The sequence below is a fragment of the Pinus tabuliformis genome, chromosome 1_2 (assembly GCF_031772625.1).
Source record: "Pinus tabuliformis cultivar Carrire ecotype Pingquan chromosome 1_2, CPIR1, whole genome shotgun sequence".
Taxonomy (NCBI): domain Eukaryota; kingdom Viridiplantae; phylum Streptophyta; class Pinopsida; order Pinales; family Pinaceae; genus Pinus; species Pinus tabuliformis.
This window is the reverse complement of record NC_142298.1, coordinates 975,387,185-975,459,273: the sequence shown is the minus strand read 5'-3', so window position 1 is coordinate 975,459,273 and position 72,089 is coordinate 975,387,185. Positions and strand designations below refer to the sequence as shown.

The 72,089-nt window shown below is 37.8% G+C and overlaps 1 protein-coding gene across 1 annotated transcript; it reads left to right on the top strand.

The window, feature by feature from the left end:
* Positions 1–14,631: 14,631 nt before the first annotated feature.
* On the top strand, positions 14,632–65,694 carry LOC149209251 (DNA repair protein rhp7-like). The gene is made up of 7 exons (XM_089398555.1): positions 14,632–15,066; positions 15,659–16,599; positions 16,773–17,206; positions 17,363–17,524; positions 63,874–63,949; positions 64,818–64,976; positions 65,466–65,694. The coding sequence occupies exons 1-7, from the start codon at positions 14,808–14,810 to the stop codon at positions 65,541–65,543; spliced, it is 2,109 nt and encodes a 702-aa protein (XP_089254681.1). The 5' UTR covers positions 14,632–14,807; the 3' UTR covers positions 65,544–65,694.
* Positions 65,695–72,089: the final 6,395 nt, after the last annotated feature.

Here is a 72,089-nt window from a genome sequence, read left to right as displayed (position 1 = left end):
TTGGAACTAAAAACTAAGAAAATAAATCAGCAGAAGGACAAGAATAATTCCATGTCATTAGTCATTATAAAGCTATGTGCAAATGCCCGGGCTGCCTATTGTAATCTGAAACAAAGACACTGATCAGTTAACAACATTAGAAAGCATAAAAACTATGGACAACAATCAACGTGAATACCATGAGCAGTGCAATATATACAAGTAAATGATTATGGCATAAGGAACGTAAAGAAATAAAGCATAAAACTATACAGCAATTAACAAAACCTCGGTGTGTACAGGGGCCCTCTGCACAACCTCGGGCAGTCAGCAATCAACCACGAATTGAGCTTATAAACAGAGTCTTCTCATGTATTAAAATGCAGTCATAACACAGAAATAAAGTCACGGCACAGTGGGCTCGTTAACAGTCAAAATTACATTACAAAAGCTAGCTACTATGCGTATGAGAATGCTTTATTTATAACAGAGGATGACATAACTACTTTCCTAAAATCTGCGCTGATAAAGACACGTGAAGCAACCACGTCCAGGAATCTAGCATTATGGTAGCCGTGAAGATTAAATCTAAGGAGGGTGGCTATTGGATTCGGTTCATGGAGCAGTCCACAGGTGTTAACACGTCTCCTGAGATTTAGAAACGGCCACGCAAGTCTTCACGTGGTGAAAAACAGAGTTCTGTCACCATAGGACTCTTAGGTTGACCACCGCTTGACTATCTTTGACCATGACCTTCTTTGATGGATTCGACTGAGCCAATAGGACATGTTCCATGTTCACGTCATTTGCAACTTGCCCATGTGGCCGGATTCACCTGAAGACACCTGTAACATAGACTTTAACAAAAAGGCTGCGGAAAGTGACAAGATTCCACAGCTGAATGAGCAAAAATCTAATTCAAACAACAAACACAAGACATAGTTAGGAAACCACTTTATATGCTCTTTTTAAACTAATATGCAATGATTTGACAGCTTAGGAAGTCCAGGTAAATGGAAAAAGGCTAGAAAGGTGTATAGGGAAGATGCAAGTTTGGGGCTCAACAGGTGGCTTCTACGGTTCTACGGTAGGATTCTAAATCCTACTAGCCACTCTGTATTTTTTAACACTTGAATTTGTTGTTGGGAATTTTGCTCTAGTTGTAGTTTTGCATTTTTCAACACTTGAATTTGTTGTTTGCCTTGAATTACCTGTTTGTTGGTTGTCTTTCTCTATAGTGCTTATTGTGACTTGGGGGTTTTGTTGCAGGGTTTATGGTAGGGTTGGGTAGCGTGCTAATATTTCTCTGTGTTCTCCGTGTCTTGCTTTGCAGTGTTTATTGTGACTTGGGTTTGGGTCTTGCTGTGCATTCATATATGAGTTTTCCCTATACTATCGTTGAATCAAAATTGGGGCTTGTCTCTGTTTGTACAATGCATTCTGAATGGGTTTTGATTTGGGATTTAAGGGGTTATTGCAGTTTGATTGTCCTCTGTACTGCATTCTTCCATCTTTCTCTTTCCACTGCTCAGTAATCTGTTGTTTCTGTAAACTAATTCGAAAATGAAGAGTCCATGTTTTCTTATTTAAATATTATTTATTTTATTTGATTTTTTCAAATTCGGGGCCTGCGAGTTATGGAATTACAGATGTCTAGTTTAAATTTGATTAAGTTAAACCTCATAGTGTATATATTTATATTCTCTCTGGTTCCTCGAAGTTTTTTCTTTTTTGCAATGGGGAAGAAATTCAAAATTTATTAAAATTGATAATGGGTATTGGCAATAGGGCTCAAATTTATGACATCAATATGAATTTTCATATTTTATAGTTTGTTGTCTTTGAAGTAAGGTCCATTTTGATGGCACTCAGAGTGGATGACAATGCATTTTGAATGGGTTTTGATTTGGGGTTTAAGGGGGTATTGCAGTTTCATTGTCCTTTGTAATGCATTCTTCCATCTTTCTCTTTCCACTGCTTAGTAATCAGTTGTTTCTGTAAACTAATTCGAAAATGAAGAGTCCATGTTTTCTTATTTAAATATTATTTATTTTATTTATTTTTTCAAATTCGAGGCCTACGAGTTATGGAATTACAGATGTCTAGTTTAAATTTGATTAAGTTAAACCTTGTAGGGTATATATTTATATTCTCTCTAGTTCCTCTCAGTTTTTTCTTTTTTTGCAATGGGGAAGAAATTCAAAATCTATTAAAATCGATAATGGGTATTGGCAATAGGGCTCAAATTTATGACATCAATATGAATTTTCAGATTTTATAGTTTGTTGTCTTTGAAGTAAGGTTTGTTTTGATGACACTCAGAGTGGATGCCAATGCATTTTGAATGGGTTTTGATTTGGGATTTAAGTGGTTATTGCAGTTTGATTGTCCTATGTACTGCACTCTTCCATCTTTCTCTTTCCATTGCTCAGTAATTGTTGTTTCTGTAAACTAATTCGAAAATGAAGACTCCATGTTTTTTGCTTTAAATATTATTTATTTTATTTTATTTTTCCATTTTGGGGCCTGCGAGTTATGGAATTACAAATGTCTAGTTTAAATTTGATTAAGTTAAACCTCATAGTGTATATATTTATATTCTCTTTCGTTCCTCCGAGTTTTTTCTTTTTTTGCAATGGGGAAGAAATACAAAATTCATTAAATTTGATAATGGGTATTGGTAATAGGGCTCAAATTTATAACATCAATGTGAATTTTCAGATTTTATAGTTTGTTGTCTTTGAAGTAAGGTTCGTTTTGATGGCACTCAGAGTGGATGACAATGCATTCTGAATGGGTTTTGATTTGGGATTTAAGGGGTTATTGTAGTTTGATTTAGAGCTAATTTGTGCATTGGTTTTCCAGTCTATAATGTGTCAAGACTGACACTTTCTTGGGCTTGATTTGGGATGGGAAATGTTCATTTAATTATTCTCTTGGCTTGTTGATGCATTATTTGGCTCAGTTTAGTAGAATTTAGTTTGGTTTTCATCCTTAGTTTGACATTAGAAGCAATGAGAATATTGCCCAAGTCAACTATTGATATCTTCTTCAACAGTATGATGGCTTGATTGCCTATCTTAAATTTTCAAGTGCAAATTACCGTAAGAAAAAACATATTTTTGCAAGTACAGATCCCAGATGTGATGTTTTGGATTGACATGTATTTTTTTCCCTCAAAATGAGCTATTTCTAATTGTTGCTAATATCTCTGTAACACCTTTTTAAATATTAATGTGAAAATTATTTTGCTTTCTAGTTTGTAATCGGTCTTGGCGCTGCTTTAAAACTTTTGACTGTCATTTCTGTGTTGTTAGCTGAGTTATGTAGTGTTTGTGAATGTAGTGGTAATAACCCATTTCCTTTATATTTGCGTCTGATTTATTTTATTCATTTCTTCTTGTCTAGAGAAGGATTTATGATGTTATAGTTTGTTGTCTTTGAAGTAACGTTCGTTTTGATGGCACTCAGAGTGGATGACAATGCATTCTGAATGCGTTTTGATTTGGGATTTAAGGGGTTATTGCAGTTTGGTTCATAGGTAATTTGTGCATTGGCTTTCCAGTCTAGAATGTGTCAAGACTGATACTTTCTCGGGCTTGATTTGGGATGGGAAATGTTCATTTAATTATTCTCTTGGCTTGTTGATGCATTACCTGGCTCAGCTTAGTACAATTTAGTTTGGATTTCATCGTTAGTTTGAAATTAGAAGCAATGGGAATCTTGCCCAAGTCAACTATTGATGTCTTCTTCAACAATTTGATGGTTGGATTGCTTGTCTTCAAATTTTCAAGTGTAAATTACCGTAAGAAAAAACATATTTTCGCAAGTACAAATCCCATATGTGATGTTCTGGATTGATGTGTATTTTTTTCCTCAAAATGAGTTATTTATAATTGTTGTTAATATCTTTGTAACACCTTTTTAGATATTAATGTGAAAACTATTTTGCTTTCTAGTTTGTAATCGGTCTTGGCATTGCTTTAGAACTTTTCGCTGCCATTTATGTGTTGTTAGCTGAGTTATGTAATGTTTGTGAATGAAGTGGTAATAATCAATTTCCTTTATATTGCGTCTACTTTTTTTATTCATTTCTTCTTGTCTAAAGCAGGATTTTTGTTGTTATAGTTTGTTGTCTTTGAACTAAGGTTCATTTTGATGACACTCAGAGTGGATGGTAATGCATTTTGATTGGGTTTTGATTTGGGATTTAAGGGGTTATCGCAGTTTGATTCAGAGCTAATTTGTGCATTGGTTTTACAATCTATAATGTGTCAAGACTGACACTTTCTTGGGCTTGATTTGAGATGGGAAATGTTCATTTAATTATTCTCTTGGCTTATTGATGCATTATTTGGCTTGTTGATGCTTCACCGCACATGCACTCTATTTGTCTTCTAAGATAACTTAAAGTAAATAAGGTTTCGTATGAGGTGTGAGGTTAGGTACATTTACTATTCACTTTTTTGTTATTATGGAATTTTCATATTAAAACAACTTCACTTCAATATTTCATTATTCACTCATTTATCATTTAATTAACAACGCAGTTATAAATGTGTTGTTAATCAATTGGTGTGTAGAGACATAATAGGAGCTATTATTTGCATTCTCATGTCACTGTGTTAGAATTCTCCATTATAATATACTGTAGATGTTCCTTCTAAGATCGATTTTGGTTACAATGCGGCATACAATATGAAATAAATCAACCTAGATTGTAAGCCAAAATCTTCATGTGACAAGAAAAAGAGACAATCCATCCAAAATCCACATCATAATGTGGTTACAATAAAAGGCATATGACATGCCTATTCTTTATGGCCTTGAGAATCTTTAGTGGCAAAACTCCCTTAGTTGTTAGTTGCCTGCTTGAGACAAGTAGGTTGGCCTAACTAAAAATGGCTGATTAGGATGTGGTTGATTGCTGCCATATGATTGAGTCCAATTTCCCCCTTCCAACCATGGAGGAATTGGGTACCCATACCTCACATTTGCGCTACTAACCCCTTCATTAAGTGGAGGTGTGTGATGAGCATGTATAGAATTGACACCTCCTCTGGTAGGAATATGGCAAGTGGGTAAACCCCTACTTTGATGGTGAGACACTTGAATGTTTATGAGGTCTTGGAATGATGGTGTATTATCTGTAATATTTTCTAATGTGTTTGACATAATCCTGGGTTCATCAGCTGTGTTTGCATCATTGTCAACCATATCAGTCATCCCTTGTGCCTTTTCAAGCATTTGTTTAGCCTTTTTTGCTTCCTTTTCCTGTCTTTCCATTTCTTTTTGTTGGTCCTTCTCTTCCCCTGCTTTCTCTCTTTAAAGCCTTTCATCTACCCAACATTTTGCTACAACAATCCTTGATGCCTTCTTCTTCTTGGCTAGATCCTTCTTTTTCTATTTTAATTTCATATATGTTTATATATATATATATATATATATATATATATATATATATATATATATTCATACTCAACTAATGTGTTTATATAGTCTTCTAAGGTGAGTAACTGTGAACTTCAGCCCAAACGAAGACTACCTGGTGTTCCTTGATTTTTTTTCATTGACACTCTCTCTACCGGTAGCTTTAGGAACTAACCAAGTAACTTCTCCACCCCTCCCACCTGCATGCCATTGCTTGGCACTCACCTTTCAGTATCTGAGACAACTGAATGAACTATATTTTATCTTCATCTGGTGCCTCATTATGTGCTTCATCTTCTTCCATTTATCTATTGTCCACAAAAAAATGAGCGATTTCATTGTTCAATTCCACTGGTTGTGAAGGCATGTTCATGCTTTGTTCATTGGTTCTTGAGACACTATGTTCGTTCAAATTAATCATGGCTTCTGCCAGCCATGATGGTGGGGTTACTTGGCTTGGAAATGTCAATTGGTCACTATTGCTTCCTAGTGCAATATCAACAATGTCATTTTCAAATACATCTTCATTGTCAACTGCATGTTCAATAATGTCATTAACAATATGAGCAACAGAAGTTCCATGTGCTTGAGTTGGTAGAACAACCTCCATGTTACTATCAATTTCATCATGATTATATTGTGTTTCACATACATGTTCATCATCATCACCATATAAGTGTCCTCGAGAGAGGGAAATCATATTATCAGTTGCAACCACATCACCCTGTTCATCTACTTAATATTGCACTTCAACACCTATTTCGACATGCCCTTCTTCCTCACCATCCACATGAAACCCTTGGCTAAAACCAATATCATGCATAAGAGCATCATAATTCATTTTCCAGATTCCTGTCCTAAAGCCAACCTTGATATTTGATAATGTGAAAGCCATTTTAAACTCTTTAATTGCAAGATCTACTAGCTCGAACCTTTTCACCTCAACCCCTAGTTTCTTTTCCTTCCATGCAACATGCTCTTACCTGAAATAGTTCTTGAAAGGGCCAAACACACTAACATCAAGGGGTTGTAATCTTTGAGTGGCATGAACAAGCAATGTTAATAGGTCGATGCCAAAATTTTTTGCTTCCTCAATTGTTTATATAACAATGTGACTTCCATGGGCATCTAATATTAATGAGTGCCTGTTATTAGGTGAGACATTGCCTGGTAGAGATGCAACAAAGTGACAAAGTCTTTTTTTTTTTTTTTGGGTGTCTGTTATTAGGTGAGACACCACCTGGTAGAGACGCAGCAGAGTGACAAATTTGTTTGTTTGTTTGTTTGTTTTTGTTTTTGTTTTTTGTGTTTTGTGTTTTGTTTTTTGTTTTTGTTTTTTGTTTTTTGTTTTTTTTTTTTTTTTTGTGTTTTGTTTTTTGTTTTTGTTTTTTGTTTTTTGTTTTTTTTTTTGTTGTTGTTTTTGTTTTTGTTGTTGTTGTTGTTGTTGTTGTTGTTTTTTTTTTTTTTGTTTTTGTTTTTGTTTTTACTGAGTTGATTTTTACCTTTGAATAGATAAAATCTTGGGATTGAAGCACCAATTGTGTTGAAACAACATAGAATAATTATCCACTCTTAGGAAAAATCTTTGGCACGTTTCGACTCCCTCCCTTGGCAAGTGCCCGCATGCCACAATTCCTTCCTACCTGTAAACCCATTTCATCACAATTCCATATATGGTCTACACCATAAGAATGTTTATTGTATGTTGCTGGATCAATTGACTCAACATCTGTTGGTTCCACGCTGGCTACTCGCTCTAATTCCATATATGGGGTTGGATCTTGATCACGAAGGTCAAAATTTGGATCTTCACCTGTCACTATTGCCTTTGCCTTTGCTTGCTTTGCCCCATACTTTGCGCTTAGATATGCAGTTAGTGGTGCTGGTGCTAGATCATCTATCGGTAATGCCTATGTGTTTGCTGCTGGTAGGTCTACTGCTTATACTGTATATGCTTCTAGAAAGAGTGTCATAGAACTTACATACAACTTCAGGGTGCAAATTTAATGCTCTATCTCTGTCAAGGCCCTCAATTGTATGCAATGCAAGGTTTAGATGCCCTTTCTTAAACTCAAACCACCATGATTTATCAGGAAACCGATCTTTGAATGGGTTTGGCCTCCCTTGACAGATTTGAGCTTTTGTGGATTTGAGTTGTATCAACTCTAGCCCATGTCCCAATTGGTCCATCTCTTTACACCACTCAACCACCTCAACCTCCTCCTCTTTAGTCATAATTGTAAGAGGCCCTCTACGTTTTGTATGAGTGAGCCCATTTATCCAATAATGTATTGATGAGGGAGGAATACCATGTTTTTTTGCAGATGCTCGAATTGAATATCCATTAAACTCTATGTCGTCAATTGCAGCTAACATTTCTTCTTTTTTCCAACCTCTTATAACGTTGATATTTTTAGTTGAACTTTCCCCTTGGACTATGGTTGATGGTGGCTTTGTGGGTGATGGTGTGACAACATCAACTTCAGTCACATGGTCATCCTCAACAACATTTCTTGGAGCATTGTTGTCATTCACATCACCTGTCCTGTCCTCATCTGATGAAGGGCATCGCAACTGGGCACCCCTGGTCACTCTCCTGCCACTTCTCCTTGTATGAGAAACATAACTAACTCTTGCCATACATGCAACTACCTGCAGAATTATTTCATGCATTTAGTTAAGAATAATTGAAAATTATGCTTTCATACAAGCCAAAAATATTTCTGCTTTATTACAGGCAATTATCAACATGTATGTTAGTAGCAACTTAAGAGATTTTCATACATATGCCTTTTTGACAGTATCCTTGAAAAATCAAATCAACAGAAGGAATTTGTTGTATGTCTTCAAATATATCAGTGATTGTTGTTTTGATAACTTGTTTTTACACTTAAAATACCATGATTGTATTTGTACTTGGAAAACTACTACCAGTGTGTTGAAATTGACCTAGAATTGGTTGTATGTCTTCAATTATATCAATATATGTTTTGGATAAAATGTTTTATGCATTATAGGAGGAATTTCAACTAAACAAAGTGATCTTTTTGGTTAAGATGTTGATATGGTTTAGTTCTTTTTTATAAACTATTATTTGACTTAAATTGTTTAGCCTCATGTTTGTCAATATTGTTTAGTTTCATGACAATCAATAGAATCTCAATAGAAGCTCTATAGGGAATGGTTTCGAATTTGTCAATATTGTTGTTATTTCTATAGATAACAATTGTGAGACATGAAGGAAGCTCTAGGATGAATTTCAACTAAAAAAAGTGACACCTGGTTCTTTTTCTGGTTAAGATGTTGATTTGGTAGTTATTGTTGTTTGAATTAATTTGTTTAGCCTCATGTTTGTCATTATTGTTATTCATAATCATCACAATCTCCAGGCATGGAGGAATTTGTAGGCTTGCCTTGCTAAAGGAATTTAGCAGCTCAATAGAAGCTCTAGACTTTCCTTAGTAATGGTTAGTGATTCTCCTATTGTGGGAATGGTTCTGAGTTTGTCAAATTTATTGTGGGAATGGTTATGAGTTTTTCAACTTTATTGTCAGAATGGTTCTGAGTTTGTCAATACTGGTATTCCTATAGATAAGGTGTTGATTTGGTCTAGTTATTGTTGTTTGTCATTGAATTGTTTAGCCTCATGTTTGTCAATATTGTTATTGCTAATCATCACAACCTCCAGGCATGGAGGAAGTTGTAGGCGCCCTCCCTTCCACGCTGGCAATCGATGTGGACTCCACATATTCAACTGTACGACACCTGTCCTTTGTATGCTGCCACTTGTCGCAGTTGGTGGGAGTTATAAAGTTTTGCATTAAGTGAGGGTCTAGGGTTTCTTCCGACCCATTTTCTTCAATGTCTTTTCCACCCTGTGTTATCTTGTCTGGGCCTAGTGTGTGGGCATTTCACTATTGTGGGAATGGTTATGAGTTTGTCAAATTTATTGTGGGAATGGTTCTGAGTTTGTCAAATTTATTGTAGGAATGGTTATGACTTTGTCAATATTGGTATTCCTATAGATAAGATGTTGATCTGGTCTAGTTATTGTTGTTTTTCATTAAATTGTTTAGCCTCATGTTTGTCAATATTGTTATTGTTAATCATCACAACCTCCAGGCATGGAGGAAGTTGTAGGCTTGCCTTGCTATAAGAATTTAGCAGCTAAATAAAAGCTCTAGGCTTGCCTTAGTAATGGTTAGTGATTCTCCTATTGTGGGAATGGTTATGAGTTTGTCAATACTCTTATTCCTATAGATAACACTCTTCAGGCATGAAGGAAGCTCTAAGAGGAATTTCAACTAAAAAAAGTGACACCTGGTTCCTTTTCTGGTTAAGATGTTGATCTGGTCTAGTTATTGTTGTTTGAATTAAATTAAATCCTTAAATCTTGAAAACTGTAAAGTCTCCATTTAAAGTCTGACAAGGTTGGAGACACTCATAAACATCCTAGGTTTGGATTGGGAAGACATGGTAATTTTGCAAGTTGTTTGGCTGTTGAGGGTAGCCTTAGCTGTGTTCTTAGACCTAGTTATAAAGTGCATTGCCTTACTGTTGTTTGAATTAAATTAAATCCTTAAATCTTGAAAACTGTAAAGTCTCCATTTAAAGTCTGACAAGGTTGGAGACACTCACAGACATCCTAGGTTTGGATTGGGAAGACATGGTAATTTTGCAAGTTGTTTGGTTGCTGAGGGTAGCCTTAGTTGTGTTCTTGGACCTAGTTATAAAGTGCACTGCCTTACTGTTGTTTGAATTAAATTAAATCCTTAAATATTGAAAACTGTAAAGTCTCCATTTAAAGTTTGACAAGGTTAGAGACACTCACAAACATCTTAGGTTTGGATTAGGAAGACATGGTAATTTTGCAAGTTGTTTGGCTGCTAAGGGTAGCCTTAGCTGTGTTCTTGGACCTAGTTATAAAGTGCATTGCCTTACTGTTGTTTGAATTAAATTAAATCCTTAAATCTTGAAAATTTTAAATTCTCCATTTAAAGTTTGACAAGGTTGGAGACACTCATAGACATCCTAGGTTTGGATTGGGAAGACATGGTAATTTTGCAAGTTGTTTGGCTGCTGAGGGTAGCCTTAGCTGTGTTCTTGGACCTAGTTATAAAGTGCACTGCCTTACTATTGTTTGAATTAAATTAAATCCTTAAATCTTGAAAACTGTAAAGTCTCCATTTAAAGTCTGACAAGGTTGGAGACACTCATAGACATCCTAGGTTTGGATTGGGAAGACATGGTAATTTTGCAAGTTGTTTGGCTGTTGAGGGTAGCCTTAGTTGTGTTCTCGAACATAGTTATAAAATGTATTGCCTTGCTGTTGTTTGAATTAAATTAAATCCTTAAATATTGAAAACTGTAAAGTCTCCATTTAAAGTATGACAAGGTTGGAGACACTCATAGACATCCTAGGTTTGGATTGGGAAGACATGGTAATTTTGCAAGTTGTTTGGTTGCTGAGGGTAGCCTTAGTTGTGTTCTTGGACCTAGTTATAAAGTGCATTGCCTAGAAAAATAAGTTTTTGTTGTAATCTAGTTAATTTTGTTATACAATGGCCCTTTATATGGATTTGGAGCACTAAGTCATAGGCTTGCAATAGGATTAAGATATAATTTGTTACAAGGTTCAAATATATCAAATTTAAATCCTATTGTATTTAATATATCAAATTTAAAGTCTACGATTAGGCCAAAGGTCTATGATGTTATGTAGATGTTCAAAGTTACAGAGAATTGAGTTGGTCTATCGTATAATTTCCTAGATGATTTAGTGAAACCCAACTACACTCATATGTATCAAAAAACCCTTGTAGACAGATATATGGGTGTGAGCAAAATGCTTACCAAAATTTTTACTTCCAATAAATTATACATGCTCTATGAATAGATGGTAGCCAAAAATAATTAGTAAGGAAATTTTGCCAAAATTTTTCACTCCCATTAGACTTGATCTCTCATCAATGGGTTGTAAAAAATGACATAATGGTCAGTTCAATATTTTGATGTTAATTTGCTTGCTGATGTTTTTGAAGAGCATCACAGTGACAAACTTATTGTACTTTATTTCCATTTGAAGATGTCACAGTTGATGAAGGGAAGGATAATGTGGGTTTAAGCAAATCTGAAAGACAGATGAAGTATCTTGAGCATTTGAATGCTAAGTACGTAAGTAGGTTATAGAGAAACATAGTGATTATGAAAATGTTACAAGGAAAAACAATTGATAGAGATTTCCTCTTCAAATGCAACTGAGAGAAATGACAAAGATCACTGCATATTCTAAAAACGACGATAATCTTCAGCTTATTCACTAGAAATTTAATCTAAATTTAATCTATAGTGGTTTCATGTCTCAACAAATATAAAAAGTACTCGAAGAAAGGGAAGCATAAAGGAATTTCTATGTCTATTTTTGCCATTCCAAGTTTGTCACTGATAGCCAGTTGAGCATATCAGAGAGGTTGGTGAGATCTGCTTGCCATAACAATGGATCTTGATTTACTATTTCATCTTCTATATCACATCCTTCTGATGCTCCTTGTTGCTATGGCAATATTGCTCTGGTTTGCTATTTTTTGCATTTTTGAACATATGTATTTGATTTGGTATATGGGATTGTCTATCACACGTTGATTTTTGGATGCCATGACACATCTTTTCTCTGCATGGCTAGTTTGTTGTCTCTCTAGACTATCCATTTTCACTCAGATGCATGTACTGGTCTTTTAACTAATATAAAAAAAGCCAACCTTTTTTTCTTCTGAAAAAAGGAACTGCTGTCATTTATCACTAAATTCTTTGCCACTGTTTATTTCCGCATGTCATCAATTTATGCTAAAGCCTAGACAACCTTTTGAAAAAAATTTTGGAGTCTCCTTGTTAATTCAGGTGGTCATCTAGTTGTTCTTAAATTGTAGCTAGGAGGCTCATTTTCCAATTAATTATGATTGAGGAACTAGTTTTTATGACATTGTTTTGGCTTTGGGATGAATGTGTAGAACTTTAGATGAAGTCCTTCCCGCTTGGAATTTGTACTGTAGAAAAGGATTGATGTTCAACTATAAACGAGTTTTGTTCTTTTTCATCTGTAGCTAGCCATACTAGCCAATACTCTGCATTATGGTTGTGTCATATTTTTCAGTGAACTTGAAAATGATTTTGATATATATATATATATATATATATATATATATATATAACTTTAAGAAAACTGAAATAAACACTGTGAGAAATGAAAATAAAATTGTAAGAAAACTGTACTGTAATTGAAATAACTAACTTGAATACACTGTGAAATGTTCTGTGATGATTTGTCTCCAAGGCTGGTGAATAGTTTGAATGTTAAACATGGAAATTCAACACTCGTTGAACTTTTCTTTTTTAGTTTTTTGCACTTGAATTTAATTGGTGGCAATGATGGACATGTATTGCAATGACTTCATTTTGAACGTGTGATCTTGATTGATTTGGATGTGATCCAATGGCTAAGAATTTGTTTTTGTTGATCTATGTGCTTTGATTTGTTTTAATGAGAAATAGATTGGGTTGGGTGTCATTTATTGAACACAATGGGTTTAAATGTTGAATAACACAACATTTATGATCAACATACATTAACTTTTATTATGTGCATATGCATTTCGGATACATAGCTTCAATTATGATAAATGGAGTTGAAGTGACTACTACTTTGTACTTCTAGAATAGACCATTTTGGAAGGATTTATGGTTTTATTTGCTTTATGGTTGGGACAATATGATTTGTACTCTTAATACTTAAGAGACTATTTATGAACGGTTGTGCACCCAATCAATGTTTTAGGAAATTTTGGATATAAATTAAAAGATATTTGCACTTAATGTTATTTGTTTTTGTTTAAATATTGGTTGCACATCTCTCAATCTCTCAATTTCTAGCTTGGTGAAACCAATATTATAACAATTACTAGTCCCTACACAACATTAAACGTCTCTCCCCTAACCTCTTTTTATATTTGAGAGAAAATTTAAGTGAAAATAAATAAATAAATTATACACATTTTAACTTAAACCCTTTAGACCAAGACGCTGAATGTGACCTTCGCCGAGGCTATTTAACATGGCCTCAAGAGGCCTATCACGTGACCGTAACATTTCATGCTTCTAATTGGAGTGAACGAGTCTCCATCGTCGACCGACGGCAGCAACTTATACCCTCGATTTCATTCACATCAACGGCTGAAATCCTTCGAACAATTGTAAGAAACGCGGGAAACATTAAAAAGCGTGCAAAGGTACGCCGTTCAAGGGTTTCATGCTCTCCGATTTCGAAGCGGAGTGCAGCTTTAGTCTTGCAATATAGGTTTCGGAGCCATTTCAGAACTTTATATAAAGCTCCCCGAAGCATTTGTGATTTACGGCGTTTTTTCAGCTGTGGCATGCTCCACTCCATCTTGAATTTTGCTCTTGTTTTTTTCGTATTCTTTTCGCGTTTTTCTTCCTTTTCCTTGCAAACTCCAATATTTGAAACAGGATACTATCGACCTCTGAAACCTAGTTAGCAGGCCTTTAAGCGCTTTAACGCATTGGAATGTTACAATTTTGTTCGTACCTAAAATTTTGTGTACGTCCGCCTAGAAATTTCAAAGGAAGCGTCAAATATATAAATTTTCATTGCACAAGGTAAAATTCACGCATCACAGTATTTTCCATTGATTTAAAGATATTACCCGTGCATTAGCACAGAAAACTGTATTAGTAGCCGTCGAAAAAATTTACGGATGTGACGGGTTTATGTTTATTATTGCACTTTTAAGGGATGTGAAGGGTTTATGTTTATTATTGCACTTTTAAGGGAACTTATGGGAAGCTATCAAATTCTGTCTTTGTGTTATTCTGCCGTTTCCTTCTCTGTGATGCAGTCTGCATTATCAAATTTTGTCTTTGTGTTATTCTGTCGTTTCCTTCTCTGTGATGCAGTCTGCATTGCCTTATATGGTTAAGAATCCTTTCTCATAAGGCTTTATGGCATTCTGGACATTTAAGGAGCTTTGCTGAAGGATTGGGGAACTTTTCATTAAAAATTCTCAAGATTCAGTTCAATTTTGCGGCAATTCATCCGAGGTTTGTTAAAGTTCTTCAAAAGTTTAAAGCATTATCGTTCGTTATTCGAAATGACCTTGAACTGACATATTTGACTATTATTTTGCATTTTAATTATTGAAAGTGCAGGTGGATGTGCTTTTATAGGGTTTAGCGGATATCTTTGCTCTACGCTATGGCACAACTCAAGTCACGGAAGGTAAAATGGTCTTCCTTTGCGAGGAAACAGTAACACTTGCGCATTCTGAAGATAAATCTCCATCGGTAAATTGCAAAGCAGTGAGCGGTCGTAAAAAAGCGGTGAAGATATGTTGACTCCCGCCAGCGGTTCCGTAACAGGAAGTGTTAGGAGAAGCGCGAGACTTAATGCTAGGTTAAATCCTGTGCCGTTGTCTCCAGGAAGTAACGTTGATCAGGAGTCGCCTTCGACTGCAGTAGTAAACAAGGGCAGTGATGGAACCACGGTTGATGGACAAGATTCCTCTGCTAAGAAGGATAACGGGGGAAGTTCAAGGAGAGGTAGGGGCAAAGACAATGGAAGCAGCAAATGTCGAGGAAAAAGAAAGGGTAAGCATCTTATGATGATGTTTAGGTTTTTGTTCGTCTTCTCTTTTGTGACCTGCCTGGTCTGAGTTAAATCAAGAGATTCTGTCAAAGTTTCTGCTGATTTTTAAGCCTATTATTACTTTTAGCATCCTCTGAAGTTGGTCTATGTGATCTCTTCTCGTGAAAATTTCTGATTAAAATGAAAATCGAATTCTATAAGAATCTAGTCAAAGATGAAAGTATATAATTACATATTTTATCGATGATGTTCATGATGCTATGCTTATGCTGGTTTTTACCATCATTTGAGGCCTAACTGGTATGGATTCTGCAGAATCCCTCCTTGTAGAATCAAAATCGAAAATTGAGTTTGGTCGGAGATTTAATGAAGGATTCTGCTGATGTTTATATTTATGCTTTCTTTTATCACCTCGAGGCCTAACTGCGCTATAGCAATTGTTCACTTAGGGTTAAAATAAAAATTCTGGTCTAGAAGCTATTCTCTTAGAGTCCATATGAAAACTGAATTTAAGGATACTAGGTAACGTTGGATGTTGAATTTAAGCTATTATTCGTCCAAAGTGAATAACTGATACTCTTGATATTGAAGAAGCTGATTCTATTGATGACGGGAATCGTGGAGCTAGAGGTCCAGGAAATAGAGGAAAAGGGAAGAGAAAATTAAACGATGGGATGGCCCAAGAAACAAAGGTTTATGAGGTCGAATCTGAAGAAGATTCAGAGTCTTCAGAGGATGATGAAGCCAATGTACACTTGGACAAAAATCATGCAGAAGAAGGAATTACTGCAATTGCTGAGCCTGTAGATGTGGAAGCATCTTCTCACCAAATGGTCTTAACAGAGAATAATGAAGTTCCATCTGCTATTCAAATTAATCCTGCTGGAGATGATGTTCAGCAAGATGTAAATCCAGGCGCTAATGTAGATGAACAACATGTAATTGAAGAGAATCGTGCTCCTCGGAATCAGAATAGAATTACATCGAGAGAGAGGTTTCTTTCGATAGCTCGAAGGCGGGCTTCGCATTTTGCATATTTCAATCCTGAAAATGGTGAATCATCATCTTCTCAGCAGAGGTCCCAGCCAAATGCTACAGTTGGAAATGATGAAGAGAGGAGAGATTGGCCTGGTCCATTTTCTACTGCTAGACGGTTGGTAGAAGAAAGAGCAACAGCATTGGCAGCTCGTCAGGAAAAGCTTTCTGGCAATGACAACCCTGCTTCTTTAGTTAATGAATGGAAGCCTTCCCGGGACAAAGACTTTGTGACCCAAGTTATACCTCCTTCGCTATATGATTTATGTTTAAACCTGTTGTGCAAACATGTTGAACATATTGAGACGCTGGAAGGAATTCCTGATTCAGCCAAGAACAGAATCTGTACTTCTTTCTGTGCATTGCGTAAAATGACTCCTCGGACCTTAGGATTATTCATTACAGGGTCTCCAACACAAATTTGCATTCCAGACTGCTCTCTTATACCAGAGGAAGATCTTACCAAGCTCATTGCAGAATGTTCAACAACTAATCTAGAGGTTCACTGCCGTTTAAGTTTTGTTCCATTCTGATTTCTGAGAAAACCTTAAATGTTATTTCAATTTCAATGACGTCAAGTTCTTGCCCTTATATGCTGGTATTCTGACTGGTTGGAGAATTAATGGTTCTATTTTGAGAAGGCGGTGAACAGACAGAATTGCCATATTTACAGGTACTACAATTGGGCATGTGTGGACGCGCTTTTTCAGATCGTTTACTGCAAGCTACCTTTGCTCGTTCTTCTGCAGGCTTGCCTTGCTTAACTTGCCTCTCTCTGAAGGGTGCATATCGCCTATCAGATGTTGGATTGAGATCATTTGTGCGGATGGCTCCTTTGCTAAGTTCTGTTGATTTGAGTCAGTGCTCATTATTATCTGAAGCTGGCATTAATACTCTAGCTGACAGTTTGGCTCCAGTGATTAAGGAATTGCGTCTGGACTGGTGCCAGCAGCTAGAACCCTTCAAGATTCTGCCTGCATTAAAGAAGATGCACAAATTGGAAGTGCTATCATTGGCAGGGATACCAGGTGTTACTGATGAGTTTGTCAGTGAACTGCTTTCTTATCTGGGCTGTGACTTGAAAGAACTTTCTCTAGCAGACTGTGGGTAAGTGGCTCTATTTCTTGTGTTTTGAATTATCCAAGCTAACTTGGATAGTGAAATCTCTTTTCAGAAGTTAGAACACATCTCGTGCTTACGTTAGTTTAATACTTACGATTTTGAGGGTGCCTGCTGATCGATCATTGGATATCTCTGATGCAGAAAGCTGGATGATGGTGCCCTGGAAGCAATAGGTGCTGTGTGCTGTGCACTGAATGTTCTCATTCTGGACAATCTTTCTCTTTTGACTGACACAGCACTTGGCCACCTTGCAAATGGATGCAGATCACTTCAAACCCTATCATTAAAAAGATGTTCATTCAGGTTGGTGAATGGCACACAATCATTTCTAAAGGGTGTGATGTAAAAATTTTGCAAGGAGCATTCCTGTTGAAAGTTTTTGAGAATGCTTCTTATGCATGTTATTATAATTGTCGTTTAGTTTGACGTGTGAACTAACCCATAGAAGCCACATTGTGTTCATGCTTTTAGAAATCTAGCCATTATTAGAACAGTCCTTATTTGTTGATGACTTTGATGCAAGAGGCATTTTGTACCATGCAGATGTACTAAACTTTTGGAACTAACATTCTTTGTTAGATTCATTTTTTCCTGGTCTGGTATTTGGCTTGGATATATCTGAGGCACTCCTGCTATATACATACCATATATTTAACAGTGTTATTTGATATTTTTTTGATCAGCTTTGTGACATTAGTGCCTCCTGGTATATTACATACCATATATTTAACAGTGTTATTTGATATTTTTTTGATCAGCTTTGTGACATTAATGTCTTTTTTGATTCTCTTTCCTATTCCCTTGGTCCCAGCAACTAGCTTTGAAACATCTTTTTTCCCGAGATGACAGCAAAGAAGGAAATCGATATGCTTAATATTTTTTTGTGTTTCCTTGGGTGAATGTTGACAAACTATAAATAGACCATTAGATTTTCAACAGCTACATCTAAATTTTTGGTGGTTAATTCAGAGTAGTGCATTGGGAATTGTCATTTCCTGGGTATTATGTGTACTGTAATATTTCTCTGTTTTTTTGTTTCTTTTCAAGGATAATCTTGCAGGGAAACCCAAGGGATGCTTCGCTACATTTGTGGATGTAATCCCTAGTAAATCTGTTGGCGTAGATTAGTGTGCCTCACCCAGGATGATTTGATCTGGGGATCTGCTGGCATGGAACTAGCCAAATGCCTGGCAACACTGGCAACAACTATTTGAACTAACCCCCCCTTGTTACTTCATAGGGAAACTCCTGGGTACTTCGCTGCATTTTGCATCTTAATTTTTGAACATAGTAGCCTGGCAATTTATTTCCTAGCAAATTTATCATGGATCTATGGAATAAAAGCTTGACTGGAATTTTAACAAAACTAAACAACATGAGCAAATAAACAATTAATCTCAATCAGACTACATACAAAACTTATCTGCCCAATCAAATTAGTTCTTCATTAAATCTTTAGAACGTACATGGGCTCCCTTACTAGGATAACGATTGGCCCATTGAGGAAAATACATACAACAAGATCCTGGATCTGATCTAGCTGATCAAGCCCTGTCCTTGAATCTGCTTGGCTCATCTGGATGTCCCTTGCTGCCCCTTGCACCTTTCTCGAACCTGGCACACGTGAATGGAAGTCCTCCCCCCAATCATTGAGTTGTCTTTCCCTCAATGTCTTGTGCTCACTCAATGTGTCTTCTCCCTTAGTGTAGCCTTTCTTTAATAAGTTTGAGTTATGACTGAATCCACAACCCTAATCTCCAAACTGATTTGATGGTTGAGATTAGATCTCACCTCACTTGAGATCGGCTATTGGGATTTATCTAATTCACTAGTGCAAAAACCTTTGCATCTCATTAGATTAACTCACTTTATCTTATAAAAAGAAATTACTATAATCACTAGAACAATTGTTAAAGGTAAGGGTGTCTTGGGTGACTTTTGCATGCCTAGACACTTGAGCTTGCGCAAAACTTCCTGCCCAAGCTGCAAATCAACACTCCCTCTTAGTGAGAGAGGTACTTCTTGAAGAGCCACCTCAAACTAGTTGTCACTTTGGTTTCAGCACAATGTCCCATGCATCATCCTCCATCATGGTTTTCCTCCAAATCTCTTGGTTTGCTGCCTCTTTAAGGATTCTAATTGTTAGTGCCATGTTTGGAAACTTCTTTAGAGGCATGCTCTCTCTGAATGTGCGTCTAGGAACCTCCACATGCTCCGAAGCATCATTCAATTTTTGCTCAAACCACTTGGGTCTTTTGATACAATTTGAAGGTGTCACTAACTCCTCCCCACCCGAAAGTTGAATCCTTGAATTGGAAGTCCTTGTTACCCACCAAAATGGTTAACTCTATAAGAGAAATTCTCTCATTCTTCGTATGTAGCCGACCAACCATGCAACCCTTGACAACCACCACTAGTCGATGACATGGCATTATATCTCTGCCACCTGCATCAATCATATGCTTCTCACCCATCCAACAAGAACATACGGACGAAGGTGGGCTTCCGATCAAAAGGTACTTTATTCATTTTGCAATTGAGTGCTTATGCTTGTTTGTGTTTGGGCGTTTGATATGGTGACTTGGAAGAAGGGGGGGGTGGTTGACTGTGATTTTGTACCCTCACCTTAAATGGGGGGTTAATCTTTGATCCTAGTCTAGTGGGACCTCACCTAATGGCCCAATGGGTATACGAGGGACATTACTTGGAAAGCCTTGTTTGAGATAACATAGTCCCATCTATCCCTATTCAATACTTACCACTTTCCATCATACATTACAAGCCCTTATCTCACCTCCATTGTTCGGGTTCAACTGACCATTAGTTCTCTGGGATTTGGCACTCATACATCCTCATGCTACCTGGGTAGGGCCCATAACTTTGCCCTGGGAGGTTGATGCAACTAAAAGAAAAGGGATGAGCATATCGTGTCTACAAATAAAATAAAATAAAATAAAATAAAATATTGAAATGCAAAGATAGTTGGGCCATATCCAGTCGTTAAAGCATCTTCGCTATTGAGAGGTCATGGGTTCAATTCTCTTGACACCCTTTGGGGTTAGGCTTCGTGGTTGACTTGATAGGAAGTGATCCCTTTAGGTGGATTTGTCTGGCACAAATATTTCATGGACATAGCGGTCATTGATCTTTGGAGTTCGTGAATCATAGAAAAAAGAAGATAGCTAGGACATACACATTAGCATGTGGGCAAAGGCCTAGCATGAGCTACACCTTACTCACTATGGCCATCACCTGATTCTTGAGTACAAGTTGCTCCATTACATCAGAAAAGGAACCCTTGCATGTCACAACCCGGATGAGTAATGAAATAACTCATCCTGAAAGGGTAATACAACTATTATACATCATGCAAATCAAGCTATAACCCTGTGAGCTACAAGCAATAATACAAAGAAAAACCAAGCAAAATGCGTACAAAGGTCGAGTTGGTAACTTGTGCATCCATGATTGTTCCCTCCTCACATCTACACACTCAGGATGTGGATGCCCATCATGTTGGTTCCTTTGACCATGACACCTGGCCATAAAGTCTTTTTCCCTCATTACCATTATTATTGTTCACTAACGTCTATCAATTGAAGGGTGGATTGCATAAATGTTTCTTCCCCTTTGGGGCTGGAAACACCTAATAGGGTTGTCCTTTAGCCACTCCTACTTAAGGAGGAAATACCATTATGAGTTCAAGGCCCTAATTTTGGAAGGGAAGCCTTATGTGAAGTATTAAATAGCCCTTTACATTCAAGCATGGTTCACTTAGATGCAATAATGATTATTGTCCCTGATGACTAATTGCTTTCACCAAGCCTTATGTTGTGATTGTCAGATGGTTCAACAACCCGTGTCCTTGGCACCTTACCCACAAGTACCCAAACCCCAGAGAAGTACATTGGCATAGAGCCTTGGGCCTTTGAGTAGCAGTAGTACATCACATATGACTCAGGAACCTCTTGCACACAAGACGTTTTGCCACTTTGCACTACATTTAATGATTCCTCAAGATGATACACTTGGACCAGCATGCCCCTAGGCTAGCCTTAGCACCTTATGAGGGATGGTAGTTGATTCAAGGCCTAGATGAGGATGGTCTCACCTTCAGAGACTTGGGACGACTACTACCACCTTGAAATCTCTTAACATTGGAGTAGAGATGGACATTATGAGTAGTTGGAGGCCTAGGAGACCCCTTTGTTGGTGCCCCTCTTGGGTATTGGGGACTAGAGCCATTGACAGAGATTTGAGGGCCAACCCTCAAAGGATGATTTTTAGGTGCTTGTACATCACACTTGGTACTCTAGAGCACCAACACTTGGCATTTGGAGCTTCCTACATGGATGATGTCAGCCTAGAAGGCCTCACGACTCACACATGTGGGATTTCTATAACATTTATGTTGAGAGCGATTGGGTTGGCTTGTAACCCAACATATTATTGTGATTTAACTTGTCATTTAAGGGCTTTTAGGCTAAATTAGGACTCATCCTCCCCATATAAATAGAGGAGAGAATCATTTCATTTTGATCATCATCTCTTGGACAATTTGGCCCCTTTTTGGAGAATTTTGACCTCTTTTATTCTTTGGTAAGATGTGATGTGTGGAGTATACACAATTATTGGGGCTCGTTCTTGATTTGGAGTTGTCTTGGATTGATAATGAAATGTTCATGCATTTTCATCTTGTAAGTGTACCTAATTTTGAATAATATTTATGCTTATGTGTAATGTATGGAATGGATTGATGATATAAGGTTATTCTATTGTGCCTTAATTGATTGAAAATCTATATATTGTAGAATCTAGATGTCATAATTTCTTGCATAACGCATATATGAAATATGAATGACATTCCTCTTGATGATTCTTGATTATAGCTCTCCCAAGTGGCTTTAATCCCTCACAAAGGCAATAACTAGTGTTTGTGCCAGGGCATCAAACATCCTTACTCCTTTGCAAGCATCTATCACCTCTGTAGACTCCATCAACCCAAGGACTAGGCATTGTCCATGTCTCTTGATGATCAAACCATATTTTATCCATAAATTTGAATTTTCTCTCTCTTTTCCTAATTCAACCACTCTTAAGGCCAAGTGGCGAAGTAGGACTTAGTGTGAATTTGCTTGGAAGAGGAGTTTTTGGTCTTGGAAGGTCTCAACATCTAGGGTTGAGTGGTTGCCTCAAAATCGCTCCCCTTTGGTTATAGCTTCAACTTGAGGGCTTGTTGAAGATTTCATGTGCCTTTATCTTGCTAATACCTATTATTGGAAACCTTTTCTTGGCATCTTGACCTTTGATCATCCCAACATACAACATATTAATGAAACCCTAGGTCTTGCATCGCCTCAATTTGGCCTCTACTTGGAAAAAAATTGCTCTATCTTCATTGTTGGAGCCTTGTACCTAAATTACGCCTTTCCCTTATAAGCCTCTTAGTCACCTTATACCTTTAAGCTTAGAACATCCCTTATGTAACTTACCTATAGGGATTCCTCCAATTGGTGAAAATCCATAAAGAGCAAGAGGTAGTAGTTGTGGCGACAATGGGCTACTAACTTATTGTTGCCACTTGGTTTAGTGATTGCTTTGTAGGGTACCCCTCCACAGGGCCTGCTAGAGCCCCTACATGCTTCTTTACCTTTGGAGCCTCCCACTTTTGTCTTTTGTCACTGTTGGTGGCATCTCATGAGATTTTTGGATGCCAAGCTCCCCTTGAACCTAACATCTCTGTTCACATCTGTCTTCATTTGTGTTGGTATGAATATTTTGAAGGTCTTTGAAGTCTCATTGTTCCTAACAAATGTCTCCTATTCCAAAGGCTCTAACTTTGCACTCTTCTTTGCAAGTACATGGATCTAAACTAGATGACCAAAGATGTGCAAGTCCTTAATCTTTGGTTTCACCTCTCTATCAAGATCAAATTTCAATCTCCCAACCAATCCATAGGTCTCTCAACAACTGCCCAAGGGAGAGATAAGAAGTCCCATCAAACACATTCCATCAATCAATATTGTTCATAAGGCCAAACTTTTCAACCATATGCAATGGTTACATAGGGTCCATCTCCTCGACCATAAACAAGGTCTCTCAGTGCGCGACCCAAGGGAGGAATCCCTATCTCAATCGCCAACTATTCAATGACCCAAGTAAGGGAACTCAAGATCAATCTTCCCAACTAATCCATAGGTCTCTCAACCTCTGCCCAAGGGAGAGATCACAAAATTGTTGAAAATAGTACTAAGGAGAGGTGTTACTAGGCTTTTATCCCTTTTAGCCAAGTGAGCACATTAATTACTTTTGTCTTGGTGACATTTATGAGTTATATTAATGTCAGGGGTGGAAAAGGTACTTAGAAGTGTTGTACCATGTACTTTTTCTAATATTAAAGTCACTTGTACTCAATGTGGAAAAAGTCAAAGTCAGGACTAAATCAACAAGGGTCCAAAAACTGAAAATGTCCTTAAAGTCAGGAGGTTTTAAAAAAAGTCGGCAAAAAGTCGACAAAATTAAAAAAAATACAAAAATATTCATTTTTTTCAAGTTTTAAAAAAACTACCTCACTCACAATTTTTTTGGAAAAACTTCCGATTTTATCTCGATTTTTTACATAAAATCTCGTTTTTTTTCAAATTTTTTTATAAGTCTTTAAAGAAACTACCTCACTCACGCTTTTTTTGGAAAAACTCTTGATTTAATCCCAATTTTTTTGTTTAATTCTTGATTTTTTTGTTTGAGAAAAAAATCGCCAAAAAGTTTGCCGATAAAATCGAACTTTTGCCAATTTTATCGCGACTTTATCCACACTGCTTGTACTTTATAAAGTGACTTTATGTGTAAAGTGCATAATGTATTTTTCTAATATAAAGTGAGTTGAAAAATCATTTTATGAGAAAAATAGAAAAGGTACACAATTTGAAAAAGGTACTAGGAGACTTTTAAGTGAGGGGGCCAATGTATGAGGGGGGTCGTTTGGGAGAATTGATCTCAACCACACATCTTGAGATTTAGATATTAAATCTCAACCATTAGATCCTAGGTTTAGGGATTCAATCTTTTCCAATGAGACAAAAGAGGGAAAGGGATCTCATTTTTCACTCCACATTTGTGAGAGAGAGAGATGAAGAGAAGAGAGGAGAAAAAAATTTCATGAGGAGAGAACTTGTAGCTAGAGGAGGGCATGAATTCCAAGGAGGAGGCAACCACGACAGCATAAAAGTAGAGGAGAAAGGCGATTACACCATGCATGAAATTTGAGGCAGGGAGGTACAAATTTTGAGGAGCAGGTTGCATGAAATTCGAGGAGTATTTAGGCCCGAAATTCAAGGAGAAGGTAGTTGCTGGCAGCTGCCAGGCTCAAAATTTGAGGCACGAATTTCAAGACAATAAAATCAGGCAATGCGAAAATTGAGGAGGGATTTCCCTAGTGTTTCAGACATGATTTTCGAGGTAGAAAAGTCACCTTTAGGCACATAAATCGAGGCTGGGTTTTGTACAAATTTCAACGCTGAGTTTGGGCACAAATTCCAAGGAGTTGAGTTGTAGAAAAATGCAAAAATTTTGGGCACTAAATTTGCTGAAAATTTTAATTGTTCAGTGGGCACAAATTTCTAGAAATTGCAATTAATGCTACAACATAAAAGGGAGATAAGTATAGTGAAATTTTTGTACTTATTTTGTAATTTCTTAAGCAATAAAATCCTCCTTTGAAGACCAGTTTTCCCCAAGAGGCTATGTGGTTTTTTCGGGGTCAACTTAACCAAAATAAGTGTCTCATTGTGTAAATGCTTGCCTAAATTTTGTCTTAATTACTCGCTGATAGGAAAGTGAAAAATAGTAGAAGTACTCTTTTAATGTTTGCAGTGAATGCATATTGAAATTTATATCAGCATGACAAAACATGTGAGTTGGGCTTAAACAAACACATGAAACTTGTAAACTAGGTTAAGGTTGCAGATCATAAATTTTCTACATGGTATCAGAGCTGAGTTGAACTAAGTTGAGGTTCAAAAGAGGGCAACAAGCATTTAAAGTCTGCAAACAGTGAACCAAAACCTTTTAAACTTTGCCAGAAAACCAAAGACTTTAGCAATTCAGAGTGAGGAAGGTTCTAACTTCTAGATTTGCTCCATTTTGTTGGTTGTGGGGTCATGGCTACTAGGTTGAGAGTAGAGGACAAATTGATTGGGGCTAAAAACTTTGGCCCATGGAAGGAGAGGATTATGCTTTTACTGGAGGAGGTGGAAGTGTGCGATGTAGTTGAAGCCACTATGCAAACACCCATTAATCCAACTCAGTTGGTGGAGTTCAACAAGAAGAATGTGAAGGCAAAGAGAATCTTTCTAGATGCCATCAAGGACCATTTATTCCCTCATGTTTTAGGGATGGGATATGCATATCAGATGTGGGAGTCCTTGGTCTCTTTACACCAAAGTTATAATGAGAACAAGAAGATGGTGTTGGGACAAAGTACACAACACCAAGATGACCAAGATCCATAGTGTGACATCTTTCCTCATCATAGTCTCATAAGTGAAGGATGAGTTAGTTGTTATTGGAGAGGCTGTTCCAAAGGAGCAGTTGGTTAGGATTGTCTTAGATGGGTTCATCGAGAAGTGGGATGGCTTTATCCATGGCTTGGTGGCTTGTTAGCATTTTCCTGGTTGGAGGAGGATGTGGTACGATTTCATCCAGGAGGAGATCAGGAAGAGTGCAAGAGGTGGCAACAAGAGTGGTGGGGGAGGTGAAGAGGAGAATGTTGCTCTTGTGGCTAAGGGCAAGAAGGAAAATAAGATCAATGGGTCTTCTAGCGGAGCAAAGCAGGAGAAGGGGAAGCAGAGGGCTAAGGAGAAGGACATGAACAAAGTGAAATGCTTTGCTTGTGGGAAGATGGTCACTATGTTGTTCAGTGTCCCAACAAGAAGGGAAAGAAGAAACAGGGAGTTGCAGCTTCAACAGATGTGGATGATTTTGTGGGTATGTTTGATTCAGAGTGTGCTTTGGTGGTGAGTTTAGTTGCTCATGTCACATCTTCTTGTGCTTGGTTCATAGATAGTGGAGCATCGTGCTATATGACCGGAGTTAGAGAGCACTTCACGAGCCTTTTGTAGGATGATGTTGACTTGGAGGTTGTGCTTAGCAACAACTCCAAAGTCAAGGCGATAGGGATGGGGATAGTTTTAGTTCAGAGGGAGTCATCACCTCCTCTGAAGGTGACAAATGTTCTTTATGTTCCATGGTTGAAGAAGAGTTTGATATTAGTCTCTAGCTTGGAGGACAAGGGTTATGACACTTCTAGAAGGGACAGGTGTTGATATATCCTAGGGGATCTAGTATTGAGTTTGCTCGTGTGATTGGAGCTCGTAGTGGGAGACTATACAAACCTTTTTTTTAGCATCTTTGAGCTATGGTAGCAGAGAGCAGTGGCAGAGTTATGTGAGTTGTGGCACAGGAGGATGGCCCACCATGGAGCTTTCAGGATGTTGAGGGAGATGGTTACAGGGTAGCCTGACTTTAGCACAAAGCATCATGATGTGTGTAGGGGGTGTTCTTTGGGAAGTACACTAAGACACCTTTTTAGAGCAGTGACAACAGGGCTGCAGGTGTCCTTGACTTGATTTATTCTGATGTATGTGGTCCTATGTCCATGTTTCATTGAGTGGATATGAGTACTATGTGACATTCATTGATGACCACTCCAGGAGGACCTGGATTTACTTTCGGAAGACCAAGGATGAGGTCTTTTGAAGATTCCAAGAGTTTAATGCTCTTGTCGAGAACTAGACAGGGAGGCAAATCAGGGTGTTAAGATCAGACAATGGGGGCGAGTACACTTTTGCTGGGATGATGGATTTTTGTGAAAGTGTTGGCATAAAGAGGGAGCTCATTGTGATTATAACCCTAACTAGAATGGGGTGGCAAAGAGGAAGAACATGACCATTGTGGGTGCAGGTAGAGCAATGTTGCATGATCAGAGTTACCTTTCTTCTTGTGGGCCGAGGCATGTAACACTACTGTTTATTTGCAGAACAGGAGCGAATAGACTCTTGGGGAGCAAGACTCCTGAGGAGGTGTATACTGGTAAGAAGCCAAAAGTTGGGGACATCAGGATATTCAGGTGCCTTACATATAAACACGTCCATGAGGAGAAGAGGACGAAGTTGGAATCCATTGCAGAGAGGGGTATCTTAGTGGGTTACAGTGAGATCGACAAAGCCTACTGTATATATCTTCTTGCACAAAGAAAGATTGTCCTGAGGAGGGATGTGACATTTGAGGAGGAGAGGGTTGAGTTGTTTGTGCCTTAAATGTAAAATACATAAATGTATTGTAAGTGATATTTTTATTAATAATATGATAGTACAAAATGATTGAATGTTACAATGAGGGCCTGCTTTATATACCTAGGCAGGTGTCCCTTTATGAGCGGTCATGTCCTTAGGGACATACCTCTTCACTAACTAATCACTAATTAATCATTAATCAACTATAATTATGTTTAACTATTTTTTCATTCATATTTTTTCTATTTTTATATAAATTATATTTGTAACATTGCCCCTCTTCAAAATCTTTGTCCTCAAAGCTTTAATGTTGACAATTTTATTCACCTTGTGTTTGTCGTCTTGACATGTATAATTTGTCAAGCATTATTATTCCCCATCTTAACTTTGTTTTTCTTCCTAGCAAAACCCACTTTTTTTTATTGAATTAAATCATATATATATATATATATATATATATATATATATATATATATATATATATAGATATATGTAATAAATATTAAATATATATATATATTTTTTGGTTTGAAATAATTATAATAAAATTATATTATATAACCTTATTATAAAACTTATGATTTAATTATATAAAACTTATGGACTAATATGATCAAACTAATAGATGGATGACGTTTGAATGGATGCTGTCTGTCGGTCGACGGAGTACAAGGAAGACAAGTGTCCGGTATATCGTGGACCGGGCATAGGCTTTTAACAGAGGACATTTACAAGAAGACGCGGTGGGGGAAGATGATCGACAGAGTATACAATAACAAAATTGATAATGGGGCATGCGTATCATAGTTGACTTGGGAGAAGGTGAATGGAATAGATAACAGAGTGTGGCGGGAGTCAGGGACAAGGAGACACACGACGTGAAGTGGTTCTGGGAGTTTTGGCAGAGATTAAACCCTAGATGCTGATATGTTGCCATCTTCAATTTTTCTGACTTTGTGACTTCTGAAGGCAAGGGCTTCAATATCACTTGTACAAAACTATATGGGCTCTTTCTATGAGATTTAAACTCCTTTACATTTTCCATACCATATGCAACAATATTTATGTTCGCTGTAATTGAGTGGAAAGGTTGATTATGTTTGCCAATTTCTCATGTTTCATGTGTTTTGAGATCTTCCTTGTACTTGTACTGATGAATACCTCCCTAGTTAAGAGGGAGTGTTGAAATTTGTAACTAGGTTTGGTCTTCATAAATGTATTTGAAATGTACTTATCAAAAGAATGAAGAAAATATTATTATTATTATTATTATGACTTATTAAAGCATGGGTTTCATGCTTGGGTCATCATATTTTAGGTCAAAGTCCCCATTGAGGACTTCTAGGATTTATTATGAGTCATTAGAGTCATTGTACATTAAAAGAGACCCTTGGGATTTCGAATCATGTAAAAAGAATTATTTTTGAGTCAAAATGAATTTAGTCTTCTCCACACCAAGTCGGCCTCAAGAAGATCAAGTTGACCTTAAGAAGAGTAATTCGATCTCCTTGGAAAGCGATATATACAAGGTAGTTTGAATTCATTTGAGGGATCTCACTCTCACACACATAGTTCGATATTTGAAGCTGGAAGCTGGAAGTGCAAAGTTGGTAAAGGGTTAGAAGTGTGAGAACAAATTGGAAGGAGCATCAAACGATAGGTCTTGGAAGAAGAGAATTGACCTCATTCTTGAAAAGAACAAGGCCTTGGATTTGGTCAAAGGAAAGTTGAAGAAACCTACTGAAGAATCTAATGTTGTAGATAAGGTGAAGTATAGAGAATTGGAGATATTGGCTATGACATTGATGGTAGAAAGCATAAAGGACAATCTTGTCCCATACATTTCCAATATAGACCATGCTCAAGAAATGTATGAAGCTTTGTCAAAATTATTCACTATTAAGAACATCAGTCAAGTAGCAAGTTTGAAGAATGAGTTAAGGACTACATAGATGATAAAGGATAATACTGTGGCTTCCTTCTTTGTGATGATATCTAGAATTAGAGATGAACTTCAAGCCATAAATGAAATTGTATAGGAAGAGGAGCTAGTAATTACTGCACTATTGGGATTACCACCTAGTTGGAGTTTTTTTGCTCCAGGTCTCAATAGTTGGAAAGAAGCTCCTACCTTTGAGCAATTGTGGAATGCTTGCACCCAAGAAGAAATGAGAATCTCTTTAGTATCCAACAATGAAAAAGAAAAGGTTTCAAATGTATACTCCGCTTCTCACAAGAAATGACATTCCAAGAAATCTAGAGGCCCAAGAAGGAAAGTCGATATGTCCAAGATAGAATGCTACCGATGCCACAAAATGGGTCACTATAGAAGTGATTGTCTTGACAATTCAAAAAACAAGAAAAGAAGCAGAGACCAAGCAAATTTTGCTGAAGAAGGATCTCCAAAGAAGACTAAGCCCAAAGAACTAGATATAAGGGACTTACACTACTAAGTCCTTTGATCTAAGCTTTGGTTTTTCTATTTTTGATTTTTAGTATTTGTAGGTTTAACATATTTTGGAAAACCATTTTTTATTTTGTTCTTAAGGTTATAGGTATCCCTCAAGCTTGGAGGGAGCCCTCACCAACCTGTAAAGATAAGTATCTTATTATCATTTTCATTCTTAGTCTTCCTTACCTATCTAGTTTTTTGCATTAAATACTAATCACATTTCTACTCTTATTTTTCTTGTTTAGGAAAACTTACTGAAGGCTCAAGGAAGAAGGCCTCACAAAACAAATCATTGGAATTACAAGGTTTGTTAAGAAAAAAAGAGGTATGTTTTGAATTACAAGTTTTTGCTCTCTCCATATTGATTCGTGATAAACTATTACCAACATCATTGTGTCTAGCTTCTTGAATCTTAAAGATTCTTGATTGGGTGATTCATCGTTAGATAAATCTACCCTCCTTAGATCATTGATTATTCTTATGGAACCCTAGCCTACTCAGGGTTACTGATGAAGTCTAAAGAAACTGGTTGATGCTTTGATGATGTCATGTTTGGGATTTTGGTATGGGTATGGATGCCCTAACTTGTTAGGGTTGAATGGTAATGTCTGAAATCTCGAACCTTTGAAATATTGATAATTTAGGGTGGCTATGTTTTGTATTGAAACCCTAGATCATTAGGGTTTGGTAGGGTGTATAAGCAAGACCCTTATAATGTCTTAGAAATGAAATCCTTGGCATGTGTGTGTTTGTCTGATCAAACCCTAGTCTGATCAAGTTTGTTATATGTCTAACTCTTATTGATATTTGTGTAGTTGGGTTTGACTAACACATGTTATGATATGCTTGTGCATGATGATGGAATCCTAGATATATGAGTTGACCTAATTGTTGATGGTCATGAGTCCTAGGGTTTGGAACTAAGCCCTAGTCGAAGTTTGATTCTCTAGGGCGATAGTATTTGTGAATTCTTGGATCCTCTAATTAAACCTTAGTAGAAGTCCAAATATCTGATATATGATGACAATGTGATAATTTGAGATTTGTGTAAGATTGTTGAAATCTGAATTTGAGTTATGATTGTTGGGAATAAGTAAAATCTAGGGTTTACAACAAATCCTAGTGGAAGCTAGTCATGTTGTTGATTGAGTTGTGATTGGTTTTGATTGTTGAATCTCATGTATGAAATCTAGGGTTTGTATGAAATCCTAGTAGGAAGTCTAACATATGAATTCTAAAAGTTGTTAGATACATTGTAGATCTATATTTGTTTGAATTGTTTCTAGGGTTTGCATTATGTTGTATTAGGGTATGTCATACCTCTAGAAGAAAACATTGAAACCTTAGATGGAATAAAAGTTGTTATGAAATGCTCAAAGTCTTGATGAAGTAGTCTAGGGTTTATGACAAAAACCCTAGCAAGAAGTTGAAGTGTATGTGTCTCTTGTGTGTAACTAAGTTTGAGTATTTTGATGTCTAAAGTTGAATGCTTCCATGATTTTGATATGGTTAACTTCATGCTTCTATAGATTTGGTTGTACTTGCTATCTAAGTTGTGCAGGTACATAATCTTCAAGATGGTGAAGATGTTCGTTGATATGATAAGCATGATGTGAATGATGATGGTCATGATAACTTTGATAAGAAGGATGGAAGCCATGAAAGATTCTCCGATGTCGTAGAAAAGAAGTTGAGCCCCCTATGTTAAGAGGGAGCTTGAATGAAAGAAATCTCCCTAAGTTGAGAGGGAGCTTGGATGAAAGGAATCTCCCTAGTTGAGAGGGAGGTCATATCATAGTCATGATGGACACCTTGATAGAAGAAATTGGAGAATGTATTTTGAAGGGCTGCGAAGATAATAAAAGCTAGAATTATTTGTAGAATATGTTGCTGCATGAAAAGTAGGAAAGGAAGTTGTAGATTCATTTGGAAAGCTCTAAATCCTACTGTGGAAAGTTGAGAAGCAACATCTAGTTGTTTGGAAGACCCTAAAGGTTTGTATCTATTTATGTACACTTGAAAGTTTGTTACTAATTAGGGTTGTGTTTGTACAGATAAATCTCTCGGAGGTTTGATAGCATGTTTTTCATGCTTAGTATTATCAATCGGTTTGATTGGGAGAGATTTGTTGTTATCGATCAATTTGATCAGGGAGGATTTGTTACCGATTGGAATAATTGGGAAGTTGAGGCTTTGTGTATGAGACATTGCCTGGGAAGACATCTCGCCGACACTTTGTGTTGATGTCTAGTTCCCGAAGTAGGGAAGGTGGCGTTGGTCATGGACCTTTGACCTTGGATACACACCTAGATCCTTGGGTTGATGGTTAGTAAGCATGATGGTAGCTAGAGAGGTTGAAAGCTTTAATCCATCTTAGTCCCACTTGGATAGATTGCCCTGGTGAGGAATCTAGTCCATGACATTGTAGTGCCTAAATTGTTGGAGGACCTTGGATAGATTGCCTTGGTCAAGAGTCTAGTCCATGGCATTGTGGTGCCTAAAAGTCTTCATGGTTCATGGGTTTTGAGATCTTCCTTGTACTTGTACTGATGAATACCTCCTTAGTTAAGAGGGAGTGTTGAAATTTGTAACTAGGTTTGGTCTTCATAAATGTATTTGAAATGTACTTATCAAAAGAATGAAGAAAATATTTTTATTATTATTATTATGACTTATTAAAGCATGGGTTTCATGCTTGGGTCATCATGTTTTAGGTCAAAGTCCCCATTGAGGACTTCTAGGATTTATTTTGAGTCATTAGAGTCATTGTACATTAAAAGAGACCCTTCTTGGGCTTTCGAATCATGTAAAAATAATTATTTTTGAGTCAAAAATGAATTTAGTCTTCTCCACACCAAGTTGGCCTCAAGAAGATCAAGTCGGCCTTAAGAAGAGTAAATCGACCTCCTTGGAAGGCTATATATACAAGGTAGTTCGAATTCATTTGGGGGATCTCACTCTCACACACATAGTTCGATATCTGAAGCTAGAAGCTAGAAGTGGAAAGTTGGTAAAGGGCTAGAAGAAGAGCTAGAAAGGAGTGCAAGTTTCTGGAGGAAGATAAAAGACCTCAAGATCGAAATTTTGGGACAACTCTCACTCACTTTTGAGGTGTATCAAGGGAGATTGAAGTTTTTCTAGTCTGGGTCGAACCTGCTGCTGCTACTGCTACTGCTACTGGGTCGAAGTTGCTATTGATGCTACTAGGTCGAAATTGCTTTTGAAGATTTATCATCTACAAGAAGGATTGACATTTGACTTGGTGTGGAGGAAGTCTCTGTCTGGGTCTAGAGTCTTGGATTATCTCGAGAAACTATTGAAGGAAGAATTGTTGATTGGGTTTTCCCCTAGATAGTTGTTTTCCCTTCGCTGTCCGCCTACATCTATTTTCCGTGTATCATTGTTCTGGTAATTGCTTGGTGAACTAAAAGATAAAAAAAGAACATAAAGATAAAATAATCACAAGTAATTATCTTTATAAGAAAATCTTTCTGCCTTATTGATTTTCTAACACTTCTTGACCTTGTTATTGAATCATATCCACTATTAGGACTAGCACTATGTCCAGAATGACAAACAAAACTAATGGTAATCTCACTTCTTGTATAAGAGTCATTGTAAGATTCAAAATTTTTAGAAATAACACTTTCTTAATCATTTTCAGAGGTTTCTTCTTCAGTAATTTCATCCTCAACTATCATATACCCACTTTGATTATCATTTTCATTCATGTCATCTTGAGGAGATCCTAGTTCAACATCCTCAACATCATTTTCTTGGTTAGAGCATTACTTATCGTTAGTTTCTTCCATTAGACACATTGCATATGTTTCAAGACATTTTGTTGATAATGCAAATGATCTTTTTATTTGTTTTAGTTGTTGTAATGCTTTCCCAATTTCATTCAACAATTTAGATTTATAATATTCACTTAATTCCATGATTTCAGGACTTAAACTTAATGGTAGATTGTGCAACAGATAACGTCCAAGGCTCGAATGGCTTTGATACCATTGTAACGAACAAAGTTTGTATATGCAATAATCTTCAGAATACTTGGAAGACGTAAACATCCATAATAGGACAAGTAATTGTATATTGAATAATGTATATAGAATTGATGTGATGATTACAAATTAGGGTGAGGGTCTGCTTATATGCCCTAGGCAGATACCTCTTCAACAACGGTCATGTTCTTAGGGACACACCTCTTCATTAACTAATTACTAGTTAATTAATCATTATTTATTATTGTTTACATTATTTTGTATTAATTTACATATATTTTATTCATGACATTGCGTTCCTCTTCAAAAAGCTTTGTCGTCAAAGCTTTTTTGATGAAAGGGCTTGATCTCTTTCCCTGTTTCAAATATCTTTTTGCTCTAGTACTTTCATCTTCGTTGATAGAAGACAATACAATCCTCTGCGTGATAAACAAAATTGTCAGACTGAGAATGGATTTGACCATCTTAAACTAATCTTCTGTGAAACTTTCCGGTGACTAGAAATTTGTAGTGAATTGTTATCATAGGATTGAATTATGCAAATTGTAGCATTCCTTGGAACATAAATCTGTTGCTTCTGTTTTGAAGGGTTCAAATATGTAGATTGACTTAGTGTTTGCTTTTGTGATTTAGATGTCGATAAGGAGCTCTTGCAGTTTGATCTAGCCCTAATTTGTTTGTGGTGATTTCCTAATTTACTTCAGGTACTGTTGTTGTTGAGTTGGTCACTGAATCATCACATGGAATTTTCATTGTTTGAACTGCAATATGTGAATTGGTTTTAACTTCTATAGGTTTCCCTTCTTCTTGAGTTGTGATGTTGACTGGATTGATATTTATTCCTTTATATTCAACTTGGACTGAAACGACTGGAGACTTCCATACTTCTTGAAGTTTTTCTAACTTGTCATTTAGTGACTTCTTGTCACTTTTAAGCTTTTTTATTTGCATAAGGAGATTTTGGTTACGATTCCTTAAACGTAAAAACTCTTCGCTTTTTGGATTGTTGACTTTATTCTTAGTATCCTCTTCTTTTAAACTTTTGATTTGTTCCAATAACCTTTGATTAAGGGTTTTTAAACGTAATTTTTCTTCTTCCTTGCCTGATAGACTGTCATTGAGTTTCTTCTCAAAACTTTCCTTTTCTTGTTCTAATTTGTGCCTTTTAGCTTTACATTGCATGTTCTGTTCAAGGAGTTTTTGATTATGATATTTTAAACGGAGAATTTTCTTTGGTTTTATTAGATATGACTTCTTCAAGCTCCTTTTGTTTCTCTGATTGAATCCCTTGGAACATCAATTTCGAAATCTCCTTAGGTTCTTGTGATGAACTTGTTATTGATTTTGACTTCATGGTCATTTCATGGAATGTGATCATCTTTTCCTTATAAGGAAATGGCAAAAAAATATTTCTCTATGTTTAACATGAATGTACCCAATTCCTTAAACCAAGGTTGACCGAGAATTATGTCATTCTCTCTATTAAACATAGTTGCAACACAGAACTGAGATATGTACTCATCTATTGTCACGTGTAAATCACTAATTTCATACTCCTTGGATACTTCCTTTTAATGTAATTAATTTGTGATCCATAATTGAAAGACCATTGTATGAAAACCATTTTTCCTTTGTCATTTTCAATGGGATGTCGATAAGCGTTGACGACAGCTAGGAGGTGAGACGTTGGTACAGTTAGGAAAGCAATGGTTCGAAGAGAAGAAGTCACACAACGAGGATCACGATGGACGGGCAGGCAACGACAGTGTGTTGACAATGGCATGATGGTTATTGGACACGAGGGAGGGGACGCAACAGAATGGATGTGGCATGGAGGAAGACAAAGGTTGTAGCATAAAATAGGTAAGGCAGACTACGTGAACAAGGAGACAATGATTAAAAAAATACGCTAGTGGAAAGGATAGTAAAAGATGGTCGGGGTATAGGATGGCCGAGAGTGTGACAAAGGGTGCAGTGGAAATGTGCTTGATTTGCAACGAGGGTGGTAGCAGTGAGGGTGGTAGCGACGATGGGGCTTCCGGTATTGTTTTTATTTTTTATTTGCTTGGTTTGACAAGAAGTAATTTGGCCACTGCTTGTACAACTCTTTTTAATATGAATAATCTCCCTTTTTTTCTTTTTTACCTTTTTCGTCTAATTAATTTGTTTTTTTATTTTTATGTCTTTCTTCCTTTTTTTTTTAGTATATTTTTTATGAACTCTCTTTTTTTTTATAATGTATTTTTAATTTTTTTTTCTCGACTCCTTTCTCTTTTTTTTGTTTATTCTTTTGTTTACATGTAATTTTATTTTTTTATTATATGTTTCTAAATGTAAATTTTTTAATCTTATTTTTTGAGAAGAGTTTTCCGCGAAAATCACATCATAATTCATTTGTCGACGCGTTTCGAACCAACAAGTGTGGTTCATTGTCAGGACAAGTTGAAGAACCAGATCATGGCTACAGGATAAATAAAGAGAGCAGATCATCCAACAATGACATTGACCAGGAACGACTACATTTGACCAGGAACGGTTACATTTAACCAAAAACCGGCTACATTAGACTGGGAAATAGGACGGGACCAAGAGGAACACAATTAGTTAATTAGTTAGTTTTATTATATTTATTTTTATTTCCAAAGTAAACTAAGAACTAAATAGACTATTTTATTATTTAAATCTTCAAGTTGGGTGTTCTCAACCCGCTAGCTATGTGTGCATTGAGAATCTCTGATAAAAAGAACCTTGTTAAAGAGAAGGCCCACTCCTTAATGTTTTTGTTAATAATGGTTACAGTAGGCACCAAAGTCAAAAAGCTTTCCTTAGAGCCAGTAAAGTCCCCTTGGTTAAGAAAGTCCTTAAAGATCGTGTCTTTGGGGTTCATCTCCCTTTCATCTAGGGGACGATTGATAAGATTGCGAGAATTCTTAGGAAGCATAATGTTCCCTCAACTTTTAGACCTCTTAACACCATCCGTAGATCCCTTAGATTGGTAAAGGACCCTATTGACCTCAAGGACATGAAAGGTGTCTATATTCTTTGTTATTGTGGGACCCCCTATGTTGGTGAGACTGGTCGCTCTATTATGCAGAGGATTCAGGAGCACTCGGTTGACATAAAACATGGGAGGATCTGGTCTTCCGCTCTGGCAAAACACACATAAAAGACCAAACATCACATATGCATTGAGGAGGCTCGTGTTATTGCCAAGGTTGCGCCTTTTCATCACTAGAAATTTATGGAGGCCTTAGAAATTGAGAAAAGGCCGAGCAATCTCAATAGGGATGATGGCTGGAAAATTAGCAATTGTTGGATCCCTGCCCTGTCTTCCTAGCCTCCCCCTCCCCCCCGTGCCCCCGCCCCGCCCCCGCCCCCGTGCCCCGCCCCCGCCCCCCCTTGTGTTGTTCTTTTTATTGTGGTTTTCTTTGTCCCTTTCCCCCTCGTCCTCTGGGTTGTTTTTCCATTTTATTCCTTTTCTTCTCTTTAACTTTATTCATTAATTAATTTATTCATTTTAATCCTAATTTTTTTAACTAGAAACTAAGAATTAGATATTTTTAAATGGGGCGAAAAAATTTCGCCTTAATTATTCAACATAATATATAAATAAATAAAAATCTCTTATACTTGGTCATAGATAAAAATATTCTAATGAGGTAAACCAACTAATCCCGTTATACCTTGAGTAAAACAAATATAAATAAATAAAATTATTAATCGTAAATGAAAATAGTTATTTTTAATATCTTTTCCATAATTCATCTTGACTTTTATTTATATTCTAATAGAAATTGCTACATATTTAAAATAGTTGAATTGATTAAATTTAGAATTAAGTCAAAGAACTGACCATCTAGTTAGGTTTTTTAGTTATTAATCATTTCTTATTTATATTTCATATAATAACAATAATAATAATATAATTCTTTATCTTTTGAAGATTTAAATAATAAAAATAGTCTATTTAGTTCTTAGTTTACTTTGGAAATAAAAATAAATATAATAAAATGAACTAATTAATTAATTAACTAATTATGTGTTCCTCTTGGTCTCGTCCTGTTTCCCAGTCTAATTTAGTCGTTGTTTGGACAAATGTAGCCGTTCCTGGTCAAATGTAACCGTTCTTGGTCAAATGGAGACGTTGGATGATCTGCTCTATTAATTTATCTTGCAACCATGATTTGGTTCTTCAACTTGTTTTGATGATGAACCACACTTGTTGGTTCAAAACGTGTCGACAAATGAATTATGATGTGATATTCGCTGGGAACTCTTCTAAAAAAACTTGATATGGATCTCTATTTTTTTTAAATGGCCAAGGGCCTTTGACGAAATCAATGACAGAGAAATTGCAATTGCTCTAGCTAAAAGCCTTGATTGAAACGACAAGGAACTTGACGATTACTTGATGGCCACAGGCCTGGTTATCAAACAATGTGGCTCTGATACCACTATAACAACAAAACTTTGAGTTGTTTGTGCCTTAATTGGAAAATACACAAATGTATTGTAAGTGATATTTTTATTAATAATATGATAGTACAAAATGATTTAATGTTACAATGAGGGTCTGCGTTATATACCTAGGCAGGTGTCCCTTTATGAATGGTCATGTCCTTATGGACATACCTCTTCACTAACTAATCACTAATTAATCATTAGTCAACTATAATCATGGTTTACTATTCTTTCATTTATATTTATTCTATTTTTATATAAATTATATTCGTAATAGTCCTATGTCCCATGTTTCATTGAGTGGATATGAGTACTATGTGATATTTATTGATGACCACTCTAGGAGGACTTGGATTTGCTTCCTAAAGACCAAGGATGATGTCTTTCAAAGATTCCAAGAGTTTAAGGCTCTTGTGAAGATCTAGACAGGGAGGCAAATCAGGGTGTTAAGGTCAAACAAATGGGGCGAGTACAATTCTATTGAGATGAGGGATTTTTGTGGGAGTGTTGGCATCAAGAGGTAGCTCATTGTGCCTTATAACCCTAAGAAAAATGGGGTGGAAGAGAGGAAGAACAAGACCATTGTGAGTGCAACTAGAGCAATGTTGCATGATCAGAGTTTACCTTTCTTCTTGTGGCCGAGGTTTGGAACATCGCTGTTTATTTGTAGAACAGGAGCCCACACAGAGTCTTGTGGAGCAAGACTCCTAAAGAGGTGTATATTGACAAGAAGCCAGAAGTTGGGCACATCAGGAGATTTGGGTGCCTTGCATATTCACACATCCCTAAGGAGAAGAGGATGAAGTTGGAACCCACTACATAGAGGGGTATCCTAGTGGGTTACAGTGAGATCAACAGAGCCTACTGTATATATCTTCTTGCACAAAGGAAGATTGTCTTGAGGAGGGACATGACATTTGAGGAGGTCTTTGGAGGTTGATTAGGTAGAGCAGCAACCCCCTTAGCGGGGGGCCACATTACAGGTTTCAAGAGCATCAGGTGGTACATCGGGATCAGAAGGTCCACCTTCTTTAGGGGTGACAGGTTAACATTGCACAATTTTGACCTGCTACCGGATCACCTGGTGTAGGTTCATCAGACACAATAACTCAGAGTTCAGGATCTCCTTTGGTTATTTCAGAGCCTTCCTCCCCTGGAGGAAAGGCACCAATTGAGGGTTTTCCCATACCACCACAGGAGACCACTGTAGGGAAGAGGAAGCCAAGATGGCTTTGGGAGACCCTGAAGGAGGCTCAGGAGGTAGTGGGAAGACCCAAGTGGTCAGTGAGAGAGAGCAAACTACCAGAGAGGATGGGTGGCTTTGTGGCAGATGTTGTGGACACAGAGCTGACTAGTTTTGAGGAGGCTGCTAAACAACAGATTTGGAAGGATGCCATGGTGGAGGAGTATGCCTCTATCATGAAGAATGATGTTTGGGAGGTAGTGCCACGTCCTGGTGGGAAGTCAATTGTGACTTCTAGGTGTCTCTACAAGATCAAACATGCTGCAGATGGCAGCGTTGAGAAGTTCAAAGCTCGGTTTGTGGCACGGGGGTTCTCGCAGGTAAAGGGAGTTGACTATGAGGAGACCTTTGCACCGGTTGCTCATTATACTTCCATTAGAGTAGTGATATCTATAACAATTGAGATGGGATGGAGGATTCACCAGATGGATGCGAAGACTTCCTTTCTCATTGGTGTTATACAGGAGGAGGTGTACATTAAGCAGCCTGAGGCATTTGAGTTGCATGGGAGGGAGCCTCATGTGCATAGGCTGAAGAAAGCCTTGTATGGACTGAAGCAGGCACAAAGGGCATAGTACGTGAGGATAGATGCCTACTTGCAGCAGATGGGTTTCCAGAAGAGTGATGCAAATCTGAACCTATACTTGATCTTGGTAGGTGATGATTCACTCATTCTGGTATTGTATGTGAATGACTTGTTTATTACTGGGGAAGACAGTCTCATCCAACATTGCAAGAGAGATCTTGCTTCAGAGTTTTATATGACTGATCTGGGGCGATGCATTACTTTCTGGGGTTGGAGGTTTGGCATGAGGATGGGCACATCTTTGTGGGCCAGTGCAGGTATGCAGGTGTCTCGAGGAGATTCTGTATGGATGGTTGCAGGCCTATGGCTACTCCTATGATCACCAACTGGAAGAAGTTGCATGATGCTGATTCTGAGTTGGTGGATCCCACTTTCTATTGTCAGTTGATCGGTTCATTGATGTATTTGGTCAACATTAGACCGAATATTTGTTTTGCAGTCAACACATTGAGTCAGTTTATGATGGAGCCTAGGAGAGTACACTAGGTGGCTGCAAAACATGTGTTGAGGTACTTACATGGCACAATGGATTATGGTTTGGACTATGTCAGATGTGATGGAGTTAGATTGATTGGTTGCACAGACTCAAATTGGGTTGGCAGTGTCAGTGACTGGAAGAGTACTTTCGGATGTTGTTTCTCATTGGGCTCGATAATTTTGTCATGGTTCAACAGGAAAGAAAAGTCAGTGGCATTGAACAGCATAGAGGCAGAGTAAATGGCAACTAGTTAGGTAGGGCGTGAGGCATTATGGTTTCGCAAGGTGCTTCATGGTTTAGTTGGTTAGATTTTGAGACCAACTACGATTTACTGTGATAATCAGAGTTGTATTAAACTATTTGAGAAACCAATATTTCACGATCGATCAATGCATATAGAGATCAGATACCACTTCATCAGAGACTGGGTTCAGCGAGGGGCAGTGAAGCTTGAGTATATATCCGCTGATGAGCAAGTAACAGACATTCTCAGCAAGTCTTTGCCAAGAGGCAAGCATGTTTTCTTCAGGGACATGATGGGAGTGGTGAGCAACACCTTCCTCGAAAGAGGGAGTGTTGAAAATAGTACCAAGGAGAGGTGTTACTAGGCTTTTATCCCTTTTAGCCCAATGAACACATTAATTACTTTTGTCTTGGTGACATTTGAGTTATATTAGTGTCATGGGTGGAAAAGTTACTCAGAGGTGTTGTACCATGTACTTTTTCTAATATTAAGGTCACTTGTACTTTATAAAGTGACTTTATGTGTAAAGTACATAGTGTACTTATCTAATATTAAAGTGAGTTAACAATCCCCCTGGATGTCTACACTCTACCTTCACTTGTTGGCACTCCAAGCATTTGGCAATGTACTCGGCATAAGGCTACGAGGGAGCGCCCCCACCCTCTCGAATTCGCTTCCTAAGCATGCTCAGAGCAGGAGTGCATCGAGAGTGACCCCAGGAGCACGACGCCTAAAAAATTTTGGGCTCCTTGTCAATTCGGGGGCAATAGAGGGAGCTATTGAAGATTGGAAACAATAATTTTTGAGTGGGCAACCTAATATTCAAGCCTATGGTCCTAGTATTGATATGCAATTCATGGAAACTTTAAATTCTTAAAGTAAAAGTGACACTCACCTTTATCTTTCATTTTCATCCTTTTACTTAAATTTTTAACATTACTATGAAATAACTCAGGATGTTTGATAGTGGTTCCAATGACATTGGATTTCATATGGAGAAATTAGATTTTTAGTTATCATTCAAAATCCAACAGTTATCAGTTTTTAGGATTTCAGGATTGGGGGGAGTTGCAATGTTTCCATTGGATTTTGTCATGTACTAGGGTATGGATCTTGTATTTAATCAAGAGCGCCAAGCCTTGTATGTACCTTGATGTTAGGGACATTGGTTGTCGAACTCTATTACGACCCTACTAAAAATGTAACCATCCTATGTTAATGCTTAGAGGGTGATATTCATGACAAAGATCCCAATATAAGCAATGATTGTGTTGATATGTAGGTGTTTGTTGTACCATGATTTTTTTTGGATGTTAGAGACCATATAGAGCCTATTTGTCGATGTATTTTCGGTTCAGAGATGGATTGCACTCGATGCTATATTGGTTATGTGAACCTTTACATGTTATATAAATGAGAACTTGTAATTTGTGGATCTGTGGTTGATGAATATTATAACTACTAGATGAATGATGTTATGTCGTTTAATCCATGTTTTTATGGGTTTTATCACTAATTCATCATTCTACATGCTTTTGTTGACATATATATACCAAAATATATAAAAATGTATATTATATAAAAATTGCTTCCCACAATTGCTCTCGACCCGGAAGCTTTTGAAAATGTCGCTACCCTCTCCATCTTCTGCTCTCGCTCCCAAGTAGCGTAGACTCGACAAAATCCTTTGTCATGTGTGGCCAATAATACATTTTTTTCATGGCTATTATCATTTTCTGATAACCAGGATGACCTAAATAAGGTCTTTTATGATGGCTGCTACATGAGTTATTGCAACCTTCTGCTAAGTGCATTTGCCACTTTGTTTTCCTTGCCCTTGATATATTTTATTTCAAAATCAAACTCACTAATCAAGGCTAGCCACCTTACCTGTCTTGCATTCAGCTTGGGTTGGTCAAATAAATACTTCAACCCTCCATGATATGACATGAATACAAATTTTCTTCTGAGGAGGTGATGCCTCCACATTGTTAATGTTTTCACTATCGCTGTTAACTCATGAGTGACATAATTTTGCTCATGCTTATTCAACTTCCTTGACTTGTAACATAGCACCTGTCCTTCTTGCATTAGGACTCCACCAAGCCTTTCTTTGCAAACATTTGTGCACACAACAAAATCCTCTTTTGGGTCTGTTATTCTCAATATTGGTGCATGTGTGAACAAATGTTTTATCTGTTCAAACTTGTGGACTTTCATAACTAAAATTGGAGCGAGGGTCAATCAAAATTGAAACAAACTAGTTATTGACCATACCTTACATTTCGATTACTAAGGCTTGGTGATCAACTTTCCTATTGTCCAACGCTACATAGATGCGTTTTACACTCCAAGCCACATCATTCACTGTCTCTGCTTCCAGCACATTATACATTCTTGGGTCGTTCTTTTGTTGCTAAAGATAGTCTCTCTTCCTATTGTTTTCTCCACAAGTCCAACACTTCATAGGTTCTCCTTCGAAATGCTTGGCTTCCTCTCCTATAGGTTGAGAGAACCGGCCTCTACCAGTAGCAATGGATCTCTGCTAAAACTCACCCTTGACAGGAGCGATAAACTTCACATTCCTTTCTCGTGGATGACGTCTTGCAACTTTCTGCCCTTTTCCTACAAAGCTGGGCTTGCCTTTTGCTTTTCAATCTGTTCAAGACTTAGTCCTATGCTTGGATTGTTGATAACAATGCTTCATCTTTTGGATGGCATCCTCTAGAGTTTGTGGTTCACCAAACTCTATTTTGTCCTTGAATGCTTGTGGCAACGGATTAGGATACCTCTGGATCTTTACCTTCTTGTCCTTGAGGTAAGGCACATACCTTAATAACTCCAAGAATCTAGTTGTATATTCATCAATTGTCAGCTGCCCTAGTTTGTGCTTAGAACATTCTTTAGCCTTGCTATCATAGTACCTTTAAGATAGGTACTTTTCACTGAAATATCTCTCAAATCTCCTCCCTCTAAGACAACTCCTATTTAATATTGTTGACATTATTTAGGTCTTCCCACCAGATATCAACTTTTGCCCTTCAAGCTAAAAATGTCCTTCTTCGTCTCTCCATTAAATGTAGGAGGTTTTTTCCTTAAATTCCTTTGACATCAAATATTTTTGTTTCCTTTTCTATTAATAGTGTCTCTTGGTGGCAACATCAAGCAATTGCTTGTATCTGTCTATTCTCCTCTCTGAGGTACCAAGTGGAGTTCCTCCTCTCCTCGTGTCTTCACTTGTCTGTCTATGTCTTTTCTTAGATTTGCTGCCCTCTGCATGATCAATCCTTAATTTATGCTTTCCAAGTCCTGATGGATTTTGCTTTCCTTTACCCCTTCATAGGTAGCTGGCACCTAGATCATGTTGCCTCTCCATTTGCAAATTTGACAGGCTTTGTAGTATAATTGCATTTACTTCTGCTTGTTGTTCTTGAGCCATGGCAATCCTTTCATTGTCAGCCTTATAACTTCTCAACCTAACTCTTATATTTCAAAGGGTGTTCACGTAGTCAGGAGAGTCTTCCTCTCTCCTCTCCTCAATTGACTCTTCTTCCTAACAATGCTAGAATTTATTAGTGCTATGTCACTCCATTGTGGAGCTCATTCCATTTACTCTCTTGCTAATCTTTGTTGTCTTCTCATGTGTTGTTACACACACATAACCGTTAGCCAAATCAAAAATATAAATAAACACATCTACCCATCACCTTGGCTTATTCGCAGTAAGCATGTTGATGAAAGGCTATCTAAAACACCCAATTTCAAGTTAGTATGTCTGTTAGAAAACAACTAACATATCATAATTCGCTATCTCTATCATTTCACAATTTTGATATCACACTAATATGCATGCACCACAATTTGCAATCAACACACAATCATCATTCAAAGTGCCACGACCATTGCCCATTCGCACACAACAAACAATCACTAGAAAACACCACACTTTGTAACAGAGTTAGCTTGTCAAGATCTTTTTGGCGATATAAATTTTATCTTGATGCAATGCTTGCGTCAAAGGTTATGCCCATTTGAAGCTTTAGTCCCTTAACCCTTGCCACATCAGCAATCACTGCCACATGGCAAACCGAGTGCCTACGTGACCTTGCCACATCTCTCAGAGCCAACATGGCTCCCACCACGTCATCGTGACGCAATGCCACTACATATGGCAATGTCGGCGTTGCGCGATATGAAATTCCATGTCAGGTAACAAGAATTTTCCCGTCTCGTGCTCTCCATTAGTCTTCTGAATCTGTCAATAAACATTCAAAGATTACTGCCTTATGGAGGCACATCTCTATCCCTTGGAACGTATAAATCCCTGCCACCTAACAATGATATTTGTTGTTCTGCAGAGGCACATCTCTGTTCTCTAGAATGTATAAATCTTCGCCAAGGTTTCTTGCCCCATGAAGACATATCCTCGCCCCTCGGAATGCAAATATCTATGTCAAGGAACACCAAGGCTTCTTGTCCTTGCCAAAATCAGAAACTCCTTTACATGTTCACCAAGAATTATCCGTCCCTAATTATCGAACTTGCTGCTTTGTGATACACAAGCTTAGAGCGTAAGGATTTTAGGGGCGTTATGTAAGCTTTCTTGAGACTTAGTGTTGCTCAGAACGCTAATTCCTACAGGAATGAAATCATCATTCCCACACTAACTTTTAGACATCATTCATGGACATAGGCAGTCCTTTAAAACCATAAACATGCATGCTACCAGGCATTGAAAACAGGCCAAGCCATGAGCAACATTGCTTTACTAGTCTAGCATAGTAGCAGTACATTAAACCACATAGTGAATTTCATGCATTACTATCAAATCGACTTATAGAAGATTCATAACAATATCATTATTCCATTTATTAGGAAGGGCAATCAACAACCTCAAACAATCAAGGATCCATGAAATCCTTATCATGCGAAACAACAGACATAAATAGTTCAATTGTGCACAACAAGCATTCTCACAAGACCATGTAAATAGCTCTGTGATTCAGGAACATACCAATAACCACAAGGATCTACAAGTCCCTCATAATCCATGAAAGCATTCACATAATGATCTCATTATAAACAACTAGGAATAAAATATTCCCTTACAATTAGTGTTGACACATACATTGTTATAACACATAACAATATTATGCACCATTCATGGCGCACCATGGATATATGTCGGTGAACATACTTATTTGATCTTCTTACTGACTAACAATTGAGCGAGGGAATTCAACTCTCCACCCAACCATAACCAACTGCACTGCAATCTTTCTTGTAGTTGACCACCCTCAATTCGGATTCAAAGTCTAAGGAGTAAGCGCTGAAGGGAATACACACCAATGCCAATCTACCAGTTCACACAAGAATCCAGATCTCACAATGTCATCCAATGGCTTATAGGAATCCAGAGCACATGGTGTTCCACTTGCTAAATTCTACGTGAAGTCATAGCTCAAAGTGTCTCCACCTGTGTTGATAGGGATCCAATGTACACAACACTTCCGCGTGCTAATCCTGTAGGCACCCAAACTCACAGAGTCACCACTTTGCTATGCAAGCATCTAGAGCACATAATGGTTCCACTCACTAAACTTGTGGGGATCCAGACTACATTGTGTCTCTACTCGCTCTTCTATGGTCTTCTCTTCACTCTACTCTCTTCTGTGTGTTCCTTCTCTTGCGCCAACGCTATTCCAAGTGTTCTTCTTGCGAGTTTGCTTGCACTTCCTGTATGCTCTTACCAAAACACAATGCTTAGTTCTCATGCAATTTCGTGCATATCAGAGCATACCACTCTACCCACACTCAACTTACACCGATGCCATATCTTGTCCAAATGCATGTCTTCTCTTTCTCGTCAGCCTTTTTCCTTACCTGACTCTTTGCTTGTCCCTTGCGTGTTGACCACCCAACATGGCCCACGAGGATCGAGGTGGTATGGGGCTTGTCCTCCACTCAGGAAGCCCATACTCCACCTCCCTGTCTGCTGTGCGAGACATTAAACCCAGTGAGAAAACTAGTGGCATATTAAATGAACTCCCCGAGTTTAATCACTTCCCAAGCACTCCTCAAACTCTAAATCCGTGTCCACTTCAATCCAATCATTGTGTTACATTTCCACAATATTTACATGTTTTACAATTCATAGTGACAATTACAAGAGGGGTACCAAAACAGGGTATCACAATTCTCCTTCAGCAACAAGGTAACCCTTTCCATCCAGGGTAAGAAATTTGATGCTCCATCCAATCAATCCTCGAATGTGAGATTTGTCACTGCCATCTCTAGATAATGATAATTTCCTTGTGCTAAGTCCTTCTAGCATCCACAAGAATAAAAAATTACTGTCAAACTCCTTACTAGTACAATGTCCCTTTCTCCCTTTAAGGGTGACCTTTGCCAATCAAGTTGACTGTGTTGGCATGGTCGTTTTACCTTTTGCACATAATTTTCTATGCATCCCTGCGTCACCTGTGTTGGTTGTATGCTTGTCATTATGCATTGCTTAGTTGATCTATGGTACCATACGATCTTGTACAGTCTGTATGGTTGCATGTCACTATACTAGTGGCTGTGTTGTTGTATGATTGCGATTGTACTCTGGGGGCTCCTGTGTGATTCTTGTTGGTTGCATTATCTCTACTATCTGTTGTTCTCTTCTGCTTAGCGCTACACTAAGAGCGACTCTTACACCACTGCGACGTCTGCCCTGCTAATGGTTCGACTTGTGACGATTCCCTTTAGCTTTTATGCGATTGTTTGATCACCGCAGTTAAATTATGAAACTATAGTCAAATTCCACTTTGGACAACTCATTTGATGAAGATGATGATTGCGTTGAATTCCTCTTTTCGAGAGGACTAAAATTGACCTAAAGATCACTCAAAGCTGCTAAGTCTGTTTGTGGGTCCAAAGTACAACAGAGGTAGGCCGAGGCATATCAAATAAATCTGTGGATGATTTAGGTTGTGTTTTCACTGTTTAGATAAGTCACAAGCCCTGAGATTATTGGAGTAGCACCGTAGACTTGTTTTGGGCTAGCTGGAAGGAACGTTAGGCCCTTTCTCATAGCAGAAGTCAAGTTACATGCAGCTAGGGATGGCTACAAGAAGAAGGATGCTAGCCACAATAATTGAAGGCACTGAATGGACTAATGCTGTCTACGATCAAGGCCTAATCAGGTTCCAATTCCACAATTGTTTCATCATTGTGTTTGATTGTTCAGTATATATATCCATTTTGGGTTTATCATGATCAGTTATGAAGGCCGCTCAAATTGATCTAGGACCAAACTATATTTGGAGTCTTCCTTGTAGCTGCTCTGTCTTTTTTTGATCTATGGTTAGGGAAGAATCTGGTTGCTACTGTTCGAAGGCAGAATGGAAGACTTGTCTGGGCCGCCTCTCTGTCATAAATTGTATTTTCTCTCACTCTTTCTCCACTGAACATTTGAAGATAATAATAAGAAGATTTGATCAAGGGTTTTCCCCATCTTGGGGTTTTTCCTTGGCTCGAGCCAATCTCGGTGTTCTCTTGTCTTGGCTTGTCTTTTGCATATGTTATTTATGTTCTTTCTTCTATTACTGAGATAATGGTTTATGTGAAATGGAATTAATCTTGGGCTCTTATGAATTATTGAAGTAATTGACCTAAACAAAGAACATGTTTCAAAATTGACACATATCTATGTTGATTGACACCTATTCTGTAGGAGTAATATCGCCTTTCTACCTCCTTGGAAACATTGCTCCCACCTGAACTTTTGGCTGAAATAAAAGCCTAGATACTTGTGAATTTGAATGATCTCTAATGAATCATTTTTGAATTTAATAAAGTGATGTGTTGTTCATGTTCTACGGAAAAAAAGTGACAACTTTGGTCTTTCTTGTGTTGACTTCCACACCCACTTCAATCACTTCAGTGCAAAATTTTTCCAATGTTGTTAGGTATTCTTTTAGGCTTCTTAGTGATCTCACCATGTTTATTATCTTCTTAGGACATTTTATGGGTTGATCTCCCCCTGGGATGCTGCTGCTCTTTTATTACTGACTAGATGATTGTTTTGCTGTTTAGAGCAGCGCCCCCTGAGACCATGATGATTTCATTATGTCATTGATGTAATAGGCTGCTCCTTTTTCTTCCTCTTCCACACTTCAATAGGTTGCCTTCTAGTGTCTACATTTTTTTTTGATTCAAAGTTTGGTTTGCTTAGAGTTACTTCCATCCTCTGTTTAGAGCTCTGTAGGGTATATGGAAGCTTGCTATCTTTGGATTTGTGGCCAAATTTATCACACACAAAACATCTTGTGTGGTCGAGAAATAGAGAACATGTTGTGTTTCTTCTTGCATTCAAACTTTCCTTTATGTACAATTTGCATTCAATGGCATTATGTCCAAAGTACTTGCACAAATAACAATAACCATAAAAATAATTTGTGTACCTAGTGGATGACAGTTTTCTCTGCTTGCTTGAGGGAACTTTCTTTGATTGTTTGTTTTAGGAAATCTTCTTGCTTGCTGCACCTTATGTTGATTAGTCTCGACTTTCTTTCTCTGACAATCTGCTGCTACATGTCCATGTCCATGACAAGAAAAACACTCGATATCTTTCTTAGGAGCAAAGAATCTTCTGAATTTGCTCAACTCATCTCTAGGAGGAAATGACCTTTTTGCAAAAAATATTTTCTTTGGCTCAATATTTTCATTTTTATTTTGTTGTTTGCCTTTGTTTTTAATCATGTTGCTACTGGCTTCTTGTAGATTTAACTTTGAAGTTGTTTTATGTTCATTGATGACTTCCTTTGAGTTATTGTTCTTTTCCTTTCAGTTCTTCTTGGATACCTTCTCCTCTTCTAATATCCTGGCTTCTTCAAGTTGTGTTTTCAAGCTAACAATTTCTTCCTTGTACTTATGCTCTCTCCCATCACATATCTGCACCATTTTCTTCAGGTCTTTGCTCTCATTCCTTAGTCTTTCTATTTCAGCCAATGCGAAGTCAAGCCTAGCTTGATGTTCATTTCTTGTTAAAATTGGCAACTAGGGCCAAACTCCATGTGCGTCACCTTATTCATGGCTGATGATATTTTTCCTAGATTCCTCTCGTTGAGAGGTGTAGGATTGATCTAAAGATCATCCGATTCCGATAAGCATTTATGGAGATATGAATTTATTTTGATTATGGAATAATTATCAAGTCGACGAGCAACTCATGTAGGCTCAGAAGCCCAACAGACGCATCTATTCATCATCGACATTTGTATATAAATACAAGAGGTCTTTCCCTCATTTGGACACACACATCTCATCACATTTCTCTCTCCTGTGCAAAAAAGAGGCTCTTCTCCTACTCCGCAGAAAGGGACTCTTCTCTCACATGTGTGGAAGCCCAACAGACGCATCTATTCATCATCAACATTTGTATATAAATACAGGAGGTCTTTCCCTCATTTGGACACACACATCTCATCACATTTCTCTCTCCTGTGCAAAAAAGAGGCTCTTCTCCTACTCCGCAGAAAGGGACTCTTCTCTCACATGTGTGGAAGGAAGGACACAAAATTTAGGGCTGCAACTGCAGATCGGAAGTTTGACCAACTTTGACTATCAAACTCTCTCTCAGAATTGCGCTGTAGGTGGAACTGACTCTCCTCAGAAGGCTGCATTTTTTGGTGAAGGAATCAAGCCGATCCGACGGTCGGTTTGCAAGATATTGTCTGCCCTAGTTTAGGGCTGATCTAGGGTTTGCTATTGCTGATGTAAATCAGATTTATGTACTATTTCTCTCTGCTAAATTATTGAAGATAAAGGAAGATTTGATCAAAGGGTTTCCCCATATTGGGGTTTGTCGCTGGCTAGCCACCGCATCTTGTGTCTCTTGTCTTGGCTTGTTTTTTGTTGATCGTTTAATGTTCTATCTGCACTTTACTTATTGTACATGTGATTGCTAATCTGTGGATAATAATAATAAAAAGAAGTAAACTGCTCTAAGCATAGAACTTACCATAACTTAACATGTTATTAAAGCCGAGGTGAAGACAAAGCCCAAACAAGAGCAAGAGTAATCACAAAGAGAAGATTGGCAGGCTATCTAAAAAAAATTCATGGGGTCCTCAACACACTTCCCTGCTGAAGACAAGCTCCGTGAGAAGTCTGACTACCATAGATGGAAGATGTCTCTCGATCTAACATTAGAAGAATAGGAAGTGTTGGACCATGTGAGAGGCGGAATTGCTGAGCCTCCATCAAATGCATCTGCTGCTGCTAGGAACAAATGGACCAAGGGGGAAGTCAAAGCTAAGAAGATCATCCGGGACTCTATCGACAAACGTTTGGTGGCCTACATCTCCGATTTGAACACCTCCAAGGAAATCTACAATAGACTGGTGAGTTTATTTAAAGTTAATGATGCAAATCAAGTTTTGTTTCTTAGAAATAAGCTGAAGGAAATTAAGAAGGGCAAAGATGAGAGCATGCAAGCATATTTCTTAAGAATCACCGAGATCAAGAACGATCTCCTATCTATTGGAGAAATTATTACTGATAGGGAAATGGCACTCTCAACCCTTGGAGGATTACCATCCGAATGGTACGTGTTCAGGACTACTCTTCTCAACAATAACATAATTCCTGGTTTCGAGGAATTAATGGCAAGATGCATTCAAGAAGAAACAAGGATAGAAGAGCAAGAAATGTCCATGCCTAAAGGTCCTCCTGCTGCTTTTTCTTCTCATGCTAAGAAAAGAAATAATTCTGGGACTAAATCAAAAAGAAAGGCTGGAAGAAAAGGACGATGTTACATTTGCGATAAAGCGGGTTACTATGCAAGGGAATGCCCTGATAGAAGGAACTCTCACCAGGACGACAATCAAAATCCCTCTCATGGCAATCAAAGGAATGGCAAATCTAATAGCAGAGGTAAAAGGAGTGTTGGAAATCAAGGAAGAGGACAACCATTCAAGAAGGCTAGAAATTCCAGGTATGAATCTAACACTGTTGACAATAAACAGGATGAATATTATCTACCAGCGGCTCTATCTACCTTTGATCCTCCGGACTTGCTGGGAAATTGGCTTATTGATAGTGGTGCCTCAAGGCACTTCACTAGTTACAAAGAAGTTCTCCATAATCTGATAGAGAAAGAAACTAACCTGGAAATTGTCCTTGGAGATAATATGAAATATCTCGTGAAAGGTGTAGGCAATGTCTCTCTTAAATTGAATCAAGGTAGTACAATCCACTTACAGGATGTATTATATGTACTTGACCTCAAAAAGAACCTGGTGTCCATCTTGGCAATGGAAGACAAAGGCTACAAGGTGACCTTCAACGATGGCAAGGTACGTGTATGGAAAAACAATGTTAAAGATGCCTTTACTCTTGGGTTTTGAGTTGATTCATTATATCAGGTTGGTGGAAGTCCGCTAGGTGTCATGTCTTGTGACACATCTTTTCAGTCCGAACTTTGGCATCGGAGGTTTGCCCACCTTCATTATAAAACTCTACCCGATGTAAGACAAATGGTGACAGGGATGCTCGAATTCCGAGTAGAGAAAGGTGTATGTTCGGGATGTGCCGAAGGAAAGCTCAAAAGGGGACCATTCCCCTCATGCCAAAGCAAGACCTCCGATATATTACAATTGGTTCACTCAGACATATCTGGTATGATGCCTGTGAACTCCTTGGGAGGATATTCATATTACCTTACTTTTACAGATGAGTATTCTCGAAAGACTTGGATATACTTCTTGAAAAAGAAGGATGAAGTGTTCACTTGGTTTCGACACTTCAAAGCCTTGATTGAGAATTAAACCGAAAAGAAGATCAAGATCTTAAGGATTGATAATGGGATTGAATATGAATCTAACGAGTTTCATGACTTTTGTAAAGAGGCTGGCACTAAGAGGGAGACTACTACACCATATACTCCTGAACAGAATGGTGTGGCAGAAAGGAAGAACCGTACGATTGTGGAAGTTGTCTGTGCCATGCTCCATGATCAAAAACTTTTGAAGTTTCTATGGGCCGAAGCTGCAAACACCGTCGTATATGTACAAAACCGACGCCCTCATCAAGCATTGGGTTCCAAGACTCCTGAAGAAATGTTCACTGTTAAGAAACCTGACGTATCTCATTTTAGAATTTTTGGAAGCCCTGTATATTTTCATGTGCCGAAAGAGAAAAGGAATAAATTGGGTGCATCTGGAAAGAAAGGAATCTTCGTGGGCTATGGTGAAAATACTAAGGGCTATAGAATCTATGTAGCTGGTCAAAGGGAAGTTGTGATTAGTCATGATGTCACCTTTGACGAAGATATGGCTCTCAGCAAGGTGAACAATCTTCCTACTTTAAGGAGCTCTCAAGACGTTGACACCAGGGAACCAAAAGAAAAAGATGATGTAACAATGCTCGATGTGGATGAACCCATGGATCCTATTGATCCACCTGAGCCTTCCTCTTCTAGGAAGAGGCCCTCTTGGCTTAGGGGGCTACTCAATGATGCTGAAGGACACATTGCACCCCGAGGAACCTTCCGTGAAAGTAAGAAACCTAACAGGTATCAGGGATACCTGACCATCAAGAGCACGATCATACAAAATGAGCCATCATCATTCTCAGATGCCGTCAAGCATCAAGTATGGAAGGATGCTATGACCGAAGAATATGAGTCTATTATGAAGAATGATGTCTGGGAAGTAGTTCCGAGACCCTAGGACAAGATAGTTGTCACTTCTAAATGGCTTTACAAGATAAAGCATGCAGCAGATGGAAGTACGGAAAAGTATAAGGCTCGTTTTGTCACTTGTGGCTTCTCCCAGAAGGAAGGTATAGACTATGACGAGATATTTGCACCTGTTGCCAGATATACCACAATTCGCTCGATCATAGCCCTTGCAGCTTCACAAGGATGGAACCTTCATCAGATGGATGTCAAGACCACGTTCTTGCATGGTTTGATCAAAGAAGAGGTCTACGTGGAGCAACCCGAAGGATTTGAGATTTATGATCGAAAATCTCATGTATGCAGGTTGAAGAAGGCTCTCTATGGGTTGAAGCAAGCACCCTGAGCATGGTATGAGAGGAACGATAGCTACTTGATGAAAGTTTGTTGTACTTCTTGGAGCGACATATGGCCACAGGGTGACTCACCATCCCCTGGTGGTGTACATGTACAGGGTAAAAGAATCAAAACTTTTCTTGTGACACCCCCGTGGCGACTATGTAATAGGATGATCAGTTCTCTTGTGAGGTGTGAATGCTGTGTTCTCCATGACGATTGTGTAGCAGGATGATTAGTTCTCCTGTGAGGCTTGGATGATGTGTTCTCCATGGCGGTTGTGGACATGATGATTTGCTCTCCTGTGGGACAGGATGATTAGTTCTCTGTGGTATCCACTGGACATGATGATTCGCTCTCCTATGGACATGATGATTTGTTCTCCTGTTGAGGCATCCTACCCATGCAGTCTGAGACTCATGGGAAGTACCTCTCATCTGATCAACGAGCAAGGAAATGAGGATAGGGACTGTTGACCTCTACTGGTCAACTACCCATGCAGTACATCCCCCTTTTCTTGGCAAAAAGGGGCAGCACTTGATCAGCATGTCCGTGCCATCCTCTCATCATCAACACCTTGATCTTTTTGATTGTAAACCCAGTCTGCATGTATTGATTGTAAATAATCTTAGCAGACATGAGTCATGTATGTAATTTGCCTAGGTGGACCTAACTTTCTGATGATAATCTACGTCCCGGAAGGTTTTTCGTCTCACCGATCCATGGATCGGCAGAGTTTTCCTTCAAACCTGACCCCAAAGCCGGGATGGATTTTGTCATTAGAACTTTAGGAGAATCCTAGTGTGTTAAATCTGCTAGATTATCGTTGTGTCGCAGAACTGGGTGATTTATGAGGGTCTGTGTTAAGTGGGCTTGTCCCCTTGAGATGTAAGTTGTAAAAGTCATGATGTAATGTGTCTTGAGGGTCGAAAAATGTTTTAAATCCCCTCGTGAGTCCTAAGTCCTAGGTCCTAGGTGATGTTTCCAAAGGTTTAGTTCGATGATCCATTTAAAAAATGAAATAAAATAATAAAATAAATAAAAACTAAGAAATTTAAAAATTTAAAATAAAATGAAATAAAATAATAAATAATAAAAAAAATTTAAAAATTTAAAAAATAATAATAAAATAAAAAATAATAAAAAATTAAAAATTTAAATAATAATAATAAAAAAAAATTAATTGAATAAATCGACGGATGAGATCAAGAGATGTCTTGATCCTCATCAACGGTCGAGATCATTTCTACATGGATCATTCGAACTAGCCGTTGGGATCATTTCCTTTATATAGGGTCTTAGGTGGTCATTTCAGATCATTGGATCTGTGAGTCAGATACTGAAGAAGCTCTCTTGTAAATCTGTTTTTGGTTAATAAAAGAAGACTTTGGGGTCCATATCTTGCTGGTGTTACTCTCTTAAAATGCTGTGAGATTGTTTCATTTTCTGCATATGTTATTTTCAGCCGTTAATAATAGCTTTTTGTAGAGTATTGTGAGCACAGGTATCTTGTTCACTTGCTGGGGTTTGGGTGCTGTTAGGGTTTCTGAAGTAATGGCAGATATCTCCATTACTTCCCGAGATCTAACAACATTTTTGCCCTCTTTATTGACAGTTGTTTTGAGCTGTGCAGAAAACATCATTGAAGGAAATTTTGTGGGCGTTCGGGGAAGTTCTCGGCTGAACCAGCCAACTCCCGCAAGCATTTTTTGCTGAGCCCAGTTGGATTTGATCCTGGGTTTATCATTCGGTTTATTCTTTTAAGTTTGCATGAGAGATTTTCTGAAGTTCTTCACAATGACGATCTGAAATTTCTGTTCTTTAAAATGTTTTCCGTGCTTACTGCTGAATTTGGCTGTTAAGGGGCCAAATCTGTACATTAATTAGTTGTTTCAGGGTTTCAAATTTTTGATCTAGGGTTTCAAGAGTTTGCTTTGTACAGTTTTCATTAGGGTTTTGTCTTTTTTTTTGCAATTTGCAGGACTGCCATCAAGTTTGACACGCCGACACACTGTGCATAAGCAGCAGATTTCAACTCACATAAAATCAAGCCGACATTCTCTTAAGCAATCCCATCCGCCATCAGTCGAAGCTGCCAAATGCGTTAAGGGGAAAAGGGTTTCGAGGATTTCTTGAACTATATTTCGAACAAAGTTAGCGAGGGTTAAGCCTGGAGAAAAGCGAAACAGCAAAGCCGCCATTGATCACTATGTATCAGCTATTGATTCACGCATATTCATTCACTGCTGTCTGTTATCAACACGTCACTGGGCAAGGTGATTCGGCTTCCACTTCGGCGGCTAAGGTAACGTTGTTTTCACTTCAGTCTATCAGCATGAGGGCGTAACTATAGATGGCGTGACTGCTCGACGGGTAAGAAAACTCAGTCCTCAGGTAATGTCTTTCAAGTCCGATTTGTATATGCTTCCTTGCCATCGACTGTCATTTTCCTTGCACGCGTTAAAACTCTTTTCCTTCGAGCTGGGGTTGCGATCTTTGAATCTTGGCATCCTTGGCAGATTGTCTGGATACACGCACAATTTTTTGGAGCCCGTCACGTTATTATTCGATGTTTTATCATACGCTTTGATTATAGTTTGCAGGTGTTGATCAGATCTAACGCCGTAGGTTAGCATAGATATAGCCAAGGTTTTGATTTGATCTGCAGCTCAGATTGGCGTGGAAACAAGGTATTAACCCTCAGGCAAACATTAAACAAATCCGCATTTAGCTATCCGTCGAAGATTTCAGGCCATCACGCAGGTAAGTCGATTTTGGTTCTGGCCATTCTGCGCAGTCACGTCTATCCGACCAGGTATTTTCATTAAGCTTCAGCAGGTCAAATCGATTCCTTTGTTTTACCTTGCCGCCGTCACCATACCTCATATCGAAATTTCTCTGCGGCCTTTCGATTTCAGTCTCAGGTCTCTTCGATAAACCCGTTGTTTGACTGCGATATTCCTATGCGTAGATGGTTCAGTTTGAAAGCTCATTTTTTGACTTACGCTTCGTTTTAGTTAGGCTTTGTAAATCGTAATTTGTTTTAGGTTAGTGTAGATTGTAAATAGATTTTAATTTTTTTTTTTTAAAGTTTTGTATAGTCACGTATTTGTTAGATTTTGATTTCATAGATTTATAAAAATAAAAAATCGTAAAAATATTTATATTTGGTTTGATTTTGTAAATGTTAGATTTTAATTAGATTTTTTTTTATTTTTTTGTTTTAGTTTGGTTTTAAAATAAAAAAGGAAATAATAATAAAAAAGATTTTATTTAGTTTTTAGTCCTTAGATTTAGATATTAGTTAGATTTTATTTGTAGAGTTTTAGGTTATGTTAGATTTTGATTTAGTTTTTGTTTTAATTAGATTTTAGGTTTTAAGTTTTATATTTTTTTTTAGGATTTTTTTAATTTTCATTTTTATAAAATAAAAAAAATTTTAAGCATAGATTTAGATATTTTTAGTTTTGAATTTTATTTTTGTTAAAAAAAAAAAGATTTAAATTTTTTTTGAATAAGTATAAAAAATTTTTGTGGAAAATTCTCTTCGTCAGATCCAGTCATTTTCGGGATTTATCATCTTTCATGCTGAGATCTAAATTTTCAAGCCGAGACGCGAAATTGATATCTACTTAATGATTTACGATTCTCGTGGTGTTTTAAGGCATTTATCTCTTCAAAACTTTCATTTGCCGGATATCGTTTTGGTCATGTGATTTCGCTGATGACAAATGATTGCTGTTCACGGTTTATGTTTTTTATCTCATTTAACAAGTAATCATTTTAATAACAAATCTTTTAAGGCACTGGACTGCTCAATTGATCAAATCATTTTAGTGCTTATCTTGATCGTGTCTCGTGTCTCCCAACCAACTGATCGACAGTTGGTCTCATCATCTCATAGGGACTACCCCCCTTAGCCGCGGGAGACATGCTTAAACGGAGGGATCGGGGATCAGAGTGACAGCCCCGGTCTGAGCGTTGTCGTGTCAATCCGCGCGACAACAGGGACCATAGTAGTACCAATGGACGCATTGCTGTATCTATCGTACTCCCTATGCTAGGATGACCTTCATTGATCTGGGATCAATGATACTGGTCTGGGACTAGTGGTAGGAGTTGTACCCACTATGACACTGACTTTGGGTCGGTTGAGGATTGGTCTGGGATTAGTGGTACACACTCTGAGGCTGACTTTGAGTCAGTGGAGGATGGTATGATACATCCTTGATTACTTTTTCATCATTCGAGCAGAGCAGAACAAAGTAGATCAACACAAGGCAGAACAGAGCAGGGGTCAAGCTGTACAGGGCAGTGCATTTGATAGATGAATAGTAGCAACAGACAGACGAATTGCTGATGAAGTTCTCCCTAGTTGAGAGGGAGTGTTAAAATTGGAAACTAGGGCCAAACTCCATGTGGGTCACCTTATTCATGGCTGATAATATTTTTCCTAGATTCTTCTCGTTGAGAGGTGTAGGATTGATCTAAGGATCATCCGATTCGGATAGGTATTTATGGAGATATGAATTTATTTTGATTATGGAATAATTATCAAGCCGACCAACCACTCATGTAGGCTCAGAAACCCAATAGACGAATCTATTCATCATCAACATTTGTATATAAATACAGGAGGTATTTTCCTCATTTGGACACACACATCTCAGCACATCTCTCTCTCTGTCTCCTGCGCAGAAAAGAGGCTCTTCTCCTATTGCGCAGAAAGGGACTCTTCTCTCACCTGTGTGGAAGGAAGGACACAGAATTTAGGGCTGCAACTGCAGATTGGAAATTTGACCAGCGTTGACCATTAGATTCTCTCTCAGAACTGTGCTGTAGGTGGAACTGACTCTCCTCAGAAGGCTGCATTTTTTGGTGAAGGAATCAAGCCGATCCGACGATCGGTTTGCAAGATATTGTTTGCCCTAGTTTAGGGCTGATCTAGGGTTTGCTGCTGCTGATGTAAATCAGATTTATGTACTATTTCTCTTTGCTGAATTATTGAATATAAAGGAAGATTTGATCAAAGGGTTTCCCCATATTGGGGTTTGTCTCTGGCTAGCGGCCACATCTTGTGTCTCTTGTCTTGGCTTGTTTTCTGTCGATCATTTAATGTTCTATCTGCACTTTACTTACTGTACATGTGATTGCTAATCTGTGGATAATAATAATAAAAAGAAGTAAACTGCTCTAAGTATAGAACTTACCATAACTTAACATTTCTCTTTTCTTCAAGAGAGTCAGGTACATTGACAATTTAACACATGTAGAGGTTTCATTTAACTGGACATTTTCCTTTTGACAAAACTTTTTCTTCTTCCTCTCTCTTTTCTTTTTCTGCACTGCTACTACTAGTCTCTCCTTCATGCATGAGCTGCAATCTATCCCAGATTTCTTTTGCAGAATTTAAGTCTATTACTGTATCAAGATCCTTATTATGAATATTGTTATATATAGTACATTTTGCCTTAGCATTCCACTGTTTTTCTTGTGCAGAGGGAGAGTCTTTACAGTAGTCATCACATACAAGTTTCCATACACTAGGTCCATAAGCTATTAGTGCAGATTTTACCTTATCTCTCCATTCGAGAAAGTTTGTTGTACTCGACACAGGTACACTTTGATAGTCCATGACTCAACGAGACCTACCTTCAAGCTGTTAGGCTTATACATAAGGAACTTGGCTCCGATACGAATTGATGAAAACTTGACTAAACTGAGGGGGGGTGAATCAGTTTAGTACATTCATGGACATTAATTTGTTTTTCTTTAAACTCATTAACTAAACCATTAAATGAGCAAATTGATATATAATGACCAACATATTTGATATGCAAACAACAAGCAATAAGTAAACCAAGAATATCACATTAGCACATAAAAACAACACATACGGACACCGGATATAAGTGGAAACCCATAAAGGGAGAAAACCACGATTTTTTGTTATTGTTTTGATTCAAAGGTAAGCTCCTACTCTCTTATTACATCTGATTTTCTGTAGGCTCCAACCTACGGGAGGCTACTACCTCAATTTTCTGCAAGTTGTAACATGTAAGGAAGCTGCAACTCCAGTACACTTTTTGTAGGCTACAACCCACAAGAGACTCCTACCTCAACATGCTCCAACATGATATTTATCAATCCACTACTTGAAAGGAGACTACAATCCCCTGATGCAAACAAGAAACAACAATGTGTTGGTTTACCTGGTTATAAATTCTGCATACCTCCATCTTCATTTCTGCCTCTTCTTCCCTTCAAATATGCTTCACATAAGTTTCATATGTGCTAGGTAACTTATACATAACACCTCAATCATCTCTCACACATTCTCCAACTCTCTAACCTCTCAATGCCTTCCAAAATCATATCTTTTATAAAGATAGTTTTCCGGTTGTTTGTATCCCACATAAGAATATGAAGTGAACAGTCTTTGACTCTTTGCCTTCCACTCGTTTGTTTCCAAACTCTTCGTATTTTGAATATTAGAAAACAAAAATGAATGTTCCACTCAATATTATTTTCATCCACATGTAATGATTAAATTCATCAACATAATGCCAACATCATGTAACATTATAGGAATAACATATGACTATATAATTGAGCATTCATTCCTCATGATCAATAACAACATTTTCCATTAATGCATCACAATAATCTCTGCAACATCTTTGCCTTTGCCTTGGACTTGCATCACAACATCTTCATGTCATTGTCTCAACAACCTTGCCTTTGTTGTTATGGAGTCTTGCCTTGCCTTCGCTGTCATGGAGTTTTGTCTTTGCCTTTGCTGTCATAGAGTCTTGCCTTGCATCACAACAATTTTCTCCAACAAACTAGTCTTCAAATCAACCTTATACACAACACATGCAAGCATCAATGTTCTGCCAAGCCATCAAGGTATTTGCTGCTCCTTTGTTCTGCTGTCATCAAGCATACCAAGCATAACTTATTGCTTTGCAACTATAACAACATATGTCTTTTCCTACTTCTTTGCCTTGTTGCTGCTCCTTTACCATCACCTCTTCTTTTCCTGCTTCTTTGCCTTGTTGCTCATTGCCATCTCATCTTTTGCTGCTTCTTTTCCTTGATCATAACCATACATGCTTGCTGCTTCTCCTTTGCCTTTGTTGTTCTTGCTGTTTCTTTTCCATCACCTTCATCTCTTGCTGTCAAATGTCCGTGCAACATACCTTGTTGCTGCTATGCCCTTGCTGCTCTTGCTGCTACTCGTTTGCCATCAATTACAATAATGCCAACAACATGCACGTCACAGGGCAGATTCGACCATAGTCGCTGGGTTGCAGGCATGAAGGGTGCGATTGGAAGACTCCAGTTGCTCGCACAACTCCTGCATGCGACCGAGAAGTTTGACTCAGATTTGACCGAAGACCGAAGTTGACCGCAGACAGGAAATGTTGCCTTTTATATCTTTTGTTGCTGGAAACATATTTCTGAATGTTGTTGGGTTGTTTTGCTGGATAATATTGTATTGGGCTCATTGTACTCTCTACTAAACATTTTATGACAATCTAATAGAAGACAAATTTCAAAGGGTTTTCGCCCTTGTGGGGTTTTTCCTAGTCTTTGACCAAACCTGGTGTTTCTTGTTGATGTTTTGATTGTCTTCTTTGTCATTGCATTTATTGTTCTATCTTTAATTACTATTGATGAATGGAAAGACTAATTGTTATTGAAAAGAGTGCTAATTGAAATATTGAATTGGGCGTCCCTGTGTCACCTGTGCTGGTTGTATGCTTGTCATTATGCACTGCTTAGTTGATCTATGGTACCGTACGATCTTGTACAGCCTATATGGTTGCATGTTGCTGTACTAGTGGCTGTGCTTCTGTATGACTGCGATTGTACTCTGGTGGCTCCTGTGTGCTTCCTGTTGGCTGCATTATCTCTACTGTCTGTTGTTCTCTTCCGCTCGCCACTACACGAAGAGCGACTCCTGCACCACTGTGACGTCTGGCCTGCTGACGGTTCAACCTGCGATGATTCCCTTCAGCTTCTATGCGATTGTCTGATCACAGCAGCTGCCCTGCCTTGCCCTGTGTTCTTGTGTGTTGGGTTTGCTCGTTGTGGTGGCTGTGGGCTAATGCTACAGGCAGTTGGTGGTTGTGCCCTTGCGAACCACCTGGCGTCAACCTTTCCTGGCTTTGGCTGTTACAAACTTGCATCTCCCCAGCGTCGATCAGTGACTGTCTGGGTGAGGCATTGCCACCAGGTGGTTTACGTGATGGTTGAAGGTTTCTGATTGCCCCGGTGCTACACCCTCTCCCTCTCATGGCAACTCTTGGCCCAATACTTGACCTGCAGCTGACAGTTTTGCTACAATTGTGACCCTTGTTTTCGGCACTCTCGACCTGCTCGTGGCCCCCACATTCTATGCTGTCGATGGCCACAGCCCACCCTTGACACCTCCATGTTGCTGGCTCTTACAGCCTTGTTGTCGGGCTGCATATATCTCCTTTGTGGGCTTCCTGTGGTGGTTGGGTTGTTGGCTAACAAGCTTATTTGCAACACCCGCCTTTTTTAATCTTTTAAATTTTTATTTTCTATAATAACCTTGCCTTGCCTCGATTTTTACAACACACACTGTACTATGGACGACCTGCATACAGTCAACCCCATTTTTTTTCAATGTACTTTTTTTTTTGTCTTGGTCCCTTTCCATCTGCAGATTCGTATGGAAATTATTATCTGCTTGACCTTGCAAATTTTATTGCTGCCTTGTACAGTCACTAGCCAAACCTAGCCCCCCTGCGATGCCTGTACGTACTTGAATAAAAGCACGACTGGCATCTTAACAAAACTAAACAACAAAAGCAAATAAATAAATAATCTCAATTACACATTACATGCACAAGTTTTCTGCCCAATCAAATCAGTTCTTGTCTAATCTCCTAAACCTACACAGGTTCCCTAACTGGTATAATGGCCCAGTGAGGAAAACACAAAACAAAAATTTGGATTTGATCTAGTTGATCAAACCCTAGATTTGTCCTTCGATCTGTTTGGCTGATCTAGAGCTCTCTTGCTGGTCCTTGCACCTTCCTCGAACCCGACACACTTGAGTGGAAGTCCTCCACCCAAGCTCTAAGATGTTCTTCTCTGAACGTCTTGTGCTGACTCAATGTGTCTCCTCCCTTGGCCCTTTTTTGAAGAGTTTGAGTTTGTAACTGAATCCACAACCCTAATCTCCGAAGTGATTGACAATTGATTAGATCTTGTCTCACTAGATCAACGGTTGAAATTCATCTAATTCACTAATGCAAGAACCTTTGCATCTCATTAGATTAACTGACTTTATATTATAAAAGGAAATTACTTTAATCACTAAAGCAATTGCTAAGGTTAAGTGTGTATAAGGCAACTTCTGCATGCCTAGACGCTTAGGCCTATGCAGAAGTGCCTGCCCGAGCTACAAACATCTACATTGTGGATAGTGCTTAGTGTAAATGTGACAGGGACCTTAAGGTGAGATGTAACAGAGGTAGCCAGCTCAGAGGATTGACCCCAGGATCTCCGGAAAATGCTCAAAGTACTCAACTACTTGAGCTAGACCCCTAGGCTAATATTGCTTTGTTTTATATAGTATTTGGAATGCTTTACTTTCATTTTACAACATCATATTGCCACTTTAATTTCTTTTGTGTAACATGCTTAATTTCTGTTGCTTTGACATAGGTAGTGTTGGTTTAGATGTTGTCTTTGGATATTAGATGGTAGTGAATTGCGTCAAGTGTTTAACTCTTAAACAATAGCTTGGTCCTTTCGACTATTTGTGACACAATGTCTTGTATTGCAGTGATCAAGCTGTTGCTGCATTCATTCATGCTTCAGGGAATTGTTTATCTGATCTTTCCCTCAACAATGTAAAAGAGGTAATATGCTAGTATTTCAGTTTATCATAGAGTATGACTGCTTTTTCAGTTCAATCCGCTTGGGATTATTCATTGTATCAATCTATGAGTTAGATGTTTGGTATCTTATTGTTTTGATAAGTAGTTGTGAAGGTTTATTTCTTTTGCCTAGAACAAAGGTGTGAGGTTGTGAGAATACTGTTTGGGTTTTAGTTGTTGAAATTTAAAATGGTTGTATGTGTGCATCTCTCAATATAGAGAAATATGAGAGACGATATAAATTACAATATTGACCATGGGAGCACGTAAATAAATAAGAAATCAAAACATGAGATTGATAATTTTCAATTCACATACAAATTTGAAATGAAATTACAGATTTCAAATTACAGTTGCTTATATCATTCAAGTAGATCAAAAAATTGCTTGTTAGTATCCCAGTTGTCTTTTATTTTTATTATTCCTTTTATTTGCTTATAGAAATGCACAAGTTTTCAGAGAGATACTTGACAAGTGCAACAATTAGTATGATTATTTATCAACATTTTTTTTATTAGCATCTAGATTTATTTAGATGTTATTTTTATTGGTGGAATGTTGATAGTGGGGGTGGTGCCGGGTGGAGTGTGGATGCTGACTTTATGCAGACAGACCATGGCATAGTTCTTCACACATTAACATTGTTACCATACTTCCTTGGTTAGATAGATAGTTTGTAGCTGGACTTAAGCAAGCATGCATGCAAGTGTATGAAATCTTTTGGTTTGTCGTAGTTGGATGATAATTGTCATTGTGTAATTTGAAGAGCTTATATTTTGGTTTTGAACTTTTCTTTCCTAATGGGTTAACTTGTACATGTTCTAATACTACTTTTGGTATTCAATTGAAGGTTGCAAATCATACTGTTTTAGCCCTTGTGAGCAATACCCATGACACTTTGTCAAGGTTAGATGTATCTTGGTGCCGCAACTTGACAGATGAGGCTCTAGGGCTGCTGGCAGATTCCTGTTCTCTTCTTAGAGAGCTTATATTATTTGGTTGCACCCAGGTATTTACTATTACTTGTGGAAATTCATGAAGGGTATATCAAAAGTTGAGGATCAAGGAAAGCATAGATTCTGGTGTGTTGGATGAATTATTATTCATAGCAAGCATTTGAAATTGGTATATTCATCCAGAATAGGATGGGGAAAAGTACCTTCTGTATACATTGCAATTCAAAGAGGGGTGATACCTTTTCTTGTACATTTCTTTTTTCATTTTATAATACCCTCTTCATGTGGAATTCGATCTAGGCCCTAGGGAGCATGTGCATCAAAATTTTAGGGTTCCAAAACAGCATAGCCGTGTTTGATGAAATGTTATTCAAAGGCCAAATCAATGTCTAAAAATTTGAGTACATGATAGGCTGCATTACCGGTCTTGTTATGTGGATAATCAGTTCCAGGATAATTTTCATGTGTGCAAATTTAAAATGTATTGGGACAAATAGAGTCAACATGTTTGGAAGCTGAACTTGTTGTGAGTTGTGTTTCAGGTTACAAATAAATTCCTTGAAGGTCATTCAAATACTCTTTTGAAAGTTACTGGAGTGAAGGACCAGCCCCTTTACTGAGGTATATTCATCATCCTGAATTGAATGTGAGGGAAGACTACCTTCTGCACAATGTATGAGAGGGTCGGATGATCCTGTTATCGCACGATATTTCATTTTGCAGTTGCACACTTGTAAGGCTGTTCTCACGGTCCTAAAGAATGGAGGATGATTGTGGTCTAGTTAGTTGTTTTGTAAATTTTTGAAGGCCTGCATGGTTTATTTCCATAATGTACGACATTATTCTTTTGCAAATGTAAAGTGCCAGTAAGTTTTTGCAAGATGTACAGCAATGCCACTATTATACAGTGAATGCTCAATAATCATCAAAGAAGACCTCACGTTACTTATTTTTTCAGGAAAAAAGGCATATAGCTACTTTAAAGTAAATAATAAACATAATTGCTGGATTTTGAGGATGCCGACTGCTGATGAGAAGATTCATAGTCTTTTTTGACGGTCCCTTGCTGCTGCTGTGCATGTTGCTATACTTGCTGCCATACAAATTGAAGACCAAATTCAAGCTAATTTTGCAAAACATCTTCCTTTTTAATGACTGGTCAAAGATTAACACCAAAAACTTCGACTTCATTCCTCAAATTTTTCTAGAACCCCTTGAACTCCGTCATGAGTAGCATTTTCCTCTGCATTTAATTCTTTCCGTTCCTGCTTGTTAAGCCTGTATATTTTTACATGAGGTGTTTGCCTTTGTTGTCACTAGAGCTTGGCCTGTTACCAAAGTGAGTGCAGTTTGTGAAATTCGAAGTGGAAGATGAACTTTGCTTGATTTTGAAGATAAACGAATAGAAGGCATCAAAATATGCCCTTCTAACTTTATAGAGCTTGGCCCATTAACCAAGTGAACGCATTTTGCTAAATTTCAAGTGGAAGATGAACTTTGCATGATTTTGAACGTAAAGGAATAGAAGACATCAAAAAGTAATTTAAGCATTAGGATTCTGTTTCAGACTGAAAAATACATGACAGGTGGGGAGTCTGCGGCATATTCCAATAAATAACAACTTGTCTGTCCATAATCCCTTCAGCCCTTGGTAGAAACACCAAAATCCCTCTCCAGTACAAAAATCTTATTTCTATGTTCTCTGCAAAAGAGGAAATTGTCATCTGTTACTTGAGAACTGCCAGTGAAAACGAAAGGTTTGTAGGAGATAAAATTGCCACGGGCCTCGCTTTTGTCCTGTTGCTGAAGAAAAGCGTTGAACCCCTGCTGATGACCTTCCATTCTCTTGTTTTCACTGAGGACTTTGAGCATCAGATATTTGGGTTAATATTTTTTGGTTGTGAATGTCAAATACAAGGAAGGAAAGAAATTATTATATCGATGTTCACATTCATGCAGAAAGGGTGAATGGGACCTGAAATGCAACAAATAACGGTAGCAAAAGGCAGTGTTCCATGAGACATGTCCTCCAGTGTGGGGTGCACACACTTCACGCTTCCCACGCACCTGGGACGAGTATGGCTGGGAAAACATTTCCCCACGTCCCCTTTTTGGGGAGATGTGGGGAGACAGGGGGAAACATTTCCCCAATGTGGGGTACATGTTTGCCCATAATGGGTGCTTGTGAGCGTCGCCCATAAGAAAGGGCTAGGCACTCTCTCTAATTTTGCTTCATAACAATGATATAAGCGAGGAAGCTTAATATTCAACTCTAAAGCCCTACTAATGCTATGTAATTAATGACAATGTTAAATTATTGAAGCAAAAGTGATTTTTAACATTACCATAAAATGACTCCGGGATGTTCGAAAGTGGTCCCAACATCATTGGATTTCATATGGAGAAAGTAGAACTTTAAATCGCACTCAAAATCCAGCAGACTGAAAAGTTTTCCAGCGTTTCAGAATTGGGGGGATTGCAATGTTTTCATTGGATTTTGTCGTGCGCAGATATGGATTAGTATTTAATCAAGAGCACCAAGCCCTTTGTACCTTAGAGTGACTCTTTGATTTGTCACTTTTTACTATTTTTGAGTTTTAGTTAATATCAATTTACTATTCCGGTCAGATTTCAGTATCCCCTAGTCTATAGTCTATTTTGCTTAGCACTAGTTAGATTCTAGAATGGTGAATGATGAATTTTAATTTTAAATCAATTTAGAATCTAAAATGAGGAATGATGAATTTAAGTTTTAAAGCAATTCCGATTATAGAATGGTAAATTATGAATGATGAATATGGGTCAATGTATTTCATTATTGAATCTCATGGTATATGGATGAATGATGAATGCATTTGTAAGAATGATGAACATGGATCAATGTATTTCATTATTTAATTCAATTATGCATGGATCAAAGTATTTATGCTTCCATTAGTGAATATGAATTTGAATATATCAATTATGCATGGATCAATGTATTTATGCTTCCATTAGTGAATATGAATTTGAATATATCAATTATGCATGGATCAAAGTATTTTTGCTTCCATTAGTGAATATAAATTTGATATATATATATATATATATATATTAAAAAAGAAAAAAAAATTAAATACCTCGACATCCCTTGCCCCTCTTAAATTTCCCTAAAATTTGAGGGTACTCCCACATGTCCCCCTATGCATCTTCCCGCATCCATGCCCCATGTCCCAAAGTTTTGGTTATGACATTTTCCTTTAGTGCAGAAATAAAGTAAATAAAAACAAATAAATGAATATGATCATAATAGAATGGAGTTAGATCTATAAAATGGACAACCCACCTGCAATAGGGCACCAACCTAAAGAAGGCAGTTAAAACAATATCTGCCCCGGACTAAGGTCAGGCAATTAAGAGTTACATTAGAAGCTGTCCTAGCATGTAAAATCGATGAACTCTTAATAGAGGAAAAAACTCTGGTAAAGTGCTCATGCCTATGAGATGTGGGGAGGATATGTAAAAAGGCAGCTACATATAAAGAATGTTAGAAATTGACTTCAACATTTTGTTGTAATGTTTTACCTAGCAAACAATATAAGTCCACATAAATGCCCTCTATGGATATAAAGTTCGGCGAGCCAAACCTAAATTGCAATGTAAGTTTACAAATATATAAAGTTATATTGTAATTTATATGCAGCTGGGGACCCAAGTATTTTATATGGTTTTTTAGAACTTTTATATACAATACATGTTCTTACACTCTTATATAGAGTAGTATACGTTCTTACAATATTCTTAAAAAAATAACATGATATTTGTCTTTTCGTCCATCCAAATGGTCCACAGACCTTGTAAGGTATGTCTTGCCTGCTGATATTTGTCTTTTCGTCCATCCAAATGGTCCACAGACCTTGTAAGGTATGTCTTGCCTGCCTATAGGGAACGCATACCATTTGGAGGATGCCCATATGACCTTGAATACTGATGATTAATTATTTGCAATTGCAATGGTGCCTAATAGTGTATTTGCATGTGTTTATGTGTGTGGGTATTTAATGTTGATTGTTTTTCTTTCTTTAACTATTAATATGTCCGGGGTCTTTTTTACCAAAAGAGTGGCCAGCATAGGTAGTTCACTTTAAAACCATAAAACTATTAGAATTTCCTTGATTCTTTTGTCATGATTCAAATATAATGACAATTGATCATATCAAAAATATATTGCACAACATTAAAGGAATCAGATCATGCAATGGTTGAAATCAAAGTAACATAAAATGGAGGATTGCCCTTGCCATTTTTGAAGGCTCCCTTCTCAAGTTCATCAACTACACATTAAGTTCAACACCGCGACCATCATTTTTAGGTTGCTTTTAAAAAATTGTCAAGTGGATTGTTAGAGAATTGTCCTTTAATGGTAGTGTAGGAGGGTTGTGTGGCCAATTGTGGTGACAAACTTAAGCTACGTAACCAAACAAAGATCGCCATCCAGATAAATAGTTATAACACAACATTAAAGGAACCAAATCATGTAGTGGTTGGAATCATAGCAACATTAAGGTGAAGGTTTCCTTGTCTTTTGTAGCTTCCTCCTTTGTTCATCAATTCCACATTAGGTTGCTTAGAGATTGCTAGCTACAAAGTCAAATACTTGTTGTTTAATGGTTTGTCCAACTCTGTGCTTAGGTCTCCTCTCTCCTTTCTTTGTTGTGATAGTCAAGATCAAGAAGGGGGTGGGGAGGCAATAAGAGGCTCTTTGCTTATGGTGCAAGGTCCTTATAACCCACCCACATGTGGATAAACCCTCCTATGATGTAGCTTGCTAACAAACAACCCTATAATAACCCAAAGATAGCCAGCGTCAGATGCCTCTCATCCATTCTTCGGTCAATGCATTCATTCATCTAGCTTACTCATCTGATGAAAGTGGGTAATCTATTATGAGGTATGTCAACCATTTATGTATTCAAATGCTTTTATTTAATGTTTTAAAAAGGAATTCTAATATGGATTACAAGTTGAGTTGGATGATAGACCATTTTTGGTAGTACAATTCCATTTGCTTCACCTCGATGGTTATCGATTGAGCTTGGTCCATGTGACTTTCTTTTGGGCCTTCCTATCATTGTCTAGGAAGGCCTTCTTATCATCTTTCCCTTGCACTGGTTCACTATTGGCCATGTCTTATGAGGAGTTGTCTATACCCAAGGTTGTTGTAGATGTTAAAAAAGGAAAGAGCATGAGCCAAATGTTAAATGCAAATGAATGCCAAAGTATGTAAAGCAAGAAAAAGTCAAATTCTATCTTGAGACCTACCCCCTCTTATATTGCCACTCATCCTCAAGTATCCACGTTGATCGCATCTATCAGAGTAAAGAAACTGTCTATGAACATCTTGTTATCCACCACCATTGGGTGACCCTTATAGGAGAAATTTCTTTTACATTTGTCTTCAGTCGATAGCCAAAAGCCCTTCGCAGCCACCAAATAGCTTGATGTGCCCATAGTTTCAACAATCGGAATCGGTGACCAGACCTGTCCACCTAATAAACTGGGTTTGAAACCAGAATCGGTTAAACCGGGACTGGTCAATCTCAACGAACCAATTTAAAAAAAATTACATTAAATAATCATTTTTTAATGAAAAAAACTATTTTTAAGATTTAAAACCATGATTCCAAGCCAATACATATCATCGACAAAATACATAAGCAATGAGGCTCTAAAGGCCCTATAATGTCCAAAAACAATGCTACAAGCTATGAAGCCATTGGCCTACTACAAGACTACAAGTCTAGACTCTACACATGATCAATCATCAAGTTCATCACCACTACTGGACACATGATCATCATTAGGGGCTACATCGACATCATCTGGTTCAGAGTTTGAGGATGCCTCAGCCTCATCTGCGACCTCAATAACACTACCACCAATAACAATAAGAGTTGACCTAATGGAAGCAGGAGTTGGTCAAGCTGCATGACTAGTGCCTTCCATTGGTTGTTTGCCTTTAGTTGATGCGACTACTAATCTTGGTTCTAATGGTGCCACCAAATCTGCTTCATCTCCCACCAATTCCATGTCAATATCAAAATTAGCATCAAACACAAGATCTTTAGTCTCCTCTACCCATTCTGATGTTGGATCGATATTGTCCAACACAATGGGATCTAGATCAGGTGTTCTGTTCATTATTTGGTTCCACCTTAGTCGAAGGTTGTATTGCATGAAGATAAGATCATTTAACTGTTTTTGTTTCAAACAATTTCTCTCCTTCGTGTGTATGCGCTTAAAAACAGACCAATTGTGCTCACAACCTGAAGCACTGTAAGTTTGGCTGAGGACTCTAATTGAAATTTTCGCAATTGAGGACATTGGCCACCAAATGACTCCCACCAATGTGCTGCAAAGAAAGACATTAATTAGTAACTTAGTTCATTTCATTACTTATTTACAAATTACAAGTATTTATAGATAATTTGAATTGTAAATTTGTAAACAATTTAACTTGAAAAAAAAATTGGAATTGCTTACCTGGTTGATTTGAATTGTAAATTTATAAACAATTTAACTTGATTTTTTTTTTTTTAGGAATTGCTTACCTGGTTGATCCACATTTCTTGCCATCTTTGCCAAGTTTTTTCCAAAGGTACCTGTTAGCTCTGCTACAGTTTGCAACATTTGAATGGATGGAGTCAGGTTAGGCAATGCTGGTTTGGGTTGCAAAAGGTTTGCAGCAGTTGGTTTTATCTCTCCCTTTCATTTGTATTATGCTTTCTTAACTCCTTATTCTTCCATTTCCTCCTTCATCCCTGTTTTTCCCGTCATAAACCCTTTGTTCGGGCTCCCGGGCTTCTTTTTGTGTAAAACATTTAAAATCTCGCATGAGCCTTCATTTATTTACTCCCGGGCCCTAGCAACTTAACACATTATAGCCACGCATATAATTAAAATTATATAATTCGGCGGGCCCATAGCTGTCACATCATCCTAACATACACGTTAATCCTCGACCGTCCGATCGCGCCTACTGTATCATCTGATGATAGTCGCTTTCCGCGCTCCACAGACTTGCACACCCGTTAGTTCCAGGGAAAGGCGGTTTCCCTGCTGTCTCGTCAGACACGCGTCTTCATATTATTGCATCGCACCTGCTTGTACGAAAACTGCTGAGCTCG

Bases quoted from the DNA above. Each gene is read 5' to 3' on its own strand.
- LOC149209251 (XM_089398555.1), top strand. From the start codon at position 14,808: ATGTTGACTCCCGCCAGCGGTTCCGTAACAGGAAGTGTTAGGAGAAGC. The intron at 16,600-16,772 runs GTTCACTGCCGT...CCATATTTACAG, and splicing joins GTTCAACAACTAATCTAGAG to GTACTACAATTGGGCATGTG. The intron at 63,950-64,817 runs GTAATATGCTAG...ATTCAATTGAAG, and splicing joins CCCTCAACAATGTAAAAGAG to GTTGCAAATCATACTGTTTT.